This window comes from Triticum urartu, chromosome 1 (genome assembly GCF_003073215.2).
Source record: "Triticum urartu cultivar G1812 chromosome 1, Tu2.1, whole genome shotgun sequence".
In the NCBI taxonomy this organism is placed as follows: domain Eukaryota; kingdom Viridiplantae; phylum Streptophyta; class Magnoliopsida; order Poales; family Poaceae; genus Triticum; species Triticum urartu.
The window spans coordinates 535,370,031-535,441,927 of NC_053022.1; the positions used below are offsets into that span (position 1 = coordinate 535,370,031).

Here is a 71,897-nt window from a genome sequence, read left to right on the forward strand (position 1 = left end):
CTTTGTCAAAGCTCACACCAAAATAACTGCACGTGTAATCATTCTACCCTTTGATTGATAGACTGAAAATAAGTACACAAAAGATAGGAGCTACTCACATTCAAACTTCTGCCACAAGCTCTTTGATGGTCATGCCCCTTCAACAAGTTCACACATAGTGCGTCAAAAAATAATATTCCTTCAACCAGCCCATACAGAATGCCTCAAATTGGCATGATAAAACAGATCCAGATTGCATTATTCATCGAAATGATAAAAAATGAAAACATCTCAAACCAATATGTATGTAGAACCTGAAATTATATCTTATGTATCAAAACGACTATACAACCTTCCAAAAAGCGAAGAAGGACCATACATAATACTGTAGGGGAACGTAGTAATTTCAAAAAAATTCCTACGCATACGCAAGATCATGGTGATGCATAGCAACGAGAGGGGAGAGTGTTGTCTACGTACCCTCGTAGACCGGAAGCGGAAGCGTTAGCACAACGCGGTTGATGTAGTCGTACGTCTTCACGGCCCGACCGATCAAGCACCGAAACTATGGAACCTCCGAGTTCTAGCACACGTTCAGCTCAATGACGATCCCCGGACTCCGATCCAGCAGAATGTTGGGGAAGAGTTCCGTCAGCACGACGACGTGGTGACGATCTTGATGTTCTACCGACGCAGGGCTTCGCCTAAGCACCGCTACAATATTATCGAGGATTATGGTGGAGGAGGGCACCGCACACGGCTAATAGATCTCAATGATCAATTGTTGTGTCTAGAGGTGCCCCCCTGCCCCCGTATATAAAGGATCAAGGGGGAGGGGCGGCCGGCCAGGAGGAGGCGCGCCAGGGAGGAATCCTACTCCTACCGGGAGTAGGACTCCCTCCTTTCCTTGTCCAACTAGGAGAGGGGGCAGGAAGGGAGAGAGGAGAGAAAGGAAAGGGGGGCACCGCCCCTCCCTCCTTGTCCAATTCGGACCGGAGGGGGCACGCAGCCTGCCCTGGCCGCCCCTCCTCTGCTCCACTTTGGGCCCATGAGGCCCATTAATCCCCGGGGGGGTTCCGGTAACCCCCGGTACTCCGTTTTATATCCGATAACTCCCAGAACCATTCCTGTGTCCGAATATAGTCGTCCAATATATCAATCTTTATGTCTCGACTATTTCGAGACTCCTCGTTATGTCCGTGATCACATCCGGGACTCCGAACAACCTTCGGTACATCAAAATATATAAACTCATAATGAAACTGTCATCGTAACGTTAAGCGTGCGGACCTTACGGGTTCGAGAACAATGTAGACATGACCGAGACACGTCTCCGGTCAATAACCAATAGCGGAACCTGGATGCTCATATTGGCTCCTACATATTCTACGAAGATCTTTTATCGGTCAGACCGCATAACAACATACGTTGTTCCCTTTGTCATCGGTATGTTACTTGCCCGAGATTTGATCGTCGGTATCTCAATACCTAGTTCAATCTCGTTACCGGCAAGTCTCTTTACTCGTTCCGTAATACATCACCCCGCAACTAACTTATTAGTTGCAATGCTTGCAAGGCTTATGTGATGTGCATTACCGAGAGGGCCCAGAGATACCTCTCCGACAATCGGAGTGACAAATCCTAATCTCGAAATACGCCAACCCAACAAGTACCTTCGGAGACACCTGTAGAGCACCTTTATAATCACCCAGTTACGTTGTGACGTTTGGTAGCACACAAAGTGTTCCTCCGGTAAACGGGAGTTGCATAATCTCATAGTCATAGGAACATGTATAAGTCATGAAGAAAGCAATAGCAACAAACTAAACGATCAAGTGCTAAGCTAACAAATAGGTCAAGTCAATCACATCATTCTCCTAATGATGTGATCCCGTTAATCAAATGACAACTCATGTCTATGGTTTAGGAAACATAACCATCTTTGATCAACGAGCTAGTCAAGTAGAGGCATACTAGTGACACTATGTTTGTCTTATGTATTCACACATGTATTATGTTTCCGGTTAATACAATTCTAGCATGAATAACAAACATTTATCATGATATAAGGAAATAAATAATAACTTTATTATTGCCTCTAGGGCATATTTCCTTCAGTCTCCCACTTGCACTAGAGTCAATAATCTAGATTACACAGTAATGATTCTAACACCCATGGAGCCTTGGTGCTGATCATGTTTTGCTCGTGGAAGAGGCTTAGTCAGCGGGTCTGCAACATTCAGATCCGTATGTATCTTGCAAATTTCTATGTCTCCCACTTGGACTAAATCCCGAATAGAATTGAAGCGTCTCTTGATGTGCTTGGTTCTCTTTTGAAATCTGGATTCCTTTGCCAAGGTAATTGCACCAGTATTGTCACAAAAGATTTTCATTGGACCCGATGCACTAGGTATGACACCTAGATCGGATATGAACTCCTTCATCCAGACTCCTTCATTTGCTGCTTCCGAAGCAGCTATGTACTCTGCTTCACATGTAGATCCCTCCACGACGCTGTTGGAAATATGCCCTAGAGGCAATAATAAATTGGTTATTATTATATTTCCTTGTTCATGATAATCGTTTATTATCCATGCTAGAATTGTATTGATAGGAAACTCAGATACATGTGTGGATACATAGGCAACAACATGTCCCTAGTAAGCCTCTAGTTGACTAGCTCGTTAATCAATAGATGGTTACGGTTTCCTGACCATGGACATTGGATGTCGTTGATAACGGGATCACATCATTAGGAGAATGATGTGATGGACAAGACCCAATCCTAAGCCTAGCACAAAATCGTGTAGTTCGTTTGCTAAAGCTTTTCTAATGTCAAGTATCATTTCCTTAGACCATGAGATTGTGCAACTCCCGGATACCGTAGGAGTGCTTTGGGTGTGCCAAACGTCACAACGTAACTGGGTGGCTATAAAGGTACACTACAGGTATCTCCGAAAGTGTCTGTTGGGTTGGCACGAATCGAGACTGGGATTTGTCACTCCGTGTAAACGGAGAGGTATCTCTGGGCCCACTCGGTATGACATCATCATAATGTGCACAATGTGATCAAGGAGTTGATCACGGGATGATGTGTTACGGAACGAGTAAGGAGACTTGCCGGTAACGAGATTGAACAAGGTATCGGGATACCGACGATCGAATCTCGGTCAAGTATCGTACCACTGGACAAAGGGAATTGAATACGGGGTTGATTGAATCCTCGACATCGTGGTTCATCCGATGAGATGATCGTGGAGCATGTGGGAGCCAACATGGGTATCCAGATCCTGCTGTTGGTTATTGACCGGAGAGTTGTCTCGGCCATGTCTGCATGGCTCCCGAGCCCGTAGGGTCTACACACTTAAGGTTCGATGACGCTAGGGTTATAGGGAAAGTATGTACGCGGTTACCGAATGTTGTTCGGAGTCCCGGATGAGATCCCGGACATCACGAGGAGTTCCGAAATGGTCCGGATGTAAAGATTGATATGTAGGAAGTATGGTTTTGGCCACCGGAAGTGTTTTGGGCATCACTGGTAGTGTACCGGAACCACCGGAGGGGTCCGGGGGTCCACCGGGAGGGGCCACGGGCCCCGGAGGCATACATGGGCCTAGTGTGAGAAGGGACCAGCCCCTAGGTGGGCTGGGGCGCCTCCCCACCAAGGCCCATGCGCCTAGGGAGAAGAGGGGGGCAAACCCTAAGGGCAGATGGGCCCTAAGGCCCATGCCTGGTGTGCCTTCTTCTCCCCCCCACTTGGCCGTCACCCCAGATGGGGATTGGGGCTGCCGCCACCCCAAGGGTGGAAACCCTAGGTGGGGGCGCAGCCCTCCCTCTCCCCCTATATATAGTGGAGGCAAAGGGGCATCGCAACAGATGAAGTTCCTCCCATGTTGGCGCAGCCCTATCCCTCTCCCTCCTCGTCTCTCGTAGTGCTTGGCGAAGCCCTGCTGGAGTCCCGCGCTCCTCCACCACCACCACGTCATCGTGCTGCTGCTGGATGGAGTCTTCCCCAACCTCTCCTTCTCCCCTTGCTGGATCAAGGCGTAGGAGACGTCATCGGGCTGTACGTGTGTTGAACGCGGAGGTGCCATCCGTTCGGCACTAGGATCATCGGTGATTTGGATCACGACGAGTACGACTTCATCAACCCCGTTCACTTGAACGCTTCCGCTTAGCGATCTACAAGGGTATGTAGATGCACTCTCCTTCCCCTCGTTGCTAGATTACTCCATAGATTGATCTTGGTGATGCCTAGAAAATTTTAAATTTCTGCTACGATCCCCAACAGTGGCATCATGAGCTAGGTCTATGCGTAGTTTCTATGCACGAGTAGAACACAAAGCAGTTGTGGGCGTCGATTTTGTCAATTTACTTGCCGTTACTAGTCTTATCTTGATTCGGCGGCATCGTGGGATGAAGCGGCCCGGACCGACCTTACACGTACTCTTACGTGAGACTGGTTCCACCGACTGACATGCACTAGTTGCATAAGGTGGCTAGCGGGTGTCTGTCTCTCCCACTTTAGTCAGATCAGATTCGATGAAAAGGGTCCTTATGAAGGGTAAATAGAAATTGGCATATCACGTTGTGGTTTTGGCGTAGATAAGAAACGTTCTTGCTAGAAACCTATAGCAGCCACGTAAAAACTTGCAACAACAATTAGAGGACGTCTAACTTGTTTTTGCAGCATATGCCGTGTGATGTGATATGGCCAAAAGGATGTGATGAATGATATATGTGATGTATGAGATTGATCATGTTCTTGTAATAGGAATCACGACTTGCATGTCGATGAGTATGACAACCGGCAGGAGCCATAGGAGTTGTCTTAATTTATTTATGACATGCGTGTCAACATAAACGTCATGTAATTACTTTAGTTTATTGCTAAAGCGTTAGCCATAGTAGTAGAAGTAATAGATGACGAGACAACTTCAAGAAGACATGATGATGAAGATCATGGTGTCATGCCGGTGACAACGATGATCATGGAGCCCCGAAGATGGAGATCAAAAGGAGCAAAATGATATTGGCCATATCATGTCACTATTTGATTGCATGTGATGTTTATCATGTTTTACATCTTATTTGCTTAGAACGACGGTAGCTTAAATAAGATGATCCCTCACTAAAATTTCAAGAAAAGTGTTCCCCCTAACTGTGCACCGTTGCGAAGGTTCGTCGTTTCGAAGCACCACGTGATGATCGGGTGTGATAGATTCTAACGCTCGAATACAACGGGTGTAAGCCAGATTTACACACGCAATACAATTAGGTTGACTTGACGAGCCTAGCATGTACAGACATGGCCTCGGAACACGGAAGACCGAAAGGTCGAGCATGAGTCGTATAGAAGATACGATCAACATGAAGATGTTCACCGATGTTGACTAGTCCGTCTCATGTGATGATCGGACACGGCCTAGTTGACTCGGATCATGTTTCACTTAGATGACTAGAGGGATGTCTATATGAGTGAGAGTTCATTAAATAATTTGATTAGATGAACTCAATTATCATGAACATAGTCTAAATTGTCTTTGCAAATATGTTGTAGATAAATAGCTCACGTTGTAGCTCCTTGTTTCAATACGTTCCTAGAGAAATATTAAGTTGAAAGATATTGTAAGCAATGATGTGGACTAGGTCTGTAGTCCGAGGAGTGTCCTCACTGCTACACAGAAGGCTTACGTCTTTGATGCACCGCTCGATGTGCAAACCCCTACAATGTCGTCTGTGGATGTTGTGAACACCTCACAAACACATCCTGATGACTACTTGATAGTTTAGTGCACCATACTTTACGGCTTAGAATCGGGATTCCAATGATGTTTTGAACGCCATAGAACATATGAGATGTTCCAAGAGCTGAAATTGGGATTTCAGGCTCATGCCCGTGTTGAGAGGTGTGAGACCTCTGACAAGTTCTTTTGCCAACAAGATGGAGGAGAATAGCTCAGCTAGTGAGCATGTGCTCAGAATGTCTGGGTGCTACAATCACTTAAAGCAGTGGGAGTTAAACTTCCAGATAAGATAGTGATTGATAGAGTTCTCTGGCCACTATCACTAAGCTACTAGATCTTCATGATGAACTATGACATGCAAGGGATGGAGTTGATCCCGGAGCTGTTCGCGGTGCTTAATACCGCAAAAGGTAGAAATCAAGAAGGAGCATCAAGTGTTGATGGTTTAACAAGGCCACTGGTTTCAAGAAGGGCAAGGGCTAGAAGGGAACTTCATGGATGGCAAACCAGTTGCCGCTCCAGTGAAGGAACCCAAGGTTGAACCAAACCCGATACTAGGTGCTTCTATTGTAAGGGGAACGGTCACTGGTAGCGGAATTACCCCAAATGCATGGTAGATAAGAAGGCTGGCAACTTCAACAAAGTATATACGTGTTATTAATGTGTACCTCGCTAGTACTCCTGGTAGCACCTGGGTATTGGATACCGGTTCAGTTGCTATTATTGGTGACTTGAAGCAAAAGCTACGGACTAAACGGAGACTGGCTAAGGGCGAGGTGACGATGTGTTGGAAGTGTTTCCAAAGTTGATGAGATCACCATCGCACGCTCCATCTGCCTTCGGGATTAGTATTGAACCTAGATAAATGTTATCAGGTGTCTACGTTGAGCATGAATATGATTAGATCATGTTCATTGCAATACAGTTATTCATTTAAGTTAGAGAATAATGGTTATTCTGTTTACATGAATAATACCTTTCATGGTCATGCACCCTATGTGAATGATTCATTGAATCTCAGTCGTAGTAATACACATGTTCACGCCAAAAGATGTAGAGTTAATAATGATAGTACCACTTTCTTGTGGCACTGCCGCTTAGGTCATATTGGCGTAAGATGCATGAAGAAACTCCATGTCGATGGATGTTTGGAGTCACTTGATTTTGAATCACTTGACACATGCGAGCCATGTCTCTTGGGCAGGATGACTAAGACTCCGTTTTCAGGTACAATGAAACGGACAAGTGACTTGTTGGAAATCATGCATGCTAATGCGTGTGATCCAATGAGAATTGAAGCGTGCGGTGGATATCGCTATTTTCTCATCTTCACTGAGATTTGGGTAGATCTACTTAATGAAGCACAAGTCTGAAACGTTTGAAAAGCTCAAGCGATTTCAGAGTGAAGTTGAGAATCATCATAACAATAAGATCATGTTCCTACGATCTGATCAAAAGGGGATTTTCTGAGTTATGAGTTTGGCAATCACTTAAGACATTGTGGAATTGTTTCATAGTTGAAGCCACCTGGAACACCACAAGGTAATGGTGTGTCCGGACGTCGTAATCGAACCCTATGAGATATGGTGCGATCTATGATGTCTCTTACCAATCTACCGTTTTCATTTTGAGGTTATGCGTTAGAGACAGCTGCATTCACTTTAGATAGGACACCATCTATGTCCGCTGAGACGACGTCATATGAACATTGGTTTGGCAAGAAACCAAAGTTGTCGTTTCTTAATGTTTGGGGCTACGATGCTTACGGCTTCAGCCAGAAAAAGCTCGAACCCAAAACGGACAAATACATCTTCATAGGATACCCAAAGGTAACAGTTGGGTATACCTTCTATCTCAGATCCAAGGGCAAAAATGTTTGTCGCCAAGAACGGGTCCTTTCCCGAGAAGGAGTTTCTCTCGAAAGAATTGAGTGGGAGGAAGATAGAACTTGATGAGGTTGTCGAACCCTCACTTCAATCAGAGAGTAGTGCAACACAGAAAGATGTTTCTGTGGAACCTACGACTGTTGAAGAGGAAACTAATGATAGTGATCATGAAGTTTCGGATCAAGTTGATATCGAACCTCGTAGGTCGACAAGGATATGTACTACTCCTAAGTGGTATGGTGATCCTGTCTTAGATGTCATGTTGTTGGACAACAATGAACCTACGAACTATGGAGAAGCGATGGGGGGCCCGTATTCCGACAAATGGTTAGAAGCCATGAAATCCGAGATAGGATCCATATATCATAACAAAGTATGGACTTTGGTGGACTTGCCCGATGATCGGCAAGCCATTGAGATAAATGGATCTTTAAGAAGAAGACGGACGTGGGCGGTAATGTTACCGTCTATGAAGCTCGACTTGTGGGAAAGAGTCTTTTCACAAGTTCAAGGAGTTGACTACGATGAGAATTTCTCACCCGTAGCGATGCTTAAGTCCGTCGGAATCATGTTAGCATTAGCTGTATTTTTTGATTACGAAATCTTACAGATGGATGTCAAAACAAGTTTTCTTACCAGTTTTCGTAAGAAAAGTTGTATGTGATACAATAAAAGGTTTTGACGATCCTAAGGATGCTAAAAGGTATGCTGGCTCCAGCAATCCTTCTATGGACTAGAGCAAGCATCTCGGAATCAGAATATATGCTTTGATAGAGTGATCAAAGCTTTTAGGTTTATACAATGTTTTCTAGAAACTTGTATTTACAAGAAAGTGAGTGGGAGCACTACAACATTTCTGATAAGTATATGTGGATGACATATTGTTGATCCGAAATAATGTAGAATTTCTGGAAAGCATAAACGGTTGTTTGAAGAGTGATTTTCAAAGGAAGACCTGGATAAAGCTGCTTACATATTGGGCATCAAGATCTATAGAAATAGATCAAGACGCCTGATGATACTTTCAAAGAACGCACACCTTGACATGTTTTTGAAGGAGTTCAAAATAGATCAGTCAAAGAAGGGGTTCTTACCTGAGTTGTAAGGTGTGAAGTTGAGTAAGACTCAAAGATTGACCACGACAGAAGAAAGAGGAAGGACGAAGGTCGTCCCCTATGATCTTGTCATAGGCTCTATACGGTATGCCATGCTGAGTACCGCACCTGATGTGTGCCTTGCCACATGTTTGGCAAGAGGGTACAAAGGTGATCTAGGAGTAGATCACTAGATAGCGGTCAAAAATGTCCTTAGAGGAATAAGGAAATGTTTCTCGGTTATGGAGGTGATAAAGAGTTCGACATAAAGAGTTACGTTGATGCAAGCTTGACACCTATCCGGATAGCTCTGAGTAGAGATACCAGATACGTATAATGGAGCAATAATTTGGAATAGCTCCAAGTGGAACGTGGTAGCAGCATCTACGATATAAAGTTTTGCGAAATACATAGCGATCTGAATATGGCAAGACCCGTTGACTACAACCTCTCTCACAAGCATAACATGATCAAACCCAGAACTCTTTGAGTGTTTATCACATAGTGATGTGAACTAGATCATTGAGTCTAGTAGACTCTTGGATGTTGGTCACATGGCGATGTGACCTGTGAGTGTTAATCACATGGTGATGTGAACTAGATTATTGACTCTAGTGCAAGTGGGAGACTGTTGGAAATATGCCCTAGAGGCAATAATAAATTGGTTATTATTATATTTCCTTGTTCATGATAATCGTTTATTATCCATGCTAGAATTGTATTGATAGGAAACTCAGATACATGTGTGGATACATAGGCAACAACATGTCCCTAGTAAGCCTCTAGTTGACTAGCTCGTTAATTAATAGATGGTTACGGTTTCCTGACCATTGACATTGGATGTCGTTGATAACGGGATCACATCATTAGGAGAATGATGTGATGGACAAGACCCAATCCTAAGCCTAGCACAAGATCATGTAGTTCGTTTGCTAAAGCTTTTCTAATGTCAAGTATCATTTCCTTAGACCATGAGATTGTGCAACTCCCAAATACCGTAGGAGTGCTTTGGGTGTGCCAAACGTCACAACGTAACTGGGTGGCTATAAAGGTACACTACAGGTATCTCCGAAAGTGTATGTTGGGTTGGCACGAATCGAGACTGGGATTTGTCACTCCGTGTAAACGGAGAGGTATCTCTGGGCCCACTCGGTATGACATCATCATAATGTGCACAATGTGATCAAGGAGTTGATCACGGGATGATGTGTTACGGAACAAGTAAAGAGACTTGCCGGTAACAAGATTGAACAAGGTATCGGGATACCGACGATCGAATCTCGGTCAAGTATCGTACCGCTGGACAAAGGGAATTGAATACGGGATTGATTGAATCCTCGACATCGTGGTTCATCCGATGAGATCATCATGGAGCATGTGGGAGCCAACATGGGTATCCAGATCCCGCTGTTGGTTATTGACCGGAGAGTTGTCTCGGCCATGTCTGCATGACTCCCGAGCCCGTAGGGTCTACACACTTAAGGTTCGATGACGCTAGGGTTATAGGGAAAGTATGTACGCGGTTACCGAATGTTGTTCAGAGTCCCGGATGAGATCCCGGACATCACGAGGAGTTCCGTAATGGTCTGGAGGTAAAGATTGATATGTAGGAAGTATGGTTTTGGCCACCGGAAGTGTTCCGGGCATCACCGGTAGTGTACCGGGACCACCTGAGGGGTCCGGGGGTCCACCGGGAGGGGCCACGGGCCCCGGAGGCATACATGGGCCTAGTGTGAGAAGGGACCAGCCCCTAGGTGGGCTGGGGCGCCTCCCCACCAAGGCCCATGCGCCTAGGGAGAAGAGGGGGGCAAACCCTAGGGCAGATGGGCCCTAAGGCCCATGCCTGGTGTGCCTCCCTCTCCCCCCCCACTTGGCCGCCACCCCAGATGGGGATTGGGGCTGCCGCCACCCCAAGGGTGGAAACCCTAGGTGTAGGCGCAGCCCTCCCTCTCCCCCTATATATAGTGGAGGCAAAGGGGCATCCCAACAGATGAAGTTCCTCCCTGTTGGCGCAGCCCTATCCCTCTCCCTCCTCGTCTCTCGTAGTGCTTGGCGAAGCCCTGCTGGAGTCCCGCGCTCCTCCACCACCACCACGCCGTCGTGCTGCTGCTGGATGGAGTCTTCCCCAACCTCTCCTTCTCCCCTTGCTGGATCAAGGCGTAGGAGACGTCATCGGGCTGTACGTGTGTTGAACGCGGAGGTGCCATCCGTTCGGCACTAGGATCATCAGTGATTTGGATCACGACGAGTACGACTTCATCAACCCCGTTCACTTGAACGCTTCCACTTAGCGATCTACAAGGGTATGTAGATGCACTCTCCTTCCCCTCGTTGCTAGATTACTCCATAGATTGATCTTGGTGATGCGTAGAAAATTTTAAATTTCTGCTACGATCCCCAACAAACGCTTTGTTTAGAACTGCACCAACTGACAGCTCCACCGTTCAGTAAAAACACATATCCGGTTTGCGATTTAGAATCGTCCGGATCAGTGTCAAAGCTTGCATCAACGTAACCATTTAAGCTCTTTGTCACCTCCATATACGAGAAACATATCCTTAGTCCTTTTCAGGTATTTCAGGATGTTCTTGACCGTTGTCCAGTGATCCACTCCTGGATTACTTTGGTACCTCCCTGATAGACTTATAGAAAGGCACACATCAGGTCTGGTACACAGCATTGCATACATGATAGAGCCTATGGCTGAAGCATAGGGAACATCTTTTATTTTCTCTCTATCTTCTGCGGTGGTCGGACATTGAGTCTTACTCAACTTCACACCTTGTAACACAGGCAAGAACCCTTTCTTTGCTTGATCCATTTTGAACTTCTTCAAAACCTTGTCAAGGTATGTGCTTTGTGAAAGTCCAATTGAGTGTCTTGATCTATCTCTATAGATCTTAATGCCCAATATGTAAGCAACTTCACCGAGGTCTTTCATTGAAAAACTCTTATTCAAGTATCCCTTTATGCTATCCAGAAATTCTATATCATTTCCAATCAATAATATGTCATCCACACATAATATTAGAAATGCTATAGAGCTCCCACTCACTTTCTTGTAAATACAGGCTTCTCCAAAAGTCTGTACAAAACCAAATGCTTTGATCACACTATCAAAACGTTTATTCCAACTCCGAGAGGCTTGCACCAGTCCATAAATGGATCGCTGGAGCTTGCACACTTTGTTAGCTCCCTTTGGATCGACAAAACCTTCTGGTTGCATCATATACAACTCTTCTTCCAGAAATCCATTCAGGAATGTAGTTTTGACATCCATTTGCCAAATTTCATAATCATAAAATGCGACAATTGCTAACATGATTCGGACAGACTTAAGAATCGCTACAGGTGAGAAGGTCTCATCGTAGTCAATCCCTTGAACTTGTCGAAAACCTTTTGCAACAAGTCGAGCTTTATAGACAGTAACATTACCGTCAGCGTCAGTCTTCTTCTTGAAGAATCATTTATTCTCAATTGCTTGCCGATCAACGGGCAAGTCAACCAAAGTCCACACTTTGTTCTCATACATGGATCCCATCTCAGATTTCATGGCTTCTAGCCATTTTGCGGAATCTGGGCTCACCATCGCTTCTTCATAGTTCGTAGGTTCATCATGATCTAGTAGCATGACTTCCAGAACAGGATTACTGTACCACTCTGGTGCGGATCTAAACCTGGTTGATCTACGAGGTTCGGTAGTAACTTGATCTGAGGTTTCATGATCATTATCATTAGCTTCCTCACTAATTAGTGTAGGTGTCACAGAAACCGGTTTCTGTGATGTACTACTTTCCAATAAGGGAGTAGGTACAGTTACCTCATCAAGTTCTACTTTTCTCCCACTCACTTCTTTCGAGAGAAACTCCTTCTCTAGAAAAACTCCGAATTTAGCAACAAAAGTCTTGCCTTCGGATCTGTGATAGAAGGTGTACCCAACAATCTCCTTTGGGTATCCTATGAAGACACATTTCTCCGATTTGGGTTCGAGCTTATCAGGTTGAAGCTTTTTCACATAAGCATCGTAGCCCCAAACTTTCAGAAACGACAACTTTGGTTTCTTGCCAAACCACAATTCATAAGGCGTCGTCTCAACGGATTTCGATGGTGTCCTATTTAACATGAATGCAGCTGTCTCAAAAGCATAACCCCAAAACGATAACGGTAAATCAGTAAGAGACATCATAGATCGCACCATATCTAATAAAGTACGATTACGACGTTTGGACACACCATTACGCTGTGGTGTTCCGGGTGGCGTGAGTTGCAAAACTATTCCGCATTATTTCAAATGTAGACCAAACTCGTAACTCAAATATTCTCCTCCACGATCAGATCGTAGAAACTTTATTTTCTTGTTACGATGATTTTCAACTTCACTCTGAAATTCTTTGAACTTTTCAAATGTTTCAGACTTATGTTTCATTAAGTAGATATACCCATATCTGCTTAAATCATCTGTGAAGGTGAGAAAATAACGATATCCACCACGAGCCTCAACATTCACTGGACCACATACATCTGTATGTATGATTTCCAACAAATCCGTTGCTCTCTCCATAGTATCGGAGAACGGCGTTTTAGTCCTCTTACCCATGAGGCACGGTTCGCAAGTACCAAGTGATTCATAATCAAGTGGTTCCAAAAGTCCATCAGTATGGAGTTTCTTCATGCGCTTTACACCAAGATGACCTAAATGGCAGTGCCACAAATAAGTTGCACTATCATTATCAACTCTGCATCTTTTGATTTCAACATTATGAATATGTGTATCACTACTATCGAGATTCATCAAAAATAGACCACTCTTCAAGGGTGCATGACCATAAAAGATATTACTCATATAAATAGAACAACCATTATTCTCTGATTTAAATGAATAACCGTCTCACATCAAACAAGATCCAGATATAATGTTCATGCTCAACGCTGGCACCAAATAACAATTATTTAGGTCTAATACTAATCCCGAAGGTAGATGTAGAGGTAGCGTGCCGACCGCGATCACATCGACTTTGGAACCATTTCCCACGCGCATCGTCACCTCGTCCTTAGCCAATCTTCGCTTAATCTGTAGCCCCTGTTTCGAGTTGCAAATGTTAGCAACAGAACCAGTATCAAATACCCAGGTGCTACTGCGAGCATTAGTAAGGTACACATCAATAACATGTATATCACATATACCTTTGTTCACTTTGTCATCATTCTTATCCGCCAAATACTTGGGGCAGTTCCGCTTCCAGTGACCAGTCTGCTTGCAGTAGAAGCACTCAGTCTCAGGCTTAGGTCCAGACTTGGGTTTCTTCTCCTGAGCAGCAACTTGTTTGCTGTTCTTCTTGAAGTTCCCTTTCTTCTTCCCTTTGCCCTTTTTCTTGAAACTGGTGGTCTTATTGACCATCAACACTTGATGCTCCTTCTTGATTTCTACCTCCGCGGCTTTTAGCATTGCGAAGAGCTCAGGAATAGTCTTATTCATCCCTTGCATATTATAGTTCATCATGAAGCTTTTGTAGCTTGGTGGCAGTGATTGAAGAACTCTGTCAATGACACTATCAACAGGAAGATTAACCCCCAGTTGAGTCAAGTGATTATGATACCCAGACATTTTGAGTATATGTTCACTGACAGAACTATTCTCCTCCCTCTTGTAGCTATAGAACTTATTAGAGACTTCATATCTCTCAATCCGGGCATTTGCTTGAAATATTAACTTCAACTCCTGGAACATCTCATATGCTCCATGACGTTCAAAACGTCGTTGAAGACCCGGTTCTAAGCCGTAAAGCATGGCACACTGAACTATCGAGTAGTCATCAGCTTTGCTCTGCCAGACGTTCATAACATCTGGTGTTGCTCCTGCAGCAGGCTTGGCACTTAGCGGTGCTTCCAGGGCGTAATTCTTCTGTGCGGCAATGAGGATAATCCTCAAGTTACGGACCCAGTCCATGTAATTGCTACCATCATCTTTCAACTCTGCTTTATCAAGGAACGCATTAAAATTCAACGGAACAACAGCACGAGCCATCTATCTACAATCAAACATAGACAAGCAAGATACTATCATGTACTAAGTTCATGATAAATTTAAGTTCAATTAATGATATTACTTAAGAACTCCCACTTAGAAAGATATCCCTCTAATCCTCTAAGTGATCACGTGATCCAAATCAACTAAACCATGTCCGATCATCACGTGAGATGGAGTAGTATCAATGGTGAACATCAATATGTTGATCATATCTACTATATGATTCACGCTCGACCTTTCGGTCTCCGTGTTCCGAGGCCATATCTGTTATATGCTAGGCTCGTCAAGTTAAACCTGAGTATTCCGCGTGTGCAACTATTTTGCACCCGATGTATTTGAACGTAGAGCCTATCACACCCGATCATCATGTGGTGTCTCAGCACGAAGAACTTTCGCAACGGTGCATACTCAGGGAGAACACTTATACTTTGATAATTTAGTGAGGGATCATCTTATAATGCTACCGTCAATCAAAGCAAGATAAGATGCATAAAAGATAAACATCACATGCAATCAATATAAGTGATATGATATGGCCATCATCATCTTGTGCTTGTGATCTCCATCTTCGAAGCACCGTCATGATCACCATCGTCACTGGCGCGACACCTTGATCACCATCGTAGCATCGTTGTCGTCTCGCCAATCTTATGCTTCCACGACTATCGCTACCGCTTAGTGATAAAGTAAAGCATTACAGCACAATTGCATTGCATACAATAAAGCGACAACCATATGGCTCCTACCAGTTGCCGATAACTCGGTTACAAAACATGATCATCTCATACAATAAAATTTAGCATCATGTCTTGACCATATCACATCACAACATGCCCTGCAAAAACAAGTTAGACGTCCTCTACTTTGTTGTTGCAAGTTTTACGTGGCTGCTACGGGCTTAGCAAGAACCGTTCTTACCTACGCATCAAAACCACAACGATAGTTTGTCAAGTTGGTGCTGTTTTAACCTTCTTAAGGACCGGGCGTAGCCACAATTGGTTCAACTAAAGTTGGAGAAACTGACACCCGCCAGCCACCTGTGTGCAAAGCACGTCGGTAGAACCAGTCTCGCATAAGCGTACGCATAATGTCGGCCCGGGCCGCTTCATCCAACAATACCGCCGAACCAAAGTATGACATGCTGGTAAGCAGTATGACTTATATCGCCCACAACTCACTTGTGTTCTACTCGTGCACAACATCAACGCATAAAACCTAGGCTCGGATACCACTGTAGGGGAACATAGTAATTTCAAAAAAAAATCCTACGCACACGCAAGATCATGTTGATGCATAGCAACGAGAGGGGAGAGTGTTGTCTACGTACCCTCGTAGACCGGAAGCGGAAGCGTTAGCACAACGCGGTTGATGTAGTAGTACGTCTTCACGGCCCGACCGATCAAGCACCGAAACTACGGCACCTCCGAGTTCTAGCACACGTTCAGCTCGATGACGATCCCCGGACTCCGATCCAGCAGAATGTTGGGGAAGAGTTTCGTCAGCACGACGGCGTGGTGACGATCTTGGTGTTCTACCATCGCAGGGCTTCGCCTAAGCACCACTACAATATTATCGAGGATTATGGTGGAGGAGGGCACCGCACATGGCTAATAGATCTCAAGGATCAATTGTTGTGTCTAGAGGTGCCCCTGCCCCCGTATATAAAGGAGCAAGGGGGAGGGGCGGCCGGCCAGGAGGAGGCGCGCCAGGGAGGAGTCCTACTCCTACCGGGAGTAGGACTCCCTCCTTTCCTTGTCCAACTAGGAGAGAGGGAAGGAAGGGAGAGAGGAGAGAAAGGAAAGGGGGGGGGTGCCGCCCCTCCCTCCTTGTCCAATTCGGACTAGAGGGGGAGGGGGCGCGCAGCCTGCCCTGGCCGCCCCTCCTCTGCTCCACTTTGGGCCCATGAGGCCCATTAATCCCCGGGGGGGTTCCGGTAACCCCCGGTACTCCGTTTTATATCCGATAACTCGCGAAACCATTCCTGTGTCCGAATATAGTCGTCCAATATATCAATCTTTATGTCTCGACTATTTCGAGACTCCTTGTTATGTCCGTGATCACATCTGGGACTCCGAACAACCTTCGGTACATCAAAATATATAAACTCATAATGAAACTGTCATCGTAACGTTAAGCGTGCGGACCCTACGGGTTCGAGAACAATGTAGACATGACCGAGACACGTCTCTGGTCAATAACCAATAGCGGAACCTGGATGCTCATATTGGCTCCTACATATTCTACGAAGATCTTTTATCGGTCATGAAGGAAATATGCCCTAGAGGCAATAATAAAGTTATTATTTATTTCCTTGTATCATGATAAAAGTTTATTATTCATGCTAGAATTGTATTAACCGGAAACATAATACATGTGTGAATACATAGACAAACAGAGTGTCACTAGTATGCCTCTACTTGACTAGCTCGTTAATCAAAGATGGTTATGTTTCCTAACCATGGACAAAGAGTTGTTATTTGATTAACGGGATCACATCATTAGTTGAATGATCTGATTGACATGACCCATTCCTTGAGCTTAGCACCCGATCGTTTAGTATGTTGCTATTGCTTTCTTCATGACTTATACATGTTCCTATGACTATGAGATTATGCAACTCCCGTTTGCCAGAGGAACACTTTGTGTGCTACCAAACGTCACAACGTAACTGGGTGATTATAAAGGAGCTCTACAGGTGTCTCCAAAGGTACATGTTGGGTTGGCGTATTTCGAGATTAGGATTTGTCACTCCGATTGTCGGAGAGGTATCTCTGGGCCCTCTCGGTAATGCACATCACTTAAGCCTTGCAAGCAGTGCAACTAATGAGTTAGTTGCGGGATGATGTATTACGGAACGAGTAAAGAGACTTGCCAGTAACGAGATTGAACTAGGTATGGGATACCGACGATCGAATCTCGGGCAAGTAACATACCGATGACAAAGGGAACAACGTATGTTGTTATGCGGTCTGACCGATAAAAAGATCTTCATAGAATATGTAGGAACCAATATGGGCATCCAGGTCCCGCTATTGGTTATTGACCGGAGACGTGTCTTGGTCATGTCTACATTGTTCTCGAACCCGTAGGGTCCGCACGCTTAAGGTTTCGATGATAGTTATATAATGAGTTTATGCATTGATGTACCGAAGGTTGTTCGGAGTCCCGGATGTGATCACGGACATGATGAGGAGTCTCGAAATGGTCGAGACATAAAGATTGATATATTGGACGGCTATATTCGGACACCGGAAGTGTTCCGGGTGATTTCGGAGAAAACCGGAGAGCCGGAGGGTTACCGGAACCCCCCCAGGAGAAGTAATGGGCCATATGGGCCTTAGTGGAGAGAGAGAGGGGCAGACAAAGGTGGGCCGCGCGCCTCCTCCCCCCTGGTCCGAATTGGACTAGGAGAGGGGGGGCGGCACCCCCCTTTCCTTCTCCCTCCCCACTTCTTTCCCCCTCCTAGTAGGAGTCCTACTCCTACTAGGAGGAGGACTCCTCCTTGGCGCGCCATAGGGGCCAGCCGGCCTCCCCCCTTGATCCTTTATATACGGGGGCAGGGGGCACCCCTAGACACACAAGTTGATCCACGTGATCATATTCTTAGCCGTGTGCGGTGCCCCCTTCCACCATAGTCCTCGATAATATTGTAGCGGTGCTTAGGCGAAGCCCTGCGACAGTAGTACATCAAGATCGTCACCACGCCGTTGTGCTGATGGAACTCTTCCCCGACACTTTGCTGGATCGGAGTCCGGGGATCGTCATCGAGCTGAACGTGTGCTAGAACTCGGAGGTGCCGTAGTTTCGGTGCTTGATCGGTCGGGCCGTGAAGACGTACGACTACATCAACCAAGTTAACGCTTCCGTTGTCGATCTACAAGGGTACGTAGATCACACTCTCCCCCTCTCGTTGATATGCATCACCATGATCTTGCGTGTGCGTAGGAAAATTTTGAAATTACTACGAAACCCAACAGGTCAGACCGCATAACAACATACGTTGTTCCCTTTGTCATCGGTATGTTACTTGCCCGAGATTTGATCGTCGGTATCTCAATACCTAGTTCAATCTCGTTACCGGCAAGTCTCTTTACTCGTTCCATAATACATCACCCCGTAACTAACTTATTAGTTGCAATGCTTGCAAGGCTTATGTGATGTGCATTACCGAGAGGGCCCAGAGATACCTCTTCGACAATCGGAGTGATAAATCCTAATCTCGAAATACGCCAACCCAACAAGTACCTTCGGAGACACCTGTAGAGCACCTTTATAATCACCCAGTTACGTTGTGACGTTTGGTAGCACACAAAGTGTTCCTCCGGTAAACGGGAGTTGCATAATCTCATAGTCATAGGAACATGTATAAGTCATGAAGAAAGCAATAGCAACAAACTAAACGATCAAGTGCTAAGCTAACGAAATAGGTCAAGTCAATCACATCATTCTCCTAATGATGTGATCCCGTTAATCAAATGACAACTCATGTCTATGGTTAGGAAACATAACCATCTTTGATCAACGAGCTAGTCAAGTAGAGGCATACTAGTGACACTATGTTTGTCTATGTATTCACACATGTATTATGTTTCCGGTTAATACAATTCTAGCATGAATAACAAACATTTATCATGATATAAGGAAATAAATAATAACTTTATTATTGCCTCTAGGGCATTTTTCCTTCAAATACAATACTCCTTTCCAGCGCTTTACGTCGCCCGCCTCCCAATGCATCCCTGGTCATCTTGATGGCCTACAGGAGGCGCTTCACCTACAGCAGAATTTCGCGATAGGAATCCCTTCTTCACCTACAGCAAAATTTCGAGATCTCAACACTATCAGGCTAATACAAAGATCCATGAGAAGTGTGAACGCACCAACGTCTCCGGATATGCATGGACCGTACGGGTAACTGATTTGGGAAATGTAGGCGACGATGCTGGCATGGCCGACGGCACATGATGCATCTATAGTGAGACCGGCGGCGGCCAGCAGCACCGTGGTGGCCCAATTCGATAAGCCCGGCGGTCGAGTACCTGGAAGGCCAGTAGCCCACGCCCACGACGTTGGCAAAGTAGCTCGGGATGGCAGCGGCGAATCGCTGGGTCACCCGTGTCAGTGACCTCGAGGCGCCGTTGGCGCAAAGGGGAGCATGTTTCCACTATCGCAGATCTCCCATGCGACATCAATGGTCGACAGCATCAGTCTCTCTCGATGGACCAGATCATCCCTGTCGCGGTATTCGGGGAGAGGGGGTAGGCAGTGCCAAACAGCGGAGGGAGAGGCTTGACCTGGCAGGTTCTTGAGCGGTTTGACAGTTCTTTTTTTTCAAGGATAGCTGAATGCCCTTGCGTTGCTATGGGACATCCAAGATATATATATATATATATATATATATATATATATATTCATCAATAACCAGAAGGTTATTAATTCTACTTCGCAAACTTCGACAATGCATGCACATTTTAATTTTCGATCAAAAAACAAAGGTAACAAACTCCTATAACATTGGATAAAATACAAGAAATCAGTCTAACTGAAAATACCATGTCTATCTTAGAACGTCTATAATACCAATTAAGAAGTCTGCTACAAAACTTACTAACAGGTGGAAAAGGGGCAGCTAGTATCTCTCCAACAAACAAAATCATACCATACAAAATAGATTGCCTGCAGTCAATAAAACAGTAGTAGGGCATCTGAACAAAAAAATACATAGGGAAAATGGAACATGTCGTTTCAAAGATTACATTAATCATGTCAATGTTAACCACAATACTGAAGATAGGCCATAATGGCCACATGACCATCTGCACTGTACTGATAACGGAACTGCGTGTCTTCATTGCTATCATTATAGATTAACATATTTAATTGTTTTAGCACAAAGGTTCCATAATGTCAGGGTAAATTCAAGAATCTTCACACGCACTTAATAGACCATGTAATAGCATGTTGAAAACTACGCAGGAAAAGCATGGTTCCGAGATACTTAAGTCTTGAGGTCAGTCCAGTCTTACCACGAAAATGAGAAGGCCATATGATGTCTGGTGCAGCTCCCTATTCATCAGTAGAGAATCCTTCGATTTATTTACATGAAGATTCTTATTGGGCATGGCTGCATCAATCCGAGTATATATATCTAGATGATTGATTCCACACATGTGGAGCAGATATTGGAGATTATTAAGATTCTAGCTTATTCCAAACTTTATTTATTTTTATCCCAGTTCTAGACTTCTAATGTCTGTGAAAGAAGAAAATCTTGACCGGAACACAAAATGGCAACAATAAGAAAAAGTTATCACCGGAGCAATGCAGTTAAGAGTTCCGGATACCTTTCAGAAAGAAGTGACATATATTAGCATATTTTATTAGAACAATTCAATCTGCAAATTAGCAAACATGGACATTCCAGTGCATAGTAGTACGAAAAAGGTGAAAACAAGTGAAGTGTGACACAATGTAACAACTGAATCAACAAGGACATGTTAGAATGCGAACATATTGGAGATGAGAATTCCATTGACCTCTTGTTGGACTCTTCAAATCAGATCACTGATGGCGCTTCCAGCAGCGAGGCTTCCCCATGGCAAGACATCTTTCTGGCTATTGTAGCTCTGGAGGATTATGCCATCAGTAGATAATCTACCAGGACCTAAGGCTTCTCCATCCGTCCACGGCTGCAGCCGCATCCATATCGCCGTGGATGCTTTGCCATATCCGTCTGGACGAGCGCAGGCTCTTCATCACCAACCTCTTTTTTAGCCATGATGCCATGGTGGCCACAAGGCGGCTTGAAGCCACAAACGACATGCTTGAGCACACATCGCGATGTTGGGGGGGCACACCTGACAGCGACACCATGCAACGCGTCATGGCGGCGTTCATGGAGGCGTTGGCGCGATGCTAGCTCCCGGCATGGGCTGGCCTGTGCAGGGCACTACTCCTACCCCGTGCGGCGCCCACGCCACCATCGCACCCTATACCATGCAATTAAATTGGCAGACAGAGTGCAAAATAATGGAACAAAATTGACAGAAAGATGAACAATGTGCAAGTAGCAACCTCAAAATACGTGGACTACTCATTTTGAAGTTTCAGAAGAGTTGATCTCAGAAAACTTCAATTGAACGCAAGGCCGAGTAGCAATGTACCCGGATCAGCAACCTGATTTTTAGATGGTGTAGCTGGCAAATCTTCAAATCTAGTCCCCAAGAAGAAAATCAAGAGCAGATCATGAAGTTAATATACAGAGCTTCCAGAAATCACACATTCACCTACATCCAAAATGAAGCCTCCACCTGACAAAATCACATGCCTAGTTCTTATAGTGTCCCAAAGGCAGTATGTAAGGCAGCGGAATGGATGATCAAATTATAAAACACAATCTAGTATTTACCAGCGATTCAGTATCCTGCACGTTGGACTGGATCTCAGAGAGCCTCTGCTTCATCTTGTCTACTTAGATCTCACCATGTAAGACGAAACCAACAACAGCGAATAGAAATAGGCACGGGAAGAGAGGGTGGCGATCTTGGCGAAGACCTCGCAGACGCAGAGTCACAGTACTGGCGCTCGTAGCCCTGGAACACCTCGCTGCTTATGATTGCTCCTCTTGGTCGCCTTTCATGGCATGTATTAAAGATAAATGGTAGCTAACCAGACCTGGCCGCTGCCACCGCCGAGAGGAGGTTGAGTAGTCAGCCGTTTGCGTAGGTGAAAGCTGCTATGTACGTCCTTGATCCATCGCCTGCCGTCCAGGATTGACCCATGCACTTGAGACAGATAATACTGGGCGCGCATCGAAGCAGACTTCATTGCTATGTCCCGGATCCACCGCCCCCTGTCCTGCTTGACCCATCCACAGGAATCAACACCGGACGCACCGGCTCGTCGTCGATGCCAACGGGCTGTTTCATTGCGATGTCAAGGGGGACCGCGGAAGGGCCGCACTGGTGCCTGTGCTACGCGCTACTCGCTAGCGGCGTCAACTGGGAAGGGGCGGCTAGGGTTTGAACAGGGAGGAGGAGACACGGCTTGCGTGGATTTTTCGTTGGTTGCATGCGTGGGTATGACGGTTTTGCTGGTTCTTTCGCCGGATCGCATGGGGGTGGGACCACGTAATTAAGAAGAACGAATCACGTTTGGGGTGGAACGTACGCAGGGAAAACCAACAGCGCACGGGAGGGAGGCTCGACGAAGGGTTCGACGACGTAAGACGGGAAACGGAACACTGCGTTTCTTTTAGGTATTATTATATTATTATTAGAGAATTAGAGATTAGAGATAGAGATTAGAGATTAGAGATTATTTGTTTCCTAAAGTAAATTGCATTAATGAGAGAGATCCGTTGATTTGGCTAAGGTAGGAAAGAATCTATTATTTATTTGCTAAAGCAAATTGCATTAATGGGAGAGATCCGTTGATTTGGCTAAGGTAGGAAAGAATCTATTATTTGTTTCCTAAAGCAAATTGCATTAATGAGAGAGATTCATTGATTTGCCTAAGGTAGGAAAGTTAGATCCGTGATCTTTTGTCATTAGAAAAGTGTTGAAAATAAACCGTACCGGACTACCAACTCCTCCATTAGGTTTTTTTCGCTGGTTAATTTTTGTAGGTTTTTTTTCGCTGGATTGTCTTGGGTGCGATCGGAGGTTAGGCCCTGGAGTGCGTGGGGGCGGGTACGCGATTTTTTCGGTTCGTGGCGGCTCAGTGTGAGGTGAGATGAGGTACAAAAAAAACCATAGGAGGTGGGACGAAAAAAAATCTGAAAACGGGACTACCAACTGCTCCATTAAGAGTAGAGATCTATCAACATCTTAGCAATCAAAACACAATAGAAAGAATCTTAGGGGGGGGAAACAACAGAAAGTACCCCTAGCAGTCAACAAAAGGGTCAGCAGATTCATCCAAATAGGTAGTACCAGTTGAGCCAACCAACGGATAAATCCATCATGGTGCACTTCAACGCTGAATCGAACATCGTCCGGGCCTGCATTGTACATAATAATCTTGGATCGAGCAGATTTGGTAGACAAACCTTATGGCATACTCCCTTCATTTCTAAATACAAGTCTTTTTAGATATTAAGAAGGACTACACATATGGATATAGACGCATTTTAGAGTACAGATTTATTCATTTTGTTCCGTATGTAGTCCATAATTAAAATCTTTAAAAGATTCAGGAACGGAGGTTGTATGAATCTTCTTTTCGCTATATTAGTCTCCTCATTAATCTGACGTGTGCGTACAAAATACCATGGCTCTGACTCTATGATCAAAGTTGCGAAGATCTCCGTGACGAATGCATAGTCAATACAGGGCCAGATCTGAATCATCATAAATAAACGTCCACTGCACATAATTAATAATTTGTTTACATACAGACATACTGTACACTTTAAGCATACATTCTGCTCGTGTTTCATAACAATCATGTAGGACCAACTATCACGGAGGGCGTGCATGCTTTCCAGTGGAAATTTCATTTCACTTCTTTCCAGGTACACAGCCAATGCTGTACTATAATATATACACTGCTCGGAAATAATCAGGAAGACCTTTTGTTTCGTACACGTACACCACCAATCTCTCTTGTAAACATCACTGCAAGAGGTTGGAGAGCCCAGCCCTCACGCGTGTTCTTCATGAAATGACACGCAATTGTCATGCGTGTTCAGGAGAGAAAAGCTCAGGCAGTATACATGCCTCTTAGGCCTCCTCCTCGAGGGCGAACAATCTTGCCTCCACAGACACGGATAGAGTCGCAGAAATCTCTCTTCTTGAGAAACTTCTTGATATCTTCTAGTATGACCGGTGTGTTTTGGATTATCATCTTCTTGCACTGAATTACAATATGGTACGATTGAGAATGATACTACTGAAAATAGATACACTACACTTCAATAGAAGATATATTTAGATGCTTACCTTCTGTACGAAACTCTCTGTGTTGTTGCATCCTTTCAGAAGTATCTCGATTATCTTGAGCTGTCAATACCAGATCAATGGCAGGTTTAAGTTTCCTCTTTTGGCTAGTCACTCACTTTTACCACACAAAAGCTGTTAAGTAGATAGAGAGGCATCTGGGTGCCAGTGCAAATATGAAAGAAAACTGGCATTATTTATGTGCTGCATAAAAACCAAAAATGCACCTAATCCAGCACCAACACTTCCTGGCTGATAGGACTTTTAAACCGGGAGAAGCTCGACCAAGACTCATGTTCGCGAGTCTCGACTAGATTAGCATTCAGATATGGAACACCCTTGCTATCACCGGTTCTGTATCAGACCACCCTTGCCAGCATTGGCAGTTCCCAGCTAATACTCCCTCCGTCCGAAAAAAGCTTGTCCATTTGAGGGACAAGCTTTTTCGGATGGAGAGAGTAGGTTGCAAGTCAGCATTTGAAACCATAATCACCTACTCAACCCAACCCACCACTCCTTACAACTACGCTAGTTAATTGTCCGTGATATGCCATGTAGGAAATAAATTGATCAGTGAAAATAACATGCAACTGGCCACTCCCTACCATGTTCCATAACATTTCGGCATTGCATTAGTCACTAGGTTGTTGGCTCTACTTGATGTCTGAATTCCAAACTGAAGATAACCTGGACAAACAACCTAGTACTTGGGAGTGTTCGACAAGATAGGAAACTATAGATACACGATAAATCTTTCCCTGGTTTATGCTTGTACAAACAATCCCAATATGGACTGACTAGTAGTTTTCGTACTATAGAGCAGAGAGCTCCATCCTAGTGAGATAAACTACAGTATCAACATGGTGAATAATAGCAGAGAAATGAAGAGAAGAGTGACAAGGGTTGAGCTAAGTTATTCATTGCTATATCCTCTCCTAACATAAGAAAGATAAAGAAAGGGCTAATAAGCTCTTGAGAACTAGATTTCGATGTATACTCATACACCAAATGTAACTCGGGAGTTTCAGAACATAATAATTTAAAGAAATCAGACACAAAGGACATAGGAACGAACATAATAGTTCAAAAGGAAGAAATCGTATAAAGAATACCTCCATCTCAGGGTCTTCAAGACCAGCACGAATCTCATCAACAACCTCATGGCAAAGGGTGCAAGCATGTTCATGTCCTGGGAGGCGAATGTATGTAACTTCCTCACAAAGACTTGCTGATACGCAAAATTCTTCAGGGCTTAGAGAATCAATTTGTTCGAAGAACAGTGCTGCATAATAATCAACCAACTTTGTACACTGCCATGTAAAAATCAAGAGCACATTGAAATACGAAATGCTTGATTTAGAACATAGGTATAAGTACAATAACTATTTAAGAAATAGAGCATTCGATTTTACTTTTAAGTTAAAAAATACCTCTAACTTAAGTGAATGAAATTTCAAACAAGCTTGGTGAAGAGTATCTATAATTTCGATCCGTGTCTCATTCTCCTTCAAATAGAAGAGGGTTTCTGTGGCAAACTGCTCACAAAGTTGGCATAGTTGTGGACTTCCCTTTGTTGTAAGAGATACCGTGTTCTCATTTAATCTCTTTTCGACAACTACAACAAAATCAAATAAATAAGACATAAAAACTGATTCAAACAAGGATGAATATCCAAGTATTTGAAAACAAAATTCAAAAATATATTTGAAAATGTAGACAACAAGCAAACAAACAAAATTCTGAAAACAATAGTATGTAACAAGGTCATGTGTATTACTCATATATTATATTACACCCTAAACCCTAAGAACCAGTGACACAAAGATCTCGGTTAAGTAGGTCTCCGATGTGTAGAAGATTGATAGAAGATTATCGGTAATCATCAGCATGCTATGAGCCTGACTTTATCCTGGCATAATTAACAAGATTGGAACATATAAAAGTATTTGAAGTAGTAATCAGTGACAATTGTCTGTTGGTGAGTCCATGAGTGGATATACAGAAATTAGAGGGGCGAGGGAAAAAGATAGGCATTGATTAGTTTCTTTACATAGAGATAAGAGAGATAAAGGATTTGGGAATGGAGATCCCTCCTCATTCAACTTTATATTAATGTTTGAATAACGGATGCTCCTCACATTCAGATAAACAGATATAAAACCTTATACCTTCCATTCTCCTTCCTGAGAAGTGGACGGTTTCCGAATTAATTTTCAAGCCTGGAAGGATACAGGTACTTCCACTAGACTTGGGTCCAGACCAGTTCGCAACCAAATGAATATAGTGATAATTTTAGTTCCTACTTCTGGCTGGACCTCAAATATCCATGGGAGGATAACATAATCCTTGCATCTCAAACAGGGCCTAACATAGCATCATCATGTGCACTATTTTATGAATATCGATCTGGGAGTTCTAGTCACGATTTTGTGTTACCTTCAGTATATAATCTCGTATTACCATAATAGAAGGAAAATTCTACTCAGAAAAACAAAACAGCCGTTAGAAAATAAATCTTGTATTGCTTGCTTACAACTGGATGCAGGATCGAGGTTAAACGGCCACATACCAGTATGGTCCAAGGCCAAGATTCTACTGCCCAAAAGGACAACGCCAGTGATGAACAAAGCAAAAAGTCTTGAGCCCATTTTGTCTGTTAATAAAGAGATGGACAAGCAATTAAATGTAACAACTGCTCCCTCTGTCCCATAATATAAGAAAGTTTTTGACACTAGTGTAGTGTCAAAAACGCTCTTATATTATGGGACGGAGGGAGTATACAAAAGAGAGAAGTATATACATAATAACATCAAAATTTTGCTAATTCTTAAAAGATGATTCAAGGTTAACTGAGGTAAATCTACAGATAATTAATTTCCCTTCATATACAAATCTGAAAAAAGGTCTCAGTTCCATCTTCCTTCTTGTATGTATCACATGCTACATTTTAGTTCCTTACAAAAAAACATGCATCCAGTCTAGCATGTGTAGAACTTGAACCAAAACATTCTAACAGTTCGAAAGGAAAGCACTACATTAAATAAACGGAATATGGCTGTATGCTCCAAAATCTAGATAAGACTTATGTGCTAGTTCACCATCGCCAAGGCACCAGCTGTTCCCCTTTCTGCATTCTTCTAAGAAGATACTCAGAATGCAGAGAAACTAACCCAATGGTATGGACAAACAGTAAATTTGATTTGCAGAACTAATGGTGAGCAAAGGTGACATATAAACTCCTCAAATCCTTTTGAAAAGGTTTTTTTTTTTTGCACAAGTACTTCCTCTGAAGTTGGACTTAACATTAAGAACCAGGAATAACAATTCAATTACTCCTTCCGATCCATATTAATTGTCGCTGTTTAGTGCAAACTGTGTACTAAATCAACCACAATTAATATGGATTGGAGAGGGAGTACTATTTTCTTGAACTACTATTATTGCCTTCAAAAGAAATCAAACAGCTATGAGCCATCAAAAGATGCCAGGCTTTTCTCCACGAATTTCACATGCATCTATCGGAAACACAAGCAAACAAGTGCTAGTTGAAGATGTGGAGATAGACTAGCAGCTGGCATGATATCGCAACCCCTGAACCGGATCTACTCTTAAACAGGGTGAAATTCTTTGCGTCTACCTTAAGTTCGGATGAGGATCTTGGGCCGACCGACCAATGGGAGCGGAGGGCGGCGCGGGGCGGTGCTTCCTGTGCGGACGGCCGAGCGCCGGCCGCGGCGGAGACAAGCGGGAGCGAGAAGAGCTAGGCAGAGGCAGGGAGGAGATGTTTCGAGAACACCACGCCGTTGACTGGATTTGTTGCGGCCACTAGGGCATCTGTTATTTTCTGATTTTCCACGCTTTATTAAATCCAAAAGGTTAAAAAATAGTATTTATACTCTACGCTTTTAATAAATTTTATAAAAAGTACCAGTGTTAAAACGTCCCATTTGACAAAAATATGTTCTGTTTGTTATTTCAAAACTATTTCTACCAGAAAATGTTCATCACATATAAAATGTTCACACAATTCATGGAATTGTTCAAATATGTACCATCTAAAGTATTTCATTTTCTCCCTAATTTTAGCCCCACTAGCTCCGTACATATTGCGTGTGTTGTTGATGTGAGGTTACGAGTAGACCCTTTGCGCTCTTAGCTACAATGTCACATCTAAATATTGTGGGTGGGCCACACGAAAGTCCCACCAGCTCGGAGCCTATCACACGAGGCCTTAATGCTTCGGCGGTGGGATTCCCTTGCGCTGCCTATGATGGTTGCGTGATGGGGTCTACAACACAGCCACCGCAATGTTGGCGTCCATAGCGAAGGGTTGTTTTCTTAATGATATTAGCGTGATGGCAGACTCGAGGGAAAGCATGAGAACACTCCATCCCACGTGAGAGATGGACTATGTTAGGTACAATGAAGAAAGTGGCGTGTTGATATAGACGAGGGTGATGACAACAAATCATGATGGTTATGGAGGCGATGGAGATTAAAGTACTTTTTTTCTCAATTGATTACACATAGCACGGTGAGCTTTCTAAAATACAACTAGTAAAATATATATATATATGATTGCGGTGACACCATGACCTCATGCTATCATTCGAGGTGTTCGTCTAGGTTGCTCATGGAGTCTTCAAGGTGCAACTGGAGTAGCGTTGGACGCTGTCAGGAGCATGAGCCTACAGGGTATAATGTATGTCAACGTCAACATCTCCTAGTCGGCTTCTTCTCAGGTCCATCCTGATTCTACCGTCTACTAGTCGAATTCCTTTAGGCACCATGGCGGAGGGTATGTTGATCTTGATTACCCTGAAGTCATGATCGGGCTTTATGAGATGTCTACTTTAGTTGTGACTTGGCTTTGATACCCTATGTTACGCCTTCTCGCAATTCATGGCTAGAAGGTGGGCAACATGAGCCATTTATTTTTGTAGTTGTGGTGTGGATAATGAGCTCTAGGGAGTTCGTTTCAAAAGAAATTAAATGTATATTTAAAAGTTCTAAAAATATGATCCCTTTTCTAGAAATACATACACATCCTTTTCAATTATATGTAAAGTTTCATCATCAAATTCTATGTAGGCTACACAAAAGGACAAATATATTGCCTAAATACAACGAAGAAAAAACCTATTTTAATCTATGTATTTGTCTTTTTTCATATAGCATGTGTGCTTATATGTTCTTGAAATTTTGTACATGTATATACTACAAATATATGCTTATGTTATACTTATATTTTTTCAGATTTTTTGAGGTGTGGAAATATCATTTTATGAAAAAACATTTAAAGGGCTTTGTGGCGCTCGGCCTCCATATCCACTTCTCGCATATTTTTTCTCAAAGAAAATCCAATACGCACCCCAAGTACCCCATTTCTTCTGCCGCTTCCGTCCAGCCCAAAAAGACTATCAAGCCCAGCCCAACCCAAACCCAACCCAAGCCCTGACACCGCACTCTCCGACCGAACCCAGATCTGCGGGCGAGCACCATCCACAGAGTCCGCTGGCGCGGCCGCACACGAGCCGCGACCCGCCGACCCACGCCGAGTGCCGGACAACGCGTCGCCGGTCCCATCCGTCAGCGAAGCACACATCACAAGCCAAGCCAGCCGTCATCGACCGAGCCCACTCCGACCGACCCCACAGCGAGCCCAGAAGAGGCGCAGCACAGCACACTCCTCCGGCACCGAGCCCTCCGCCCCGCCCCGCGCCCGACCCGAAACCCCAGCCGATCGGCGGCGGCCGGCCGGCGGAGATGTCGCTGACGGAGGTCAGGATCGGCGAGGAGGTGTGGCTCACCTGCCTCTCCCACGCCCTCACCACCGAGACCGAGGAGGTCATGGGCCTCCTCCTCGGCGACGTCGTGGTTCGCCCCCCTCCCCTCCCACCTACCCGTTCCCCTCCCCTCCCCGCTCCCCCCCTCGCGAATGTCTGAGATCGCGCTGATTCCCCTCTCTCCCTGCCCGCAGTCCTCCAGCAAGGGCGGCTCCACGGCGGTGATATGGGGCGCGTCGCCGCAGATGAGGTGCGAGCGGAAGAAGGACCGCGTCGAGGTCAACCCCGAGCTGCTCGCCGCCGCGTCGGCGCAGGCCGAGATATCCTTCTTTACTTCCCCCTCTCATTTAGTTTCTTAGTATTAGTACTATTTGGTGTTGTGTGGATTGAGTTTACAGTAGGGTTTTGGGGATGTTGGCCTTAACTCTGCTAGCACGTAATGACGGCCACCATCGGGAAGACGACCCGGGTGATCGGCTGGTACCACTCGCACCCGCATATCACCGTCCTGCCTTCCCATGTAGGTAAGCAAGCCACACGAATTCCCTCGCATTGGCGGTCTATTGTGTGCCCACTGCCCAGGGCTGTGTTTCACTATGCTCAAGTGCCTTCTGTTCTGGCAACCCTGTGGTATGCATTGATTTGCCACAAACCTGTGACGTGATACTACATAGTTTTTATCTATGCAGCTTGAGAATTTACTAGCAAGTTTGTTTTGTCCTAGCCATGCTATTTTTAAATATGCAACCCTTCAATTATCCCCATTAGTGTTCGCTTGCCCATTTTGGAAAACGGATGCCAATATGTTGTGGGCTGTGGTAGCTAATCACCTATGCTTTTGTCTATTTGGGATAGGGAGTTCCATATTTAGCTATGTAGCTTTGCTCCGGAATTTCCGGTATAGCACCAACCCTATACTGTCCTGAATACAAGGGTCCATTACTGGCCACTAACCAATTGACGACAACAAAATAGAAATCTAGACAATTTGCTAGTGCATCTGCTTTTATGCTTTGCCTCTCTTATGAGATGGTGCCCATCTGCAGTGAGGCTAAACTTTGACTTTTTTTCTCCAGATGTGCGTACCCAGGCTATGTTTCAGTTGCTAGATCCAGGCTTTGTTGGGCTGATATTTTCCTGTTTTAGTGAAGATGCTCAAAAGGTAGGAAAGCTTATACTCTGTGTACACATTAAGGTTACTTCCTATCTGGGACACTTATGCATGGTTTTGTCTCGCTGAATCGTATTTTGATGTTGCCACAGGTTGGGAAAATCCAAGTGATTGCCTTCCAGTCACTTGATGGGACACAGAACACACAGCGTGCTATTGTTCCTGTTATTACCAATCCTGTCATTAACCTTGAACCATCTTGGAGTTCATCCGATAGCTCATTAGCATTGATTGAGGGCATTGAACAGGACACTGGAGATTCTAGAGCTTCAAACGGAAGCAAGGTTTATTTTGATACTGGGTGTTGTGGTATTACAGCATTTAATTCCATGACGTCTTTCCATTTTGTCTGAGGGTGTGAGGGGTGTTGATTATCACTCCATCATTGTATTCTTTCCTACGGGATGGAGCATGTTTAAAGCTGGCGCCTACTTTGCACATGCCAATGTAAGAAAAAGAGCGTTTAAACTATGTTGCTATCATTTTTGGATCAAAAAAACTTAAAACGAATGAATAAATTGAGCCTTTAGTTTAGTCTTTTGATTAGAGTAGAGGTTGCGGGAGAGCAGAGCATACTGCCATACAATAAAAGATATTCAGGAAAACAAATCCATTTGTTATTTATGTTAACGGCCTAGGTGGCTGTCTTAGACTGGAAAGCTTGACTACATGTTCACTAAATGTTAACCCTCAAAAGTGGGCACGCCTATGATGTGAAGCATCTTTTGATTTCACATCAAGAGTCCATGATGATGGACATAAAAAGAAGTCAAGCTATGCATCACCATCCAACCCAAGTAATGGTTGAACAGTAAATAGGCTAACGGAGTATTCCACAAATGTGGGATAAATTGATTGCAATCGCCTATTTTGCCTAAAAAGTTTAGTTCAGCGGGTTAACCAAAGGTGCATTGTGAGTATTGTAGACTTTGGGCCCAGTTTTTGGCAAGCAGCATGTGATGCTGGATGCTGAATCTCTAAAATTCTAGTGGTTTGAGCACTTTTTATGATCTGAAATAATGGGTCAACTATTTAACAATGTGTTTTGGCAAGAAAAAATAGTAAGCATGAACTATGACAACTATTTCATTGGGTATTAGTATATATAAATGGTGCTCGACAGGTGGAGGGGAGCCAGTAAGTAACATGTCATATGAAACAATTTTGTAATAAAGAAATTTCAGGATAATTTCAGAATTTTTCATTGAAGTCGCAGCAGTTTAATGTGTAGCTGGCTTTGGAAGCGAATATGAAACAACCCAGTAGAGACATTATGTTCAGGGAGCTTTTGTCTTGATGAATTATTTAATTGTATAGATATGGTATTTGGTTCTGATGTTAAAACTGACACCTGCTGATCAGCAAAGCCCCATAATTTCCTCAACGTTTGTGCTCAGAAGTTTCAGGTTGATGCTTTCCGACTTGAATGTGCAGGTCTAGATATATTGCAACCAAATGATGAGTAGATATCTATACTAATGTTTTTTTAAACGTGGTAACAAACTGCCAGATAGATCAGAAATTCAGAACAATGAAGCACACTTAACTGTTTCTACATTTTGTTTGGACGAGCCCATCCCCTGATTTACCAGTTGGGAGCATACTTTGTCTCTGTTGTTAATTGCTTATGTAAAAGTTGCTTGGTTTATGCTGCTCCGTTGAATTTTTGTAGCTTCTAAGTACCAATTCAGGGTAACTTGCGCTAGGAGCCATAGTTAATCAGTGCACTATTCTGTGGGTTTGTACTTACCAGTACATTATCAAATTATTTATGCATGTACTTATGTTTTTAGGTCTGGGGAAGATCTCAGGATATGGATCTGTATCCTTCTTTGGACACAAATCATTCGGCAAGACATCTACCAATAGAAAACGCTATTGTTCCTTTCGAACCGGAAAACAGTGCTGGGCCCTCTATTGATCAAGATGGTTCAGATCTGTCCCCAAGCATACAGGAGGCTTTGCACCGGTCAACCATGGACATAAGGTATATGAATTTCCTGCACAAAATCTTTTATTTATTAAGCAAACTGTATATATAGTTTCCAGAAATCTTAAGCACTGTATGTTAGCCTTTACTCTTTTTTTGCCCTTGATAACTTTTTCAGCAGTTCAAAATATTTTCGGACAAGATATGTTATCTGAACCTAGGAGTTCTTCCTGGAATGTTTGTCTATCAGCTAGTATGATGGCATATTAATATCTTTCTCAGGGTGCTAGAGTCACATACTCTTGGGTTCCATGTTAAAACAAACTAATGGCTATATACCTTAGTAATATTAAACAAAGCTATATGGCTTATGTTTCGAGTTTTCCAATGCCATCTAATCACTTTGGCAATGTTCTTTTATGAGTAAAGCATTATTAACGCCTAAAATGTTACCAAGCAGGCTTTGTTGTCGTTAGGATGATGGGATTTGTCTGGAATTTTTTAGGATTTTGAAGTAAGCGTAATGGACTTGGATCGAATTCTCTCATATTGAAAGAGTCCCTTAGGAGGTGTTTGGCAACAGAAACATTAACGGCAACGTTAACGTAATCAGATCACACTGTTAACGGAGGTGTAATGAGATTTTTCAAAGTTTGTTTGGTTCACGTTGGCGTAAAGGTATTGCTTACCATCGCTATGTTCTTGCTCGGCCCGCCTGCTGCTCGCCGGCCACCATCGTCCCCGTAGATGGCCTGCTCTTGCTCGGCCCCAGCCGCTCAAGATCTCAAACGCCGCCGGCCACCATCATCCCTGTAGATGGCCTGCTCTTGCTTGGCCCCTGCCGCCAAGATCTCAAACGCCGCCGGCCGCCTCCGAAATCAAGCCTGCAAGCCGCTCGGATCTTGTGCGCTGCACCACTGGCTGTCCCCGAGCATGTGCGCTGCCATCCGCATCCGATCTCAAGCGCCGCCGGCTGCTCCGATTTGGAACTCTTCCTGTTCGTCAGGCAACCATGGCTGATGGCGAAGGAGTTGACTATGACCGGTTGGGCAAGGCAGTTGTTGCGAGGGAGACGAAGGGGGGCTCGAAGGGGATGGGGGAGGCGCCGGCGCCGAACTCGAAGGAGATTGGGGAGGCGGCAGCGGAAGAGCATGAAGGGGTCGTGCGGGGAGGAGGGGGCTCGTGGGGCAGGATACCGCGACCTTACCGGTGAGGGGTGGGCGGTATCGATCCATAACTGGGCCGGACCCGTTTACAGAGGGATGCGTTTACGTCGTGGAGTAAACAAACACGAGCAACGTTTTTCCTTTACGGCGTAAATAGGTGACGGGCAAATATCGCCAAAACAAACACCTCCTTAGTGTTGTCCTAAGCATGTTCTCCTATACAACTTTGTTGTGATTTACAGTTACAATCATCATTCTTAACTAGTGTATGATGTATCACATGATATGAACATCCTATGACTTGTCTTTCATCATTCTTCATGCCCTGCGGACCTGTTAAGTGCAGGATGCTGTGCTTTAACATGACGATATATTAGTTTCTAATTTACAGTTTATTGCTGATAGTGGTGCAGAGTATAAAAGGAAGGAGGTGCCACTTAAAGTATTCCCTACAAGGCATCTGCTAAAGCTGGACACTACGTTGAGTTCGTACTGTGATATGCAGCGTGTCCTTTTTGAAGAGGAACAATCAGCATATAACCAAGCCATGCTTCAGAATATTTGGTAATTCAAGTTCCTTAATGAAAATGTAATATCAGGATGCTTTGTCTCACCGTAAAGGTTGCACTTGTTTTGTTCGTTTGTGCAGTGATGGGAAGATGCACCCACTTACATCTATGCACCATACCTCCACATATAATGCTTCTCTATGCAAACTGATGGAATACTGGTGAGCGCAAAATCTTCTTTTTCTTCTTCTGCTTATCCAAATACAGTGACTGCTCATAGTGTGTAATCGGCTGCTAACATATCGTGCTTGTGCTGTCTTAGCTTGAGCCCTGCTATAACTGTGCTTCAGGACCGTGTGAAAGAAAACGAACTTCGGGTGAGTGGACTAGATTTCATTGTATGGCGCTGTTTGGTCGTTCCAGGACTAATGGCTATTTGCTCATTGCAAACAGTTAGCTATGCTAGTGGAGGAGGCTAAACAACTGGAGGCCGAGCAGAGCACGAAAACTGGCTCTCCTCGCCGTGCGATGCCCGGAGGGACTACCAGTGGCATCACTTCGCCAAGGGGCCAGGACAAGTACCCTTCCGGCAGACAAGGGGGCCCTATAAGCCCTAGCAGCAGCGGCCGGAGGAAGGCTCCTTGACTCGGACCTTGCTCGCCATTATGTCATGATGGATAGTCCGATTCTGGGCCCTGCCTGATGCTTTCTGGAACCCCAAACCTGTCCCTTCGCGCGAGGGGTGAAGTCGCAATGCAAATGTACATACGCATCTCCTTTCAGCGCCTGGCCCGCCGTCCTTCTGTGGAAGTAACCAACCAACAGTGGTTCCCTTTTGCTTTGTGTTGTCCTTGCGCCAAATCCTTTTGCCTGGTTGCGCTGAGCTTGTAATGTGTACTCACTGACGCGACGAGTCTCGGGGCAGTGGTTGCGCTGAGCTTGTAATGTGTACTCACTGGCGCGACGAGTCTCGGGCAGGCTTTCTAGTTGGAAGAAACTCTTGTACCAATCCTGTTGTCGAAATGTTCAGGGGAAGCCTCGCTTGCCTAAGTGCTCTCGCCCTGCGGTGGTCTCTAATGTTAACAGCCGTACAAGGACGATGGGACTCGGGCGAGCCCCGGAGGCCGTCCGGCAGCGGTGACAACTTGTCCCACTCTAACTGCTGCACTGTTTTTTGAGCTTTTCGTAACGAAAGTGAGAGATTTGGAAGCAACATGACAAGGGCCATGCAACCACTCCCACTGTTGCTGGATGGAGGCGTGATGTGCAGTCCCGCGTCCATACACGAACGATCGACCTCGACACATGACCAAAGCACGCGCCGGAGCCGACACCGGCTCCCATCGAAGCCACGCCGGATCGTCGCGTCTCTGTACGAGTTCGGAGCCGTGTCGTACGGGCTCGCCAAGGTACGTGAAGCCGTACACGCCACCCTCCGTCCGGTGACTCTCTAGGCCCTGACGAGCCGCTGCGTGCGGAGCAAACGCTCAGGCTGGACTCTGGCATGGGAAACCGCGGCGAAGTCGCCCCCGGGCCGTTGCGCGTCCTTGTTTGAATTGAACCCGTCGTCGCCGCGTGCTGTCACTGACGGAAACGGAAGGGCCTGGCCGCGAGTTGCTGCTTGAATATGAACGAGTGATGGTAGCCAGACACCGACGGATGACCAGAGTAGATTATCACCGTGCCATGCATGAACCGGCCGGCGGCCATATCCTATCCGTTTGGGTTTTCATCCCTCCCGGGGTGAGAGTCAGACCTACGTCCACATCCCTTTCGGTTTCCCCTCCTGCTCCAATAAATTTCCTCGCGATCGTTTCCTGCCCGCGTTGATTGCGTCGGCGCCCCAGCGCACGCGCACGCCAAGTTTTACCACCACGGCCGGGCGGCTGGCCACACGCGACGCGTAGACATAGACACGGGCAGGCAATCAGGCGCCGCTCCTCTTCTCCTGCAGCGCGCGCGGCACAGGGAAAGGAAGGGCGGCGAGCGATGGCGGGGCTGCAGCGGTCCAGCGGCACGTTCCGGCGGTCGGGGTCGTCGGGGATGGTGTGGGACGGCGACAGCCACCTGTCCGGGGAGATCAAGCCCGTGCGGGTCGAGCGGAGCCGCTCCACGGGCCACGCCGGGTACAGGGCGTCCGCCGGCCGCGTCTCGCCGGCGCTCGACCCGCCCTCGCCCCGCGTCGCCGTCTGCGGCTTCTGCGCCTGCTTCCGCGGCGGCAAGTCAAAGGCGGCCAAGAAGAGCAACGGCGGCAAGGCAAAGGCGGCCAAGCCCAAGGCTCGAACGGCCGCCGGTTCACCACCGAGACCGAAGGCGAGGCGAGCCAGTGGCTGATCCGTCTCTACTCTACGTCCCTGCAGCCCGTACGTACATACATATTGTATAAACCTCGGTAGTTTCTTCCCTGCTCTCGTGTTACCGATGATTTGTCCCATGTATACATATCGAGTAGTAGGCGCACGGATTTAGTACGATCCATGTATAGAGGGTAGCTTAGAACCGTGAGCGGTGTGTCTCATCATCACTCGATTGTACAGAGTGTTCTCTTCCATTTTGCTATGTGAATATGTGATCAGATATTTGTAGGACAGCATATGATTATTAGTACAACTTTTATTACTTAGCGTGCTGTGCATGTTCTGTCCTGCACTTTTCCATCTTCCAGTACAGCAGCGACCTATACAAATGTCCCTTTTTTTCTTATCAGTAGGCTAAAGTGCCTTGCATTGCATCTATGTAAGACCTTGTACAATGCAAGGTGCATAGGGGAGGTGCTTAGAGAAATAAATCATGTTTTTCTTAAGCATTAATGCCTATTTGTACAGAGTAGACGCTTATTAAGCGTCTTTTTTGTAGAAATAGGCACTGGTACTTCAAAAAAATTTGATTTATTTTTACAAACACCTTCCTAAACACCTAACATTGTACCAGGCCTGCACTGCTCAATCTCCACATCGGCTATGTTCAGAGCCAAGACTGCCCGATTTTCTGGAATATGGAATCATGGCGTTTTCTTTCTTGCTGGGCGTTGCGGAAAAGACCAATCATCTCACACTTTCCTCTGCCGCTTTCTTTGACACGCGGACATTTGTGTTTGCTGTTTCTACTTGACTTATGAGCTTCAATCTTATCGCTCGGCAGAATAGTTCTGGCATAAATTGAAAATATGTGAGGACAAATCCTACTAATTAATTTCTGCCGGTTCGGACATGCATGTTTGTGCTGTCGGAGCAACTCCAACGGGTCGACCGAAACAGACGGTGCTTTTGTCCGTTTTTTATCCGTTTGGGTTGGCCCGGCGGTCACAAACGTCCGGCACTGTGTTTGGGTTGGCGCGAGCGCCCAACGCTGGCCCGACCCATTTCATCGGCGCGCCAAAAAAAGTATTGCAAGCATTTTGAAAATAAATACATGTATTTAATTAAACATAAAAGCCGGCCACGAAGACCGGCGAAAGTCCACATTATATTAAAAACACTAAACTAGATGACGCGCTGCCCTAGGCGTCCTCGTCGGCCGCGGCGTCTGCGTCGTGATCGATGAGGTCGATCAACGTCGGCGCAGGGCCGGCCCAGGGGAACGCCGTGTTCCAGACGACGGTGATGTCGGGCTTTGCCGCTGCTGCCTGGGCCTGGCGCGCCTCCTCTTCGACCTCGCGCTCGAGCATCTGCAGGAGCTGGCGGTCCTCGGCAAGCCGAACGCGGCGTCAGTGGTTGAGGTAGGCCGCCTCCTGCTTGTCCGTCGCCCCGAGCCAGATCGGCGGAGCGCTGCGGACTACTCCGGTCCAGAAGTAGCGCTCGAGGTAGGCCGGCTCCTCCGGCTCGGCTTTGGGCAGGGACGGCGGGGCCACCGGCGGCACGACGCAGTCGCCCGCCATGGAGAGGGCCATGGCCTCCGCCATGGCAGCCTCGAAAGCCGCCTCGTCCGCCTCCCTCCACCGCTCCTCCTCCTCGCTCTCCTTGATGGCTGCCTGGTAGGCGGCCTCGGCCTCTGGTCCTCGTCGCGGACGACGAGTGCGGGCGGCGGCAGGCTGTGGTCGATGCCGCGGACGCCGCGTCGCCTCGCCTCCTCGTGCTCGATGGCGAACCATCGAGCCCAGTTGAGCGAGTCGACGGCGAAGCGCGGGTCAGCGCGCTGCTCCTCGCTCAGCAACGCCCGCCGGCACCGTACCTCCTTCGCATGGGCCCTGGCCGTCCGCGGCGCCGCCGGCACTGGGATTCTCTCCGGATCCAAATGCCAGTCGTGCGGCAACGTCACGTCCGGGTATGGCAGAGGCACGCGGTGGTGCCAGTGCCACTCGGCCTGGTGCAACGGCACGTTGATGCGCTGCCTCTGCCGGGGAGCGCGCGCCGGCGTGGGGAGGACGGGGAGGGAGGGGGAATGGCGGGCCAATGCAGGCAACCAAAGAAAGTGCACTTGCGTATTACCTAATGCAGGGACCCTAAATGCAGGCAACCAAACAACTCGCAGATGTCGCATATGAGACTGTTTTTTTAAAGGCAGACTGGGTTGAGATGTGTATGCAACGCAACTACTATTCACTATGGCAACCAAATACGCCCTTACGTATTGATTCGGCCCGCCGGAGATGCAAGCGAAACCCAACATGCTGACCCGATCTCGTCTGCCAACGCCAAGCCCTGGGTCGCCGAGCTTTTCTGGCCGCTCGAGCGCTTCATCTCCGCGGCATGACCGTCATGGACAACGCTGTCTGGGTTCTCATCCGACCTTGCCGCGCCCGGGAGTATTGGGGACACTTGGTGATGTGGATTGTGTTTTCAAAAAAATGACATGGACTGTGACGTGGCAGTCAAACCTAGGTGACGTGTCAAAATTTTCGGTCAAAACTGTGCCCACGTTAGATGAAAACCACTCGAAGCGGTATGAGGGACTAAACTAATCCGGTTTGAGAAATTGAGGGACTAAGTTTTGCCGGTTTTTAATTCAGAGACCATTTCTATACTTTCGAAAGAGTATAAGGACAAAAAATATACTTATCCCAATTAAAAATGGTCAGTTGACTCAAACTCATCACTACTCTTTAGTGATTCTCGGCTGGGCTAAGCGCGCCATAGTCTAGTTTTGCCGCAACTGTGAGCGGTAGAGGTGGTGATGGGTGTTGCATGTAATATGGGTCCACAAATCTAGACGCAGGGTGTGCTCCTGGGGCGTCCTAAATGGTGTGGCATCCGAAGATGACGCGTGGACTAATCTGGGCCTAAGTAGATGATGTTAGTGTATATAGTGCCCCCACACACGTGACTCCGATGATGAGGCAACGGTGGTGGTGTTCATAGGTGGGAGCTTAATTCCGTGGTGATGTAATGGCGGTGTTTGTTCCCTCAATTTCGTTTGGGATGGTATGCTATTGCAAGTGCAAGCGGAGTTGCAACTTGGTCTCATAGTGTCAACGGTTGATGCCCCTTCACGAGCTCAAATAGGTGAAATTTTAAGTTGTCAACCGATGCGGATGCCAAAGAGAATGACACTCGAGTGTGCCCTTCTCCTCAGAGGCATTGTGAGTAGTTTGCATTCGCAACATCGTGGCCAAGAAGTTTTTTGCGTGGCTGGATCCTACCAAGAGATCTGGTGGGTTAGTCTTGTACAATTTTTGGGTGAATTCTTAATTCTTTGACAATGATCAATGCCGCAGATGATAGCGCCCACGGGTGTTGCTTCCCTCTTTAGAGGCGTTTCCTAAAATGCTCACAAGAAATAGAGTCCATTTTATTACTCTCAACAAAGTGACTGGTTCACATAACCCTCTGATTATTTTTTCAGTTCTCTTAACCCCTAATCTATTCAGTACCGTTCAAAATTCTTCTCTGATGGGTTTGCTCAGATTGTTTGCTGACATGGACGTGGTCAAAGCGGTATTTGACCAGCTAGTGGGTCCCTGGAAACCACGCCACAATTTTGAGCCTTGTTTTTCTTCCACACCGAGCTCTGAGCTGCTTCTTCCACGGCCACCACTTGTCTCCTCGTGGCCGGAAAATACCCCAAGGCCATCTAGCTTGTCCCTAAGTCCCGCCTCGTTCCCCTGTACCTCCACGTCAAGGGGATCGGCTAGAGTGTCCCCTAGAGCGTCGCCCCCGAGCTCCCTCCCTCACATCCGACCACTATTCTCTGCACTAAATTGGGCGTCGGCGAGACGCCCGAGGACTCTCTACTCAACGCTTCCAGTCCGCAGCACACTAGCCAGGATCCTAGACATCACCACGGCGGGCGCCGCTACGCCCTGTGCCTGCTGCACGTCGTCGTGCTCCGGCCAGCGCCTTGGTCGCCCACGGCCGCGCTCACCTACCTCCCATGCCTCTTCTACAGCGCAGTGAAGACACTCCGGCCAGCGCCTCGGTCATCCACACCGCGCTCACCGACCTCCCCTACATCTTCTACAGAGCAGTAAAATGAATTGCAGCGGGCAGCAAAGCTTGGCCACGATGTGCGAGGTCCTCGGAGATGCGCAACTCAAAATGGAAGGGTTGTTCTGCTTCAGGGGAGCACCACGTTGCTCGGGAAACAAAGGAGAAGAAGCAGGGGTCGCCAGAGGAAGAGATCGAGGCAGCGGGTTCTCCGTACGCCGCGGGGGTGCTCCTCCGAGGTATGGCGTTAGTGCGAGCGCTTGGTGCGGCGGCAGGAGATGGATCGTGTGCTCGGTCGCGTCAGGTTGGTGTCGTTGGTCAGCTCCTCGCCCTCGGCGTGTTCTATGGCGCATGGTCTTCTGACCCAGGCCGATGCCCGTTTTTTGCATGGCAGAGGAGATGATGTTGTCCTCCATCCCGAGCTAGACGACGAGACGCGCGCCATAGCGTGGCCTTGTGGAGATTGGATGGGCGGCTAGGCGAGAGGGAAGACAGAGACCGGCACGCTGCGCGCGGGGAAGGAGATGCGGTCAGGTGGCGGAGCTCCGAGGAGTCGCCGGCTAACGGCGGGGTCAAGGAGCCCCAACCTGACAAGGGTGCCCCACTGGTCAAATACCGCTTTGACTACCTTCACGTCAGCAAAACAAATGAGCAAACCCAACTAAGATGTTTTGTGAACGGTATAGGATAAATCAGGGGGTTAAGGGAGCAGAAAAAATGGTCAGGGTGTTATGTGAACCAGCCACTTTGTTGAGGGGAGGAAAATGGACTTTTTTCCAAGAAATATAACCGATGAACATTTTTTGTAATAAATGAGATCTTAATTCGACGATAGTGTTGTGGTTCCCCCCTTTTTAATCTTAATGAAATAAACAGAGCACCTACCATATCCATAATAAAAAAATATTTTTCATCTAACATGTGTCTCGGATAATCATCGGCAATGAATTTTGGAGTATGAAACATGTTAAATTATATTTTAGACTACGAAATATGCTAAATTTTAATTTGTACTATTTTTTTTTATATTTATCACCAATTTTTACATACAATTTTTGAGTGTTTTTTTTCTATTTCATTAGAAGGGTTAACCACATGAAAATAGTGCTACATAATAATTAAATTGTTCTTTGTTATACAACTGCAATGTATATCATCGAAATATACACTTATATTGTGGTAGAAATTATATTATAGTTTGTCTCAAAAAATTATATTTATTTCTCTTGAAATGAGACATATTAAATAGAAATAAATAAATAAAAAGGATTGAATCTGATAACTTCTTCGGTTATTTTTTGCGTTTACAATGACATGGATTGTGTGTGTGTGTGTGTTGTGTATATTTTAATAACATTATAGTTCTCTACAAAAATCTGTAAAACTCATGGCCTAACAAATATCCCACTAATGATTTCTAGTGTATAATTAGAAAAATATTCTAGACACACATTGTATAAAGTGAAAGATAAGCATCATTTTTCTACCCCTTTTTTGTGTTCAAATGCGCCTTACAGGTTACCATGGTTTTACTTTTTTTTCCTTAGTTAAATGAGCCATACAAGTTACACTAGGTTGGGTTCGGTAATGTGTTAACAATGTGTGAATGTTCTGTACTTGGTATTAAAATAAGCTCTCTTACACTGACCATCGATGAACATAAAAATGTCAATGATTTCTAGTTGCCAGTAAGCACATATCCAACACCTTACCAGCCTTCTTGATCATCTTCTCCATGATCCCCTTCTCATAGAAACCATCTGGTAACTTGTGAATTTGCAGCCAAACATACATATGCACTATCTCAATATTCTCTACACAACTAAATCCATCATATGGGTATAGCAGGACGGTCTAGAACCTGAAGATCCAGGAGCCCTGGTTCATAATCCGCTCCCAATCTCCCAAACGTGAGGCCTGAACCACGAAAAGATTGTCCTCAAGAGGTCTGAATCTCACCGGCTACACAGGATTCCATGTTGCACACATAACATGGAAGCAAGCTGCCTGATTGAAAGTCTGCCGTGTGAACTCTCGCAAGCACCATCCACCGGACTTAGGGCCTGTTTGGTTTGTATCCTCAGCAAGTTCTGCCTGGCCTGAAGTCATCCCTGGATTTGGCAAGTGGTTGTTTGGTTGCTGCCTTGGGGAAAAGAACGCTTTCCTGGCCTGGACTCGTTGGATCGCAATTAGCCTGGGCGAGAATCCAGGCATTGCAATTAGCCTGACCCAGGCAACCGAACCGGGACGCCTGGGCATGTGGCCACAGGGCTAATAGCAGCCTGGATGTATAAAAAATAAACAATAGCACCACCAAGCCGTATTGATGGGACTGTGATGCTCTACCTGGTCAGGCACAAACCAAACACACCATCCCCAGGCTAGCCTGGCCAGGCAGAAAAATTCCACCATTTCACGTCCACACTAGGCGTAGGTGAACTGCCTGGCATGACGCCCAGGACTCCGTCCAAACACGCCCTTAATCATTGATCTAGGGATCCTTTTCATCAATCACGAAGTCGTCAAATTCCTCCTATGCAAGGTCTAACTGGCCGAAGAAGTCATCGATGCCATCGACACATCCCTTTCCCGCACCTCCGCTCATTGCTGAGAAGGCGTCTGAGTTAGATGCCATCGCCTGAACAAGAACACTGTCGTGGATCGGCAGGAAGAACGAGGTAGACTTAGTGCGATCGCGGTCGCCCGAGGAGACAAACCCTAGTCGCCCCTAGGGGAAAATGTTTCATGTTGTAATGATTACGTACTCATCTATCTGTCCTATGGGACCATAAGTTTGTGGTCTCATGCTAAGCAGCTAGTGGGGCACATTCTAAATGCAACGTTTTAGAGGACGGGCTCCATATAGCTCGTTATTTGAATTTTTTTGAAATACTATTTAAAAGTTTAAAAACATCTTTTTCTAAAAATATACACAAATGTTCTCTGAGTGTCCATAATTTTTTGTTAAATAATCATTATTTGCAGGGCACACGAAAATGACAAAACTTTGGTCCAAATACAACAAAGAAAAGGCCCATCTAATCTATGTATTTGCCTTTTTTCTGTACACCTCATATGAACATGTATGTTAACGAAGTTCTTTACGTGTATATACTACAACTATATGCTTATGTGCATACTTTTTTAGGCGCGGAAAAAAATTCACTTATAAAAATAACGGGCTCCTTGGAGCTCATCCCCCAAATGCACTTTTCAGGCATACTCCTCATTGATGTCATGCACTCGTGCTATATACTGTGCTAGTTAGCCAGACAAGCAGATTATCTCAGAATTCATGCCTATGATGATCGATTTCCATAGATGGTATCATTTCATGAATTCTGTTTAACCAGTTATTGGTTGTATCCTGGATGTTATTTTTCTCTTTCACTAGAACAATGCCCGTGCGTTTCAACGAGATATAAATATTCTATTATGTTAGCTTATGATTTACCTGTCCATAAGTGTAAATAAATATTCATCAAATTCCACCTGTGATTTACCTAATATTTGATCAAAAGTGATTTACCTATCCAAAGTTGCGATTGTGTAAATAAATGTTCATTAAATTGTGCCCATGATTTACCTTATATTTTGATTAGAAATTTGGTAAGTAAACTAAAGTGAAATTGGTTCAGAAGATAAGTAAATTAATATGATTGATTATTATACCGAAAAGGTTGTGGGAACTAGCTTTAATTATTTCATGCCTAGATGGGACCCACATGACTAGTGTTAGGGGTCCACAAATAGCTTAACACACATATTGGGTACTAACCTCGTGTTTACGGGTATCAACCTATTTCCATCATATAATCAGGTGCTACCCTCATTACACTTAGTAGTGCATATGTGACGCTAACTAGGATGACATGTCGCTCGACATGTTGCTTACCAATCTCTATTTTGTTTCTCTTCAGTAAGAGATGCATGGACCGTATGAGCACGAGAGGATGATATGAGCTAGGGGAAGTGCTTGTGATTGTGGTGCCAAAGAGGGGGCACATGTGCAAAAATCAAAGATGTGAAGTAAAAGTAAAAAAAAAAACATCAATAGTGTGACCTTCTATTATTTTGGACACAACCATGCCTTTTGAAAAACGACTTTTATCATTTCTTTTTTATTACATAAATCTAATCCAGTTTTACAGAAAATTTACGCATATGATTTTCATCTATCCAATCTAAAAACTAATTTTTTTAAGGCAAGCCACCTCATCAAAACATTCAAAAGGTGACAACTATAGGTGCCACGCCAATGGCTCACATTCCATGATGGACATTAAGACTAACGAAAGTAGATTTTTGGTACTTATTTAACGTGCCACAAACAACAACTATTTAAGGTGCGTAAAATACTTAGTTTAACCCAAGACTTACCCCAAGAGCAACAAGTGGTTGGATAGTTAGGAGGGTCATGGTATCCCAGGTTTGACACATTCTAGTCTCATTAATGTGGATTATTCTCTGAATGAAAGACGGCATTTCGGTTGATAGGCAGACACAACTCTGACCAGATCTTCATCAGTTTCTAAAGAAAAGAACCTCTAATTCAATTTATGAGGATTATTCTGTGAGTGACCCTGTTGTTACCAAAGCGCAACTCCGACTCAATCTTAAGTAGTATTTTTCAAAGAAAAAACTATAGATCGATTTATGTAGATTATTCTTTCAGTGAGAGAGGGCATTCCCGACGCTAGGGAGGAGCAACTTTGACCTGGTGTTTATCATAGTACTTAAAATAGCAAAGATGAAAAAAAAACCCTCTAAATCAAGCTTAGACGATTCATGCAGCTTTTGCACAAAATTACCCTGATCGGCCGATCCCCTTCCAATGGCTCGTTATACCATCCCATAACTTGCCCCATAGTAAAGCACTTGTCCAATTATACCAACCTACATTAACATAAAGCAATATACAGTGCATTTTGATCAAGACATGGCTATGAATCAAACGAAAGCGCAGCAATGTGTTGCCCAATCCGCAGGCAACTCAAACGAACCCCCTTCGCCACACGCGGAAATCTCGCGATCGCCCGACAAAATCACGGATGGAATTCACTTGCTTCCCGGGAAAAAGCGGGCCAGGTGCAAGGGCGGCACATGCTAGGTGTCGTGCAAGCAATCCGCTCGCCCCGCCCGTCCGTCCTCTCGCCGCTTCCCGTCTTCACTTCTTTATGCCGCTCGGTGCCAGCGGTGCGGCGGTGCGCGCCCCGAGCAGAGCTAGCTAGCTGATTTATTCGGCGCGGGAATGGTGCCCGGGGCCAGGACTCCGGCGGCGTCCGTGCTGCGTGGGCTCGTGGCGGTCGTCGGCGCGGCCGTCCTGTGTTTCTCCGGCGCCGCCGAGGCCCGCGTCCTCCTCACGCTCGACGACTTCGGCGCCGTCGGCGACGGCATTGCCAACGACACGCAGGTGATGCATATGTACACGCTCTCTGACAGATTGATTGTTACACGTCGATCGCCGTGGTTAATTATGCTCTCGGCGCGCTCTGTTTCGATGGGTGGTCAGGCGTTCGTGGACGCGTGGACGGCGGCGTGCGGCTCGGAGGAGCAGGCCGTGCTCGCCGTGCCCGTCGCCAAGGCCTACCGGATCTGGCCGGTGCAGCTCTCCGGCCCCTGCAAGAAGAAGCTCAAGCTGCTGGTACGTACGTGCGTTCCCCTGTGAACAGTTCCGCAGTCCCTTGTTCTCGCGTGCGTTTCTTGATGTTGCCGGCGGCGCTGGCCAGATTGCCGGGACGATCGTGGCGCCGGCGAGCCCCGACGAGTGGGCGGGGAGGGACCCAATGAAGTGGCTGTACATCTACGGCGTGGACGGCCTGTCCGTGAGCGGCGGCGGCACCATCGACGGCGTCGGGCAGGAGTGGTGGGCGCGCTCCTGCAAGCGCAAGAAGACCCAGGTACCACGTCACTAGTAGCTACCAGTCAACCCGCCATCACCTGCCTCTCAACTCTTAGAGTGACACATGTATCTTGGTTTCCCGCAGCCCTGCAACACGCGGCCTCCTCCGAGGGTGAGTCGACGACCTGAATCTCGGTCTTGAACCGGCGGCGAGAGCGCCGGACGGCGAGATTAATCTGATGGTTTTGGGATGCTGTTGTGTTGCAGGCGTTGCACTTCGAGGAGTGCAGGGGAGTGAGCGTGCAGGGCGTGACGCTGCAGAACGGGCCGCAGTTCCACCTGTCCTTCACGCGGTGCGTGGACGTGAAGGCCAACTTCCTCCGGGTGGTGGCGCCGGCGGACAGCCCCAACACCGACGGCATCCACCTCAACGACTCCTCCCGCATCCAGATCACGGACAACCTCATCTCCACGGGTACGTTGTCACCAGTATCGAGTGTGCCCTGTATGGCTGTATTCTCTGACCTCTCCCCGTCAGAGTCAGACCGCAACGCCTTAACATCATCCGCGCTTGCAAATCTTGTTGAAAAAGCGTTGCTTGCATTTTTTTTCTTCTTCTTCTGAAAGATAAGATCAAAGGTGGCGGCTGGTTGAACCTTGACCGAATACAATCTGACAAAATAGATAGCAGCCGCAGGCCGGGATACGAAGAATAATGACGTAAATGGATGTGAACTTGACAGCGAAATGCAGTTCGGTCCTACATTGCTGCCGATAATTAGATTTTTCTGTTCTGAAATTCAGATTCATACGCTTCATTTGCAGCACAGAGTTACATAGTGTAGCAGCATGATTGATTGATCTACACCAGTGTGGTCGCTTTGTATGGATCAGGGGACGACTGCGTGTCGATGGTCGGCAACTGCTCGGACGTCCGCGTAAGAGACATCTCGTGCGGGCCCGGCCACGGTATCAGGTACTACTACTACCGTGCAACACCTCTTTACTACTCACTGAACCCACTGAACCCAGCTGCTGCTAGAATTTAGTGTTGTGCAGCACTAACACGCAGCACGTTGTGCTGGTCAGCATCGGGAGCCTGGGCAAGAACCGGACCACGGACAGGGTCGAGAACGTGAGGGTGGACACCTGCCTGCTCACCAACACCACCAACGGCGTCCGGATCAAGAGCTGGCAGGTAATAATTTAACAAAGATAAGAACAGTTTTGTTATAGAAATACTTGCTCCGTTCCAAATTGCTCATCGCGGAAATGGATATACTCCCTCCGTTCCAAATTACTCGTCGCAGAAATGAACGTATCTAGAACTAAAATACATCTAGATACATCCATACCTGTGACAAGTAATTCGGAACGGAGGGAGTACGTAGTAAAAACACTCTCACTGCAACATGTGCAACCAACTTGTGTCGTGTTGCTTCAGGGTGGGATGGGCTCTGCCCGCGACCTGAGGTTCGAGAGCATCATGATGAAGAACGTGTCCAACCCCATCATTATCGACCAGTACTACTGCGACCAGCCGACCCCCTGCGCGAACCAGGTAGGCCTGCAACGTGCCGGATTACTGCATTTTTACCGTCTCTGAATCGTGTGACGCAAAGGGCTGAAGCGTGAATTAAACCTGTGTGTCTGGGCGTGCAGACCAAGGCGGTGGAGGTGCGCAAGCTGGAGTTCGTGGACGTGAGGGGCACGTCGGCGACGGCGCAGGCGATCAAGATCGCGTGCAGCGACACCGTGCCGTGCACGGAGCTGGAGCTGAGGAACGTCAACCTCACCGTGGTGGGCGGGGGCGCGGCGACGGCCTCCTGCTACAGGGCGTCCGGCAAGGCGGTCGGAGTCGTCGTCCCGGCCTCCTGCCTCGCCAACGGTGACCCGTGATGGTCGTCGAACGGTGTGTTCCACCGTCTGTTTATTTGCGTAGTCTGCCGGTGTTTTCGACATATACTAGCTTCCTACATAGTGCATGTGACATGAATTAGATATATCAAACGTCTTATCTTTTTTTTATTCTGGGCTCTGTTTTCACAATATGAAACATATAGTGCAAATGTTTTTGGCAACACTAATTGATTTGTTGCTCGCATGGAGGCGGTAATTGCCTTAGAGATGTTGTCTATCATTTTTATTTTTAAAATATAATTTCTTCGTGTGGTAGTCTCATAACATGTCACAAACAAGTTTATATCACCAATGATGCTGTGAGTGTCATTTCGGTGCTTTTCCACAATATAACTTCTTTGCGCAAGGGTGGAGATTTACATGATCTGCAAATTTTAATATCAACACACCACACAAACAATACATGAGTAACCAATACTATTGAGGTTATCATACTCCTTATAAGTGGACATAAAATTATATTAAAACATGCACATACTGATACTTTGTGGTGGCTTTCTAGTGGTCCAATTTCAGATTTAGCGTACATTTGCCAAGCATCCCATCATAAATGAGGGTTTGTTCATAGTTGCAATAGTTAAGCATAAGGAACCAGCATTATTTTGTTAGTTTTAACGGGTTGCTTTAACATTAAAAATGTCCCAACTTAATCGTCATCAACATTAGGTACATGTTAGGCAGAATACTTGTCCACAATGTGAATCTTGATTTGGCATTATATAGATAATTTTCTCTATAAATTTGGTCAAAGTTTGTGAATCTTGACTTTGTAATTATATCTTCATAGCTATATTGTGTTGCACTTTGTCGCTCTACTTGTTTCAGCAAACTATTGGCAAGGAAATAAAAGGCAAAAGAGACTAAACCAATTTATCTTGGACTGATGTTAGGAAAATTGCAATCTGCAAACAATAGTTTGCTAGTTTAAACACAACACTACTAGAAAAAGGCCTACTAATGGCGCACCTCAGATGCGCCATTAGTATATACAACAGTGCGCCATTAGTATGCCTCCCAGGGGGCCATGTATACCCAGGTGCTTTGGCATACTAATGGCGCACAACAACAAGATGTGCCATTAGTAACTTCGGCATACTAATGGCGCACTGTTTAATGATGCGCCATTAGTATGAATATTAGTTTTTTTTTATTTTTTTCTTCTGTTTTTTGCACAGGTTACAAAATGTATAATTGGACAAAATATAGACAGCACACATCAACAACAGATTCATCGAATACAATAGAAGATTACTCTCTGAATACAATTCATCATATTAGTCTCCGAATACAATTCATCATATTAGTCTCCGAATTGAAAAGACCGAACAAAGATAGAACATTATATTACAAGTCTCGAGACCGCGAGTAGCGAGTTTGTCTTCACATTACAAGTCGATATCGATCATCTAAACTACCATCACATAGAAGAGAGCTGCAGTCATCACGATGAGCATCATCACGATGAAACTCGTCTTCATCCGGTTCCTCCAACGCTCCCTCCCCTCTCCCGCTAGATAGCGGGCGTATCTAGAAAAAGTCCTAAACTAAACCTATACTAAACTATCTAGTTCTTCATCTTCTGCTTCTTTCTTCCAGTTCATCAACCTGCAAAACAAGAAACAACAAACATGAAAAACTTGATCAAGGTTTAAATGTAGCATTCCCCTTAGCAAAATGCCTTTGCTGTAGGAGCTAGCACTTACGAGTTTGGAAACATTAGTCAACCCCAATCAGATTAAGTTGATCAAAGAAACAGTAGAAGAGAGCCAACACTGCATAAATGGAGCCAATAACCCAAAAGACAGAAGTAGAGCCAGCAAAGTATAGATCAAAGCCAAACCCAAAGATCAACTCAAACTAGAACTAACTCCATGATTAGGGGATCCCTCAATTAAGCTTGGCTTAGTTTTCAAATGAAATCCAACAAACCCACTACTAATCAACTAGCCCAGAGGTAGGGTTTGAAGTAGGGATTGTCCTCAGGCAGCCTAGTAGTGCTAGGACTATTGCATCATTGGATCAAGTAGTGCAACATCTTTAAGTAATGATGAGAGCCTCAGGACACCATCATTGGCATGGCAAGATTAAGGAGCACCTGTTCTTATCAGTGAGAGTAGGAGAGAAAGAAAGAAAGTGAAGAGACCAGTGCAGCATCTGTTCAAATCAGATTTAAGAGAGAGGGAATTGGCAAGGAAAGATATAGTCCATAACCTGCAAGAAGAAATAGGCCATTGATAGCACATTTACTAAACATCTGCTATAAGCAGAACACATACACCCACTTACACATGGGTACTATTCTGTATATAGGTACACAAGCACAACACATGCACCTGGTATAGATAGGAGTATAAGCATGCATCTAAATTATCTGAAACATATGAAATAGCTATACGCATGACACAAGCAGGAATAAATAGGAATGATCTTTTCCATGACACAAGCACAAACAAAATCACCCATACGCATGAAACAGAGCAAGGTACTAATATAGCAGCACAAGAGCGGGAGCTACAGGTAGGAGACGGATTCACAGGAGAGGAGGTTGGTCGATGCCGCACACGACCACGTCGCCGTCACGCGGTGGATGTTGTAGTCGAGTTGGACCATGTGCGGGGTGTCGTCATGGCGGTGGATGACCTGGTTGTCGTCATCGTCCACGGAGGATGCCTGCTGCTCCGAATCTAACAAACAAGTAAGTGCTAGTGTCGTTGATCTAGTACAGAAATTAAGCAAGCTAGTATAGGAGACATGCGTGCTGCTGCTAGTATCTACAGAAATAAATCAAGCTGCATGTGTGTGTGCTTGAGCTAGCTTAGTACGTACAGTCCATGGTTGGGCTCCAAAACTAATAGAGCATGCTAGCGTCAACAGAATCAATCACAAGGTTATTTTGTTGTTGTTGCTAGCAGTGCTAGCTGTATGTATTGATCCATCCATCCATGACCTAACTAATGTTGTTGTATCTCTAGACTAAGTGCAGCAACACAAGAAGGACTAAAACTACAGAGCACATGTGTACGTAACTACTATACTCATCCATGGCAAATTGTACCAAATCATCCATACATAGCCAGATTGCAATGGAGTGGATTTAACACAAGACATGAAAAATTGATGAGCCAAATGATTTTTAGTATTACTAACTTGAAAGGAAGCTCACTGTTTCCATCTTCTATCTATCCATGATTTTATTTTTCTGAAGCAAGCATCAAAAAGCACAATGACAATCGAATTTCACACAAAAACTGAACCAATACTTGCTGTTATGTAGTGTCCATGACAATTGCAATTCATGTCCACTCCAGATCAGATTTGCAAGGGCTAGAAAGAGAGGTTGTAGCTCACCATGTATGGGGGTAGGAGGTGGATGCAGGGGAGGGGTGGAGGGTGTCCTGCAGAAGAAGCTTCGCCATTAGAGCAACCTGCACAAAACAGAGGAAGGGGAGATGAATAAATCATGGTGAGGAAAAGGTCCTTCCACATGATTAGATCGGGAAGAGAAACAACAACAAAAATACCAAAAAAATCCCTTCCATGGCGTGCTGTACTAGGAGCAGCTCCTCTCTCTCCGCTAGGGTTTGGGGCGCTGGGAGGCTCCATGGTGCCGCTGCGTGGTGGCGGACAAGGGAATCCATCTCCATGGCGGCGTCCCGCCCCACAGAGGTGCGCCCCTCCTGCCGTCGTCGTCGGCACGCCCATGGCGACCTGCAGAGAAGGAAGAGAAGATGAGGTGAGGTGAGGAGGAGATGGTGGGCGAAGAAGGAGGGGGAGGGGCTTACCAGTGCTAGATCCGGTCACCTATGGCCTCGCCGTGGCCTGCCATGGCGGATCCCGGCGAACAAAAGGGGATGCAAAACCCTAGCCAGTGGGGGAGCCGCGGATCTGCATGGATGTAAGCCAGATGCGGACCAAGGGGATCTCGCCGGCGTGCTGCGCGCGGCCGGAGCTCGCCGGAACCGGGCGGCGTGGGTGGCGACGGTGGCGAGGGAGAGAGGGGTTCGGGGGGAAGAGAGGAGGCGACGAGGGTTTGGGTGGGTTCGAGCGAGAGAGAGAGAGTGTGTGTGTGTTGGTGCGTTGGGTCGGATGGATGGATGGATGTCCAAAATATCTTGTTGCTGCCCACTTACTAATGGGGCACCAACTCTAAATGCGCCATTAGTAATTCAGGTTACTAATGGCGCACCTTCTGGTGGTGCGCCATTAGTAGTTTTGCAAAAAAAAACATACTAATGGCGCACTGTTCCACAGTGCGCCATTAGTAGTTTTGCAAAAAAAGGAATAAAAATATAATAAAAAAAACAACATTAGTGGCGCACTTTCCGACAGGTACGCCATTAGTATGTTTGGACAGGCGCACTAGTTCAAATTTTTTTTTTTGATACTAATGGCGCACCCTGGGCCAGGTGCGCCATTAGTAGTTTCAGCTCTAATGGCGTATCAGAAGGTGGTGCGCCATTAGTATATACTAATGGCGCACCGCTTGTCTGGTGCACCATTAGTGTCAATCCCATCTATAGCCCTTTTTCTAGTAGTGCAATACGCAAAGCACCTCGATGTTTATTACCTTTGAAATGAGGAGAAACACCTTTAGGACTAGCAAAATGGCTCTTGGGGTGATGGAGGGCAAAACAAAGATTGTACTATGAAATTTTTTTGCCGGTATTCTTTATGTTGTATACAAATTTATATAGAAAATGAGCATATGAACATCCTGGATAAAATACAGATTCAGCTTTTGCCTTAAATAGTATTAATCTTTAGTGATTGTTTTCGCTCTAGGTAATGATAGTTGGATATTTAGCATGCCACCCATCCTACTATTATGTACATGTGTTTCTATTTAAATGGCAAGGTTAAAAGTTTGAAGTTTGGTGTCACATATTTTTGTGCAATATGCTATATATGTCAATAGTTTTGTGCCTTTGTCGACTCATGGAACTTACTATATCGGACCACAGTGGCAGAGCGAACTTTGCTTGGGGAGGTTTTGTGATGACCGACCATGGCAATGTGCAGGCGGGAAGTTTGTCTCGGGACACAAGAATATGGGTGCAAGCTACAACCTGCATCGTCCCACGGAACTCATCCATAAATTTAATATGTGTTCATCGATACTTAAAATTAACACTTCATTTGTATTATGGTGTTGCCCAGTAGCCCGCCAAGCTTGCATCCCTACACAAGAGCGCAAAATGTGTGCGTCATGTTGCTATGCTCTAAGAGGATTGTTCTAGAGAAGCATGGACCAAATAGCTAGGCTAGTTTGTAGAATATTCTGGAGGTGCCACATGACAAGATCCAGTCAAAAAGTAAATCCTACGGTCGAAGACACTAGGATTTTACACTTCTCCACCATTAGATAAAACTATCTCTAAAACTAATATTTCAAGTTATTTGTACACGATATAGTAAATATAGAATAGAAACCATTATCGAGATATTTGTTAAGCAATATACTTTATAATGTTTATAAGGAAACAATCTAGAAGGATATTAAAACACATAAGAACACACAAACACACACGAAAAAAAATATGCTAGTTTTTTTTCAAAAAAAATTAAAATAAGTTTATGCCTTTTTTGTTCAATTTTGTATTTAAGAAATTGGTTCTAAGGCCTTGTTAAAAGACACAATTTTTTTCATTTTTAAGGAAACAATGCTTCAAAGGGATTTGGTTTCAAGACTTGTTAAGGAAAATGTCTACAAATTGCGAAAAGTAGTGTAATTACAAAGAGCATTATATTTAATATTTAGCATCATTGTCATGTGGTTAACTAAGGTAACTAAGTAACAATAGTGAAAATAAGCTAACTATTTTTGATGGAACAAACAAAGCTAACTAAGTAATAAAAAATATATCCACTTATATTATACCGTGCTAGAATAAATTGTAATAAAGTACAAGAGTTTATTATAAATTATATTTATTTTATAAAGTATAAAGTATAAATTTAGCTTTAGGATCTCGCCATTTATTAGTGCAAACTAGTAACTTCTCTTTAGAAACGAGATTTAAAGATCTTGTTAAGGTAGCGTATAACCAACCCAGCATTAGGGTTTTGCAATTTTACTACTATAAAAGACACTGGGAACGGGCACCTCTGGGTGTGTCCATGTGTCAATGACAAACAAAAATCATCATGGGAGGATTCCTACGCTTATAGACGGGAGGGAACGTAGTGAGTCATTTTTCATTATTTTCGCGATCTTTTAATGAAGAACTACCTAATCCATTGAACAACCTATGAAAAATAAACAAGGCTATATTTATCAACTATACATGGGCCGATCGGAAAGGACAGAGAAGTAGGAGAAAGAGATGGATTGAGAGTTGATCAATCAATTAGATTGATCAATCATCAATCATGTCTTACCTACGCAAAAAATCCATGGATTTACTCAAGACATTCGAGGTTTCAGCGAATAATCCTTCAGAGGATGCGCAGCGCCGGTGGCAGGAGGCCATCGGCCGCTCGTTAAGAACTGCAGGCGTCACTTCCGCATGGTCCCCAACCTCGACAAGCGATCCCAGGCCGAGACGCAATGCTGCAACATCTAGGTTCGTCCATCTGTCCTTTTGATGAGATATCCTCAGTATCACCGCATTCTTCTCCGTCGAGCTAGCTAGCTAGTTTATCTACGTACTACCCAGCAACGAGGATTGTTCTGATTTTTTACATGCTACTAAACAAACTTGCATGAAATGCCCATTGAATTTTCTCTATTATTACCAATGATTTATTTATTTACATTTCAAATGCAACCGTTAGCAACTTAGCATCAAATGGGTTGTTTCTCTGTTGTATTTCTTTTTGCAGAAATCTCTTAATTTAGGATCCTTATCCAAATAACAAACATAAGAATGCGGGGTTTTCCATACTGTAGAAAGCATCATTTGTGTTAAGGTGCCACAAGGTTCCAATTCTTTTATGGGTAATCTGGATACATGATTCCATCCCATATTTTTTTACCCCTATTAAGTGCTGACAACAATATGTCTGGCACTTTGACATTCTTGTGAATATCCTCTAAATATTTTTCATAAAATAGTTATTGTCTCCTGTCCAATATACACTACTAGGGAAAACCTTATACACAGAATCTTACCAGTAGGGCGGGACAAAAATAAGCGCTACTACTCCTTACCACTAGCGCGTGGCAAAGAAACGCGTTGCAGCTAAGTTTATAGCAGTAGCGCGTCTCAGCGAAGAAGCGCTGCAACTAAAATTCCCTTACTGTTGTCGCCAGGCTACCAATAGCAGTAGCGAGCTTAAGCAAAGTGCGCTGCTGCTAAGATTGTTGTAGCAGCGTCTTTTATGCAGAAAGCGCTACTGCTAATGAAAGGAAAATCAAATGAAAAACATATAAAAATAAATGAAAATGGAAGAAATACAAAAAGGGGAAGGGAAAAAATAAAAATATGAAGGAAAACAAATGAAAAATAAAAATAAAGAGAAAGGCGTAGCAGCAGCGTGCTTTCAGGACATGCGCTATAGCTAACCCAGCAGTAGCGCGTTCTGTCAGACAGCGCTATAGCTAAGTTAGCTATAGCTAATGTAGCAATAGCGCTTTTCCTGGACCGCGCTACTGCTATTTTTGACTTAACCGCACGGTTCTTCTTCTCCACAGCCACTTCCCCCAAATCCAACTCCTCTGCTGTCACCGCGCCGTCATCGCCCTACATTGTCGTCGGCCACCGCGCGCTCTCCTGTCGCCCTCTGCACGCCCTCGACGCCGCCCCCGACCCCGACCTCGACGCCTCCCCTGACCCTGACCTCGTCGCCGCCCTACATCGCCGCCCTCTGTCGCACACCCGAGCCCGACCCCGACCTCGATGCCGCCTGCCCCTCCCTCGGTCGCTCCCTAACTCTGCCGGCGCCCGAGGTGAGCACGTCTACACCTCCTCCTCCCCTACCTATGCCTAGCTAGGGTTCCTAGCTAGGGTTCATCAAATTTAGTGCATTAAATTAGTTAGGGTTCATCAAATTAGATGCTAATTAGGGCAGTAGTTGTAGATGCTTAATTGTAAACTAGATATTAATTAGGGCAGTAGTTGTAGATACTTAATTAGTTTTTAGGACAAATTCCTAGGGTTCATCAATGGGTGCTTAAGTAGTTGTAGATGCTTGAGCACCTAGGTAGGGTTCATCTAATTAGTTAGTACTTGTAGATGCTTAAGAACTAGGGAAGTAGGGTTAGGGCAGTAGGGTTTAACTAGATGTTAATTACGGAGTAGTGTTTAGTTTAGAGAAAAAATCAATATAGTTCTTTTACTGTTTTTAGTAAGTGTTTAAAATAATTAGTAAGTAAATTAATAAACTAGTTGAACTAGTTTAGTTTTAGTAAGAACTAGTTGAATTAATAGAACTAATGTATTTTTAGTAAGAAAATTAATATAACTAGTTGAAGTAGTTTATTTTTAGTTTATTTCTATTTATAGTAAGTTTATATTTAGTAAGAACTAGTTGAACATGTCACATTCGTTGTTATTTTTTTTTAGTTTAAGCAATTATATTTAGTAAGAACTATTTCTATTTATAGTAAGTGTAGGGTTTTTGTTTTTGCAGAAGTCAAGGAGCCTCTCCATCATCCCCGCCGTCGTCCCCGTCACCGACCCCCTCCGAAATCGAGGTGAGACCAGCCAAATCTCCATGTCAATATGAGTCCTAAAAGATATGATGTAGATAAAAACATGTATGTCTTGTCTTGCTCAAATAGGATATGTGGTTGCCCAAGTGGCCGGTCATGTTCATGTTATACCTCCGAGTGGCCTATGTTTTGCCGGAGTGTTGATTAACTTCTGTTCCGGCAAATTTCAGGCGCTCGATATGTCCTGTTTTAGCAAAGGCCATGCCGGAATTTTTCATGAATTTTGGCATGACTTGTGCTAGAATATGCAGGAAATATCGAGTGGCCTGGATTTTCTAGAAAAATAATTAAACGACATTTCGGGTTGACATTAAGTCTGTCGAGGCTCCATCACCGAACGTCGAAAAATCAGCGAGGGAGTGTATCCACCATATATGAGAGAGGACGAAGAATCCCAACTGTTGTCGTGGGGGTCGTTTCTCCTTCTTTTCCTTGTGCTAGACCTTTGTTATGCACTTGGGAAAGAAGGAGTAACGACCAACACTGACGGTCGCAAATGTCAGAGAGGAGGAATCAGTGAGGGAGAGTCTCCACCATATAGACTCGGCAGACCGATAGTCAACCTGTGATGAATAATAATGATCTAATTTAATTTTTATAATACATATATTTAATTGTACAAGTTTAATATTTGAATTATGAACATAGGAAATGTCGTACTCGGACGACGAAAGTCTCCCGGGGGAGTGCTCATGGTGCCACGACGACCGGTGTTTCTGCGACAGGCCTCACCTGGACGAAGATCGGCGCTTCAGCATTAAGCTCGAGGAGGCCTTCAATTGTGATACAGTAAGCTACGACGCAAAGTGTTTTTTCGTAATTAAGCTCAACTTGTACTACTTCAACGTGTAATTTTTGTCTTTTACAATTCGACTAGCTTATCCCATGCCATGCAAGACGTTATGTCTTGGAGAGGATGGGTTTTGAAGATCATGAGAGGAATGAAACAAAGAAAATTAACCTAAGGACCCATCATGGTATGGATTTTGAGGTAAATCTATACAATTCTGAGAGCGTATCCCATTTTGGTTGCCCGGGTTGGGAAGCACTTTGCAAGATGTATGATTTTCAAGAGGGTATGTTTGTCACCATGGATCTTGGTGATCCTGACATCGACCAAGACAATTTGGACATTTGGGTCCTTGTTGATACGCTTCCAATTCTACCGCTATGTGAGTTTCTCAAACATAGTTATTAAGTAATTTATATTGTTCATTTGAAAATAGTTGACAGCTTATTTTAATTGTTCAAACAATGTGCGGAACATGATAGACATAACCTACTACACCGATGGCTCCGAGTTAACTTATCAGGAGAAAAATCATCTAGTCACATTTTGTACTGATCTTGAGAATTACAATATCTATAATAAAACTCCTTCACATTATGGTCAATACGTGCCACCAGTGCACGTGTTGAACTATGGTAACATCCATGGAGATGCCATGGTAAGATTTTTTACTACTACGACATCCGTGCATCTTTTGCATAAATTCTTTTAAAACTTAACTACATTGCTAACTACGAAGTTATTACTATGTTTTTCAACAGAAAATCCCGGATGATTGTGTGCCTCATCTGATGTATCAGAAAAGTCACCTTAATGTTTGGAACATACAACCAGGTCGTCCTACGAATCTCACCTATCCATATCGGATTTCTAAAAGAGATGGAGACATGAAAATCACAAAATGGAAAAAATGTATGGACAGTTGTAAGGAGCTACTTGGAAGCAACATTGTGCGAAAGGCAATAATTGGAGACAGGATAATCTCCATTCTCCATAATGGAGAGTCAGGGGCTATCTTGTTTTATGCTATTTTACCTAAGAGAATATAGTAGGTCCTAAGAGAATGTAGTATGTCCTATGAGGTACAATATTTATTATGTGGTACAATGTGTTAGAGTTGATGATGAGGAGTAGTTGTGATTATAACTAGTGGCCAACTTTCTATGTGATGTCTCATTGATGAAAACGATGATCATGAGGAGGTGTTATATGAAAATGATGTATTATGATGATAAGTTGTTAATGAAGGAAATATGTCCTAGAGGCAATAATAAAGTTATTATTTATTTCCTTATCTCATGATAAATGTTTATTATTCATGCTAGAATTGTATTAACCGGAAACATAATACATGTGTGAATACATAGACAAACATAGTGTCGCTAGTATGCCTCTACTTGACTAGCTCATTGAATCAATGATGGTTATGTTTACTAACCATCGGCATGAGTTATCATTTGATTAATGGGATCACATCATTAGAGAATTATGTGATTGACTTGACCCATCCGTTAGCTTAGCACGATGATCGTTTAGTTTGTTGCTATTGCTTTCTTCATGACTTATACATGTTCCTATGACTATGAAATTATGCAACTCCCGTTTACCGGAGGAACACTTTGTGTGCTACCAAACGTCACAACGTAACTGGGTGATTATAAAGGTGCTCTACAGGTGTCTCCGAAGGTACTTGTTGAGTTGGCGTATTTCGAGATTAGGAAAAAGTTTGGGGTTGTGATGCTTATGTGAAAAAGTTTCATCTTGATAAGCTCAAACCCAAGTCGGAGAAGTGCGTCTTCATAGGATACCCAAAAGTAACTGTTGGGTACACCTTCTATCACAGATCCGAAGGCAAGATATTTGTTGCTGAGAATGGATCCTTTCTAGAGAAGGAGTTTCTCTCGAAAAAAGTGAGTGGGAGGAAAGTAGAACTTGATGAGGTAACTGTACCTGCTCCCTTATTGGAAAGTAGTTCATCACAGAAATCTGTTTCTCTGACTCCTACACAAATTAGTGAGGAAGCTAATGATGATGATCATGTAACTTCAGATCAAGTTACTACCGAACCTCATAGGTCAACCAGAATGAGATCCACACTAGAGTGGTAAGGTAATCCTATTCTGGAGGTCATGTTAATTGACCATGACGAACCTACGAACTATGAGAAAGCGATGATGAGCCCAGATTCCACGAAATGGCTTGAGGCCATGAAATCTGAGATGGAATCCATGTATGAGAACAAAGTGTGGACTTTGGTTGACTTGCCCGATGATCCGCAAGACATAGAAAATAAATGGATCTTCAAGAGGAAGATGGACGCTGATAGTAGTGTTACTATCTACAAAGCTAGACTTGTCAAAAAAGGTTTTGACAAAGTTCAAGGTGTTGACTACGATGAGATTTTCTCACTCGTAGCGATGCTTAAGTCTGTCCGAATCATGTTAGCAAATTGCCACATTTTATGAAATCTGGCAAATGGATGTCAAAACTACATTCCTTAATGGATTTCTTAAAGAAGAGTTGTATATGATGCAACTAGAAGGTTTTGTCGATCCTAAAGGTGCTATCAAAATGTGCAAGCTCCAGCGATCCATCTATGGACTGGTGCAAGCATCTCAGAGTTGGAATATACGCTTTGATGAGTTGATCAAAGCATATAGTTTTATATAGACTTGTGGTGAAGCCTGTATTTACAAGAAAGTGTGTGGGAGCACTACAACATTTCTGATAAATATATGTGAATGACATATTGTTGATCGGAAATGATGTAGAATTTTCTAGAAAGCATAAAGGAGTTTTTGAAAGGAGTTTTCAAATAAAGACCTCGGTGAAGCTACTTACATATTGAGCATCAAGATCTATAGAGATAGATCAAGACGCTTGATAAGTTTTTTCAATGAGTACATACCTTGAAAAGATTTTTAAGTAGTTCAAAATGGAACAGTCAAAGAAAGAGTTCTTGCCTGTGTTACAAGGTGTGAAATTGAGTAAGACTCAAAGCCCGACCACGACAGAAGATACAAAGAGAATGAAAGTCATTCCCTATGCCTCAGCCATAGATTTTATAAAGTATGCCATGTTGTGTACTAGATCTATTGTATATCCTACACTATTTTGGCAAGGGAGTACAATAGTGATCTAGGAGTAGATCACTGGACAGCGGTCAAAATTATCCTTAGTGGAATAAGGATATGTTTCTCAGTTATGGAGGTGGCAAAAGGTTCGTCGTAAAGAGTTACGTCGGTTCTAGCTTTGACACCGATCTAGATGACTCTAAGTCTCGATCTAGATACATATTGAAAGTGGGAGCAATTAGCTAGAGTAGTTCCGTGCAAAGCATTGTTGACATAGAAATTTGCAAAATACATATGGATCTGAATGTGGCAGATCCGTAGACTAAACTTCTCTCACAAGCAAAACATGATCACACCTTAGTACTCTTTGGGTGTTAATCACATAGAGATGTGAACTATATTATTGACTCTAGTAAACCCTTTGGATGTTGGTCACATGATGATGTGAACTATTGATGTTAAATCACATGGCGATGTGAACTAGATTATTGATTCTAGTGCAAGTGGGAGACTGAAGGAAATATGCCCTAGAGGCAATAATAAAGTTATTATTTATTTCCTTATTTCATGATAAATGTTTATTATTCATGCTAGAATTGTATTAACCGGAAACATAATATATGTGTGAATACATAGACAAACATAGTGTCACTAGTATGCCTCTACTTGACTAGATCGTTGAATCAATGATGGTTATGTTTCCTAACCATAGGCATGAGTTTTCATTTGATTAACATGATCACATCATTAGAGAATTATGTGATTGACTTGACCCATCCGTTAGTTTAACACGATGATCGTTTAGTTTGTTGCTATTGCTTTCTTCATGACTTATACATGTTCCTATGACTATGAGATTATGCAACTCCCGTTTATCGGAGGAACACTTTGTGTGCTACCAAATGTCACAACGTAACTGGGTGATTATAAAGGTGCTCTACATGTGTCTCCGAAGGTACTTGTTGAGTTGGGGTATTTCGAGATTAGGATTTGTCACTCCGATTGTCGGAGAGGTATCTCTGGGCCCACTCGGTAATGCACATCACTATAAGCCTTGCAAGCATTGTAACTAATGAGTTAGTTGCGGGATGATGTATTGCGGAACGAGTAAAGAGACTTGCCGGTAAAGAGATTGAACTAGGTATTGAGATACCGACGATCAAATCTCGGGCAAGTAACATACCGATGACAAAGGGAACAACGTATGTTTCTATGCGGTTTGACCGATAAATATCTTCGTAGAATATGTGGGAGCCAATATGAGCATCCAGGTTCCACTATTGGTTATTGACCGGAGATGTGTCTCGGTCATGTCTACATTGTTCTCGAACCCGTAGGGTCCGCACGCTTAAAGTTTGATGACGGTTATATTATGAGTTTATGTGATTTGATGTACCGAAGGTAGTTCGGAGTCCCGGATGAGATCGGGGAAAGGGCGAGGAGTCTCAAAATGGTCGAGACGTAAATATCGATATATTGGACGACTATATTCGGACATCGGAAAGGTTCCGAGCGATTCGGGTATTTTTGGAGTACCGGGGAGTTACGGGAATTCACCGGGAGAAGTATTGGGCCTTATTGGGCCATACGGGAATAGAGGAGAGAGGCCAAAAGGAAGGAGGCGTGCGCCCCCCTCTGGTCCGAATTGGACAAGGGGTGCAGCCCCCTTTTCCTTCTCCCTCTCCCCCTCTTTCCTTATCTCCTACTCCGGAAAGGAAAAGGGAATCCTACTAGGACATGGGAGTCCTAGTAGGACTCCCCACACTTGGCGCGCCCCCTCTAGGGCCGGCCTCTCCCTCCCTCCTTTATATACAGGGGCAGGGGGGCACCTCTAGACACAACAATTGATCATTGATCTTTTAGTCGTGTGCGGTGCCCCTCTCCACCATAGTCCACATCGATAATATTGTAGCGGTGCTTAGGCGAAGCCCTGCGACAGTAGAACATCAACATCGTCACCACGCCGTCGTGCTGACGGAACTCTCCCTCAAAGCTCGGCTGGATCGGAGTTCGAGGGACGTCATCGAGCTGAACGTGTGCTGAACTCGGAGGTGTCGTACATTCGGTACTTGATCGGTCTGATCGTGAAGACGTGCGACTACATCAACCGCGTTGTGCAAACGCTTCCGCTTTCGGTCTACGAGGGTACGTGGACAACACTCTCCCCTCTCGTTGCTATGCATCACCATGATCCTGTGTGTGCGTAGGATATTTTTTAAAATTACTACATTCCCCAACAGTGGCATCCGAGCCAGGTTTTATGCATAGATGTTATATGCACGAGTAGAACACAAGTGAGTTGTGGGCGATATAAGTCATACTGCTTACCAGCATGTCATACTTTGGTTCGGCGGTATTGTTGGATGAAGCGGCCCGGACCGACATTACGCGTACGCTTACGCGAGACTGGTTCTACCAACGTGCTTTACACACAGGTGGCTGGCGGGTGTCAGTTTCTCCAACTTTAGTTGAACCAAGTGTGGCTAAGCCCGGTCCTTGAGAAGGTTAAAATAGCACTAACTTGACGAACTATCATTGTGGTTTTGATGCGTAGGTAAGAACGGTTCTTGCTCAGCCCGTAGCAGCCATGTAAAACTTGCAACAACAAAGTAGAGGACGTCTAACTTGTTTTTGCAGGGCATGTTGTAATGTGATATGGTCAAGACATGATGAGATATAAGTTGTTGTATGAGATGATCATGTTTTGTTGAAGTTATCAGCAATTGGCAAAAGCCTTATGGTTGTCTTTCTATTGCATAAGATGCAAGCGCCAAATAATTGCTTTACTTTATCGCTATGCGATAGCAATAGTTGCAAGAGCAATAGTTGGCGAGACGACCATGTGACGACACATTGATATAGATCAAGATGATGGAGATCATGGTGTCATGCCGGTGACGATGTAGATCATGACGATGCTTTGGAGATGGAGATCAAAGGAACAAGATGATGATGGCCATATCATGTCATATATTATGATTGCATGTGATGTTTATCTTTTATACATCTTATCTTGCTTAGTTCGGCGGTAGCTTTATACGATGATCTCTCACTAAATTTCAAGGTATAAGTGTTCTCCCTGAGTATGCACCGTTGCGAAAGTTCTTCGTGCTGAGACACCACGTGATGATCAGGTGTGATAGGCTCTATGTTCAAATACAACGGGTGCATAACAGTTGCACACGCAGAATACTCAGGTTAAACTTGACGAGCCTAGCATATGCAGATATGGCCTTGGAACACTGAGACCTAAATGTCGAGCGTGAATCATATAGAAGATATGATCAACATAGTGATGTTCACCATTTAAAACTACTCCATCTCACGTGATGATCGGACATGGTTTAGTTGATTTGGATCACGTGATCACTTAGATTATTAGAGGGATATCTATCTAAATGGGAGTTCTTAAGTAATATGATTAATTGAACTTTAATTTATCACGAACTTAGTCCTGGTAGTATTAGCATATCTATGTTGTAGATCAATAGCTCGCGATGTTGCTCCCCGTTTATTGTGTTCCTAGAGAAAAACTATGTTGAAAAATGTTAGTAGCAATGATGCGGATTGGATCCATGATCTGAGGATTGTGCTCATTGCTGAACAGAAGAATTATGTCCTTGATGCACCGCTAGGTGACAGACCTATTGCAGGAGCAGATGCAGACGTTATGAATGTTTGGCTAGCTCAATAAGATGATTAGATAGTTTAGTGCACCATGCTTAACGACTTAGAATCGGGGCTTCAAAGATGTTTTGAACACCATGGAGTATATAAGATGTTCCAAGAGTTGAAATTGGTATTTCATACTCATGCCCGTGTTGAGAGGTATGAGACCTCTGACAGTACTTTGCCTACAAGATGGAGGAGAATAGCTCAACCAGTGAGCATGTGCTCAGATTGTCTGAGTACTACAATTGCTTGAATCAAGTGAGAGTTAATCTTCCAGATAAGAGAGTAATTGACAAAGTTCTCTAGTCACTATCACCGAGTTACTAGAACTTAGTGATGAACTATAATATGCAAGGGATGACAAAAGTAATTCCCAAGCTCTTCGTGATGCTGAAATCGACGAAGGTAGAAATCAAGAAAAGTATCAAGTGTTGATGGTTGACAAAGACCGCTAGTTTCAAAAAAATGGCAAAGGTAAGAAGGGGAACTTCAAGAAGAACGGCAAGCAAGTTGCTGCACAAGTGAAGAAGCCCAAGTCTGGACCTAAGCCTGAGACTGAGTGCTTCTACCGCAAAGGGACTGGTCACTAGAAGCGGAACTGCCCCAAGTATTTGGCGGATAAGAAGGATGGCGAGGTGAACAAAGGTATATTGGATATACATGTTATTGATGTGTACTTTACTAGTGTTTATATCAACCCCTCAGTATTTGATACTAGTTCAGTTGCTAAGAGTAGTAACTTAACAGGAGTTGCAGAATGAACAAAGACTGGTTAAGGATGAAGTGACGATGTGTGTTGGAAGTAGTTCCAAGAATGATATGATCATCATCGCACACTCCCTATACTTTTGGTATTAGTGTTGAACCTAAATAAATGTTATTTGGTGTTTGCGTTGAGCAAGTATATGATTTGATCATGTTTATTGCAATACAGTTATTCATTTAAGTTAGAGAATAATTGTTATTCTGTTTACATGAATAAAACCTTCTATGGTTATACACCCAATAAAATGGTTTGTTGAATCTCGATCGTAGTGATACACATATTCATAATATTGAAGCCAAAAGATGCAAAGTTAATAATGATAGTGCAACTTATTTGTGGCACTGTCGTTTAGGTCATATTGGTGTAAAGTGCATGAAGAAAATCCATGCTGGTGGGCTTTTGGAATCACTTGATTAATGAATCAGTAGATGCTTGCGAACCATGCCTCATGGGCAAAGATGACTAAGACTCCATTCTCCGGAACAATGGAGCGAGCAACTGACTTATTGGATATAATACATACTGATGTATGAGGTCCGATGAGTGTTGAGGCTCGCGGCGGGTATCGTTATTTTCTGACCTTCACAGATGATTTGAGAAGATATGGGTATATCTACTTGAAGAAACATAAGTCTGAAACATTTGAAAAGTTCCAAGAATTTCAGAGTGAAGTGGAAAATCATCGTAACAAGAAAATAAAGTTTCTACGATCTGACCATGGAGGAGAATATTTGAGTTGCGAGTTTGGTCTTCATTCGAAACAATGTGGAATAGTTTCGCAACTCACGCCACCCTGAACACCACAGCGTAATGGTGTGTCCGAACATCATAACCGTACTTTATTAGATATGGTACAATCTATGATGTCTCTTCCCGATTTACCACTATCGTTTTGGGGTTATGCATTAGAGACAAATGCATTCACGTTAAAAAGGGCACCATCTAAATTCATTGAGATGGCACCGTATGAACTGTCGTTTAGCAAGAAACATAAGCTGTCGTTTCTTAAAGTTTGGGGTTGTGATGCTTATGTGAAAAAGTTTCATCTTGATAAGCTCAAACCCAAGTCGGAGAAGTGCGTCTTCATAGGATACCCAAAAGTAACTGTTGGGTACACCTTCTATCACAGATCCAAAGGCAAGATATTTGTTGCTGAGAATGGATCCTTTCTAGAGAAGGAGTTTCTCTCGAAAAAAGTGAGTGGGAGGAAAGTAGAACTTGATGAGGTAACTGTACCTGCTCCCTTATTGGAAAGTAGTTCATCACAGAAATTTGTTTCTGTGACTCCTACACCAATTAGTGGGGAAGCTATTGATGATGATCATGTAACTTAAGATCAAGTTACTACCGAACCTCATAGATTAACCAGAGTGAGATCCACACCAGAGTGGTAAGGTAATCCTGTTCTGGAGGTCATGTTAATGGACCATGACGAACCTACGAACTATGAGGAAGCGATGATGAGCCCAGATTCCGCGAAATGGCTTGAGGCCATGAAATCTGAGATGGGATCCATGTATGAGAATAAAGTGTGGACTTTGGTTGACTTTCCCGATGATCAGCAAGACATAGAAAATAAATGGATCTTCAAGAGGAAGATGGACGCTGATAGTAGTGTTACTATCTATAAAGCTAGACTTGTCGAAAAAGGTTTTGACAAAGTTCAAGGTGTTGACTACGATGAGATTTTCTCACTCATAGCGATGCTTAAGTCTGTCCGAATCATGTTAGCAAATTGCCACATTTTATGAAATCTGGCAAATGGATGTCAAAACTACATTCCTTAATGGATTTGTTAAAGAAGAGTTGTATATGATGCAACCAGAAGGTTTTGTCGATCCTAAAGGTGCTATCAAAATGTGCAAGATCCAGCGATCCATCTATGGACTGGTGCAAGCATCTCAGAGTTGGAATATACGCTTTGATGAGTTGATCAAAGCATATAGTTTTATACAGACTTGTGGTGAAGTCTGTATTTACAAGAAAGTGAGTGGGAGCACTACAACATTTCTGATAAATATATGTGAATGACATATTGTTGATCGAAAATAATATAGAATTTTCCAGAAAGCATAAAGGAGTTTTTGAAAGGAGTTTTTCAAATAAAGACCTCGATGAAGCTACTTACATATTGAGCATCAAGATCTATAGAGATAGATCAAGACGCTTGATAAGTTTTTTCAATGAGTACATACCTTGACAAGATTTTGAAGTAGTTCAAAATGGAACAGTCAAAGAAAGAGTTCTTGCCTGTGTTACAAGGTGTGAAATTGAGTAAGACTCAAAGCCCGACCACGACAGAAGATACAAAGAGAATGAAAGTCATTCCCTATGCCTCAGCCATAGATTTTATAAAGTATGCCATGTTGTGTACCAGATCTATTGTATACCCTACACTGTTTTTGGCAAGGGAGTAAAATAGTGATCTAGGAGTAGATCACTGGACAGCGGTCAAAATTATCCTTAGTGGAATAAGGATATGTTTCTTAGTTATGGAGGTGGCAAAAGGTTCGTCGTAAAGAGTTACGTCGGTTCAAGCTTTGACACCGATCTAGATGACTCTAAGTCTCGATCTAGATACATATTGAAAGTGAGAGAAATTAGCTAGAGTAGCTCCGTGCAGAGCATTGTTGACATAGAAATTTGCAAAATACATATGGATCTGAATGTGGCAGATCCGTAGACTAAACTTCTCTCACAAGCAAAACATGATCACACCTTAGTACTCTTTGGGTGTTAATCACATAGCGATGTGAACTAGATTATTGACTCTAGTAAACCCTTTGGGTGTTGGTCATATGACGATGTGAACTATTGGTGTTAAATCACATGGCGATGTGAACTAGATTATTGACTCTAGTGCAAGTGGGAGACTGAAGGAAATATGCCCTCGAGGCAATAATAAAGTTATTATCTATTTCCTTATTTCATGATAAATGTTTATTATTCATGCTAGAATTGTTTTAACCGGAAACATAATACATGTGTGAATACATAGACAAACATAGTGTCACTAGTATGCCTCTACTTGACTAGCTCGTTGAATCAATGATGGTTATGTTTCCTAACCATAGGCATGAGTGGTCATTTGATTAACAGGATCACATCATTAGAGAATTGTGTGATTGACTTGCCCATCCATTAGCTTAGCACGATGATCGTTTAGTTTGTTGCTATTGCTTTCTTCATGACTTATACATGTTCCTATGACTATGAGATTATGCAACTCCCGTTTACCGGAGAAACACTTTGTGTGCTACCAAACGTCACAACGTAACTGGGTGATTATAAAGGTGCTCTATAGGTGTCTCCGAAGGTACTTGTTGAGTTGGCGTATTTCGAGATTAGGATTTGTCACTCCGATTGTCGGAGAGGTATCTCTAGGCCCACTCGGTAATGCACATCACTATAAGCCTTGCAAGCACTGTAACTAATGAGTTAGTTGCGGGATGATGTATTACGGAACGAGTAAAGAGACTTGCCGGTAACGAGATTGAACTAGGTATTGAGATACCGTCGATCAAATCTCGGGCAAGTAACATACCGATGACAAAGGGAACAATGTATGTTGTTATGCGGTTTGACCGATAAAGATCTTCGTAGAATATGTGGGAGCCAATATGAGCATCCAGGTTCCGCTATTGGTTATTGACCGGAGACGTGTCTCGGTCATGTCTACATAGTTCTCGAACCCGTAGGGTCCGCACGCTTAAAGTTTGATGACAGTTATATTATGAGTTTATGTGATTTTATGCACCGAAGGTAGTTCAGAGTCCCGGATGAGATCGGGGACATGATGAGGAGTCTCGAAATGGTCGAGATGTAAAGATCGATATATTGGACGACTATATTCGGACATCAGAAAGGTTCCGAGTGATTCGGGTATTTTCGGAGTACCGGGGAGTTACGGGAATTCACCAGGAGAAGTATTAGGCCTTATTGGGCCATACGGGAATAGAGGAGAGAGGCCAAAAGAAAGGAGGCGCGCGCCCCCCTCTGGTCCGAATTGGACAAGGGGTGCAGCCCCCTTTTCCTTCTCCCTCTCCCTCTCTTTCCTTATCTCCTACTCCGAAAAGGAAAGGGGAATCCTACTAGGACTTGGGAGTCCTAGTAGGACTCCCCACACTTGGCGCGCCCCCTCTTGGGCCGGCCTCTCCCTCCCTCCTTTATATACAAGGGCAGGGAGCACCTCTAGACACAACAATTGATCATTGATCTTTTAGCCGTGTGCGGTGCCCCTCTCCACCATAGTCCACCTCGATAATATTGTAGCGGTGCTTAGGCGAAGCCCTGCGACAGTAGAACATCAATATCGTCACCACGCCGTCGTGCTGACGGAACTCTCCCTCAAAGCTCGGTTGGATCGTAGTTCGAGGGACATCATCGAGTTGAACGTGTGCTGAACTCGGAGGTGTCGTACGTTCGGTACTTGATCGGTCGAATCGTGAAGACGTGCGACTACATCAATCGGGTTGTGCAAACGCTTCCACTTTTGTTCTACGAGGGTACGTGGACAACACTCTCCCCTCTCGTTGCTATGCATCACCATGATCCTGTGTGTGCATAGGAAATTTTTAAAATTACTACGTTCCCCAACAGTTAATGATATGATGATGATGATGACGATGATATTTATTATATCATTGGGTGAAAGAACCATGGATTAGTTTCAAGTGGATGTCCATCCACTTGAAACTAGGCCACGGTTCTTTCACCCGGTGATGTAATAACTCATTATGATGTAAAAACAATCTCTAAATTGCTGTTCTATGAAAACTTGTATAAAGGTGTATGAATAAAACATGAAATAAAAAGAAATAAAATATGAAATAAGAGTAGTAGCGCTTGCAGGGAGAAGCGCTACTAGTAATTACCAGTAGCGCTGTCTGGAGAAAACGCTACTGCTAACCTTTGGTTGTAGCGTCGTACCAGTAGCGCACCATCCCACGCTACTGGTAGGACTAAAACCCGCGCTGTTGCTAGGCTTTTGCCTAGTAGTGATATCTTGCACATTAGAACTATGTAGACCTCAGAGCAATATGAAATACTGCGAAAGTTGAAGCAGGTTCCATTGATGCTAATTTTGGCCTTGGTACAGTTGAACTTAAAGAAAGTAAAATGTATTTGGACATACTTATGTAACTGGGTCTGGAAAGTGAGATTCGACATATGAAATTTCACTTTTAGGCCGCTGAGGGGGCAAAATCAGCTAGTGCTTCTCAGATTATTGGCACTGACATTGATACCAAAAAGTTTGATGTTGCCTATAGTTCTTGTAATTTTCTTCATTGTACACCTCGTTCCACTGAAAGCTTAGAAAATAGTAGTGTGGTAGAATTTTCCTCTTAAGCTGCATGATCTCTTTTGTTTGACTAATGAAAGGAGGCAACCACATTCGTGTTCATGGCTTGACCACTTCTGGAGCCATGTAAACAAGACTGCATATAGACAGTAGAAAAGAAAGGAGAGGGACAAACCTAGCAAATGAGGTCGTCGAGGTCGCGGGGGGCGAGCCTGGGGAGGGCACACGAGCAAGGGCAGTCGAGGTCACGATCACGGCACCTACGTAGTCCTTGCAGCAACG

The 71,897-nt window shown here is 44.4% G+C and overlaps 4 protein-coding genes across 6 annotated transcripts; 3 read left to right on the forward strand and 1 right to left on the reverse strand.

The window, feature by feature from the left end:
• Positions 1-24,085: 24,085 nt before the first annotated feature.
• Positions 24,086-28,510, reverse strand: LOC125527075 (proactivator polypeptide-like 1). 3 transcript variants are annotated; one of them, XM_048691653.1, is made up of 7 exons: positions 28,310-28,510; positions 27,242-27,325; positions 27,109-27,150; positions 26,103-26,287; positions 25,785-25,982; positions 24,676-24,735; positions 24,086-24,589 (listed from the first exon to the last, which is right to left on the reverse strand). In XM_048691653.1, the coding sequence occupies exons 2-7, from the start codon at positions 27,318-27,320 to the stop codon at positions 24,437-24,439; spliced, it is 717 nt and encodes a 238-aa protein (XP_048547610.1). In that variant the 5' UTR covers positions 27,321-27,325; positions 28,310-28,510; the 3' UTR covers positions 24,086-24,436. The 3 variants fall into 3 exon arrangements, with proteins under 3 accessions (XP_048547610.1, XP_048547626.1, XP_048547618.1); XM_048691669.1 differs by lacking the exon at positions 27,109-27,150; XM_048691661.1 differs by lacking the exon at positions 27,109-27,150 and having other exon boundaries at positions 27,206-27,325.
• A 1,796-nt stretch (positions 28,511-30,306) lies between these two features.
• LOC125527101 (lys-63-specific deubiquitinase BRCC36-like) lies at positions 30,307-36,284 on the forward strand. Its single transcript, XM_048691677.1, has 10 exons — positions 30,307-30,549; positions 30,653-30,778; positions 30,895-30,982; positions 31,535-31,620; positions 31,722-31,913; positions 33,423-33,616; positions 35,131-35,289; positions 35,375-35,455; positions 35,557-35,611; positions 35,688-36,284. The coding sequence occupies exons 1-10, from the start codon at positions 30,439-30,441 to the stop codon at positions 35,877-35,879; spliced, it is 1,284 nt and encodes a 427-aa protein (XP_048547634.1). The 5' UTR covers positions 30,307-30,438; the 3' UTR covers positions 35,880-36,284.
• Positions 36,285-36,935: 651 nt separating this feature from the next.
• On the forward strand, positions 36,936-38,419 carry LOC125527111 (MAPK kinase substrate protein At1g80180-like). The gene is made up of 2 exons (XM_048691683.1): positions 36,936-37,597; positions 38,166-38,419. Exon 1 carries the CDS (start codon positions 37,224-37,226, stop codon positions 37,566-37,568), a length of 345 nt encoding a protein of 114 aa, XP_048547640.1. The 5' UTR covers positions 36,936-37,223; the 3' UTR covers positions 37,569-37,597; positions 38,166-38,419.
• An 8,224-nt stretch (positions 38,420-46,643) lies between these two features.
• On the forward strand, positions 46,644-49,562 carry LOC125527122 (probable polygalacturonase At1g80170). The gene is made up of 9 exons (XM_048691691.1): positions 46,644-47,009; positions 47,109-47,240; positions 47,326-47,496; positions 47,584-47,610; positions 47,706-47,913; positions 48,333-48,414; positions 48,528-48,636; positions 48,883-48,999; positions 49,101-49,562. The coding sequence occupies exons 1-9, from the start codon at positions 46,848-46,850 to the stop codon at positions 49,335-49,337; spliced, it is 1,245 nt and encodes a 414-aa protein (XP_048547648.1). The 5' UTR covers positions 46,644-46,847; the 3' UTR covers positions 49,338-49,562.
• The last annotated feature ends 22,335 nt before the right edge of the window (positions 49,563-71,897 follow it).

Bases quoted from the DNA above. Each gene is read 5' to 3' on its own strand.
- LOC125527075 (XM_048691653.1), bottom strand. From the start codon at position 27,320: ATGGGCTCAAGACTTTTTGCTTTGTTCATCACTGGCGTTGTCCTTTTG. The intron at 26,288-27,108 runs GTAACACAAAAT...ATTTTGTTGTAG, and splicing joins TACGAGATTATATACTGAAG to TTGTCGAAAAGAGATTAAAT. The intron at 25,983-26,102 runs GTATTTTTTAAC...TTTACATGGCAG, and splicing joins TTCATTCACTTAAGTTAGAG to TGTACAAAGTTGGTTGATTA.
- LOC125527101 (XM_048691677.1), top strand. From the start codon at position 30,439: ATGTCGCTGACGGAGGTCAGGATCGGCGAGGAGGTGTGGCTCACCTGC. The intron at 30,550-30,652 runs GTTCGCCCCCCT...CCCTGCCCGCAG, and splicing joins TCCTCCTCGGCGACGTCGTG to TCCTCCAGCAAGGGCGGCTC. The intron at 33,617-35,130 runs GTATATGAATTT...TATTGCTGATAG, and splicing joins CGGTCAACCATGGACATAAG to TGGTGCAGAGTATAAAAGGA.
- LOC125527111 (XM_048691683.1), top strand. From the start codon at position 37,224: ATGGCGGGGCTGCAGCGGTCCAGCGGCACGTTCCGGCGGTCGGGGTCG.
- LOC125527122 (XM_048691691.1), top strand. From the start codon at position 46,848: ATGGTGCCCGGGGCCAGGACTCCGGCGGCGTCCGTGCTGCGTGGGCTC. The intron at 47,010-47,108 runs GTGATGCATATG...ATGGGTGGTCAG, and splicing joins GCATTGCCAACGACACGCAG to GCGTTCGTGGACGCGTGGAC. The intron at 47,914-48,332 runs GTACGTTGTCAC...TGTATGGATCAG, and splicing joins GGACAACCTCATCTCCACGG to GGGACGACTGCGTGTCGATG.